A 71,540-nucleotide genomic window follows, 5' to 3' on the forward strand; every position below is an offset into this window, starting at 1 on the left:
CTTGAAGCACTTCTGAGTCTGGCCAGTAAACTCGTGCTGTTTAAAAGTAAAATAGAGCTTTATTGAGAAAATTAGAAAGATGTTTAAAATCAACCAGAATTACAGCTTGGCAATAACAGGTACACAGAAAACAACACGGCCGACTTGCTGAAGTCCTACACGGTATAGTTGTTCTTGAGGCCTTAGTTTGCACGGCATAAGCAAATTCTCTCTAGCAGCAACGGATAAAAAGGAAATGACTGACTGTTACACTGAAGACTCTTTATGGAAAACGCTGGGCATAGTCTGGCGACCCCTCTCAACCAATCCGAGGGCACCGTACTCTTGCCAAACCTTCCAGGCTTGGGGCAGACTGCCCCCTCCTAACTGGAATGAGTAGTTCACCCTCCCAACCAGAAGCTTCTCAGCTGAATCAAATTAGAAACAGCCTGGGAACACCTCCTTGAAAATAAGCAATGATCCCCACCCCCACCCCCCTGCCACTCTGCACCTGGCCGGGCTTGCAGCCAGTTGAAACTGGGAGATTCTCTTAAGATGGGGACTTTCTTGGCAAAAAGGCATTTCAAGGAACTCTCTTGAAGGGAAAAAGAACCCTGCTGGGTGAGACCAGCAGCCCACTGTGTTCAGCATCTTGATCCACGCAGTGGCTTACCGGCTGTTTTGGAGCACAACAAACAGGGCATGGAGGCCCAGGCCTCCCTGATGCTTTCTCCTAGGTCTGGGTTTAGAGACCACAAAGGCCATCAAGTCCAGCCCCATGCAAGGGTTTGAGAGAGATGAAGGTCCCCTTTAATGACCATGGCTAGTGTCTCTTCCATGACTGTCTGACCCACTTTTAAAGCCATCTACACTAACAGCCATCACTACATCCACTGGCAGAGAATTCTCGGAGGATGTTTGGGTGCCTGCCATCTGGACGGGGAGACTTGCTTGTTTTCACTTTGCCTAGTATCTACTTAACTTTATAGCTTGCCAGTTTCACTGAGACTCAAGGCAGATTACAAGATGTAAAACACAGCAATCAGGCAGCAGGAAACAACCAGTGAACCAGGCAACAGGACAAGGTTTACAGAACGAGAGAGTGACGTACCATCAGAAGCACTCAATGTGGATTAGGTGGGACAGGACAATAAAAGCAGGTGGTGCCTATAAAAATTGCAGTGGAGTATTCCATTATAGAGGTGTCCTTTTGGACTGTTCATTCAACTGTAGCTCCAACCCATTTATGAAAATGCCCTCAGAACATTTCTGTTCTGCACATTCTGCAGTACGATTGAAGTGCGGGATTTTTCCTGACCTCCTTGGAGAGGCTGTCTGCGGGGTGAGGGCGACCACTGAGCAGACATATGAATGGGCAGATGCTGATCTGACCCATGTGCAGACTGACCCCTTCAGAAGACTTGGATTGAGTGAGATAACTGATCGATAACCAAGGGAGTTTCTGCAGAATGGGGTGAATGTGTACGACCTGTGTATTCCACTGCCTGATAGTAAACAGCCATGTTAATTTTATTCATTTATAATCTTTATAACCCCCACCCCCAGTTCTGCACAAACAGGAGTTTTCCAGCTGCTCTTAAGGGCAAACCCATGTACCAAGAAGGACAACAGTCCTGCCTTGAGGTCATCCTAGCCCAGGTCCACACGGCCAGTCAGCAGGGTCAAGGTTGGGGGACATCTTCTCAGTGAAGTGAAACTGGGGCCGTGGCACTCACGTGGCACTCCCCAGTAGTAGGGCTGGATCCAGGAGTCCTCAGACACCCTTCCCAAAAGCAGCAGCTTTGGTTTGGAGCTGAGCCCCACATTTCCCACAGTAGAAGCAGATGCTCACCTATACAGCAGACAAGAGCAGCTAATTGGAGTCTTCAAAGGCCAGTTGAGAGCATGAAATGAAAGACTGTTAGGAGCACTCAGAAGACCACTGCGGCAGAGATGTTGGTCTCTCCCATCATGCTCCCTGCATCCATTTTCACTGTTGATGTTCCTGATGTTTTTGACTAGGAGGGTGTCCCAATCTTGAATGCTAGAATATTCTTGTAAGGAATTCCATAGAAGCAGAAATAAAAGGCTTTTTTGGTGTAAAAGACCGTTTATTCAGACATCCTAGAAATGCGTGCACCACGGCGTGGCAGGAATAAGAATCTCCATAGGCTTTTGGTTTATAACTTTGTCCATCCCATCCCCCCTCCCAGTTCCCCATGGGAGCGGAGTTCTCATCTCTCTACATAGAGATAAGGTCTCCATGCCAAGAGTCTCCGCCGAGGCTGCTGGCCCACCGCCCGGAGTATGGAATGCAGTCAAGGCCAGCAAGCTGTCCCGTTCATCAACGCCTTTGAATCCTGTACACGCTGCCTCCCTTACAAAAAGACTTCTCCCCCAGGTTTTGATCGCGGAGGAAAGAGTGCGATGGAAAGCGGAAATGAGGGCAGGGGCGTCAATATTTTCGGAATAAACCCATTGATTATACCCAGAGGAATATCCCACCCAAGAGACTAAATATTGTGGCGTTTGCGATTAAAAGCGGCGAGAGTCCAGGATGGTCGTCAATTTTACCGTAATGCTTGTGGCCATCAATTGTTACGCATAGTCGGTGCGGGGTCTCTCCGTGGCGAATGCCGTGCCAGGCATCGGAAGCCAGAGCCTCGCTTGAGCAAACTGGAATGGAAGACAGGATGGATATTACTTAGAGAATAAGGCAAGTCCAATCGGGCAGTGACATGATTAATCACTTTAGTAATCTCTGAGAAAAGGTCCCCACGAATCTTTTGCCCCAGTTTTGAAGAATTTATGCCGTCTACTGAGATTTTTGGTGAACAAATACACCCAGAAGCCCACATTAAAGGGAAATCCGAGCGGTGCTTATCCAGCTTGAAGTTTTTGGGGAGTCTTTAGCTACTGCTGTAAAGCGGTCTGGACCGTTTTCCACCCCTCGGCCAGAGATGAAATCCACTGTTGAAACTCCGGAGGATTCAAAGCTTCCGCATGAAATAGTTCGCGTGCCAATGGAGGAAGGATCGACCAGACACAATCTGTTCGAAGAGGTTTTTGTACTGCTATGAACCGCATTATTATGCGTATTCTGCAAGCGGAATTAACTTACGCACCAATTGTCTTGGTGGAAGTTGGTGTAACAACGTAAATACTGCTCCAGGGGTTCTCTTCGTTCTGCTCTCTGACTCACCGTCACTTTGAGCGGTAGGGAGCGGTAACTTGAGAGTGGCCCCCAACAAACCCAGAAAAGCTTTCCAGAACTTTGAAATGAATGAGGTGGGGCCCACATGATTGCGAGGACCACCTTAACGCTTGGTAGGCGGAGTGTAGGCGATAAATATATGCTGAATAATGAACAGGCAGCTAGCAGGAAGGGCCGGAGGAGAATGGAAGCACATGGGATAATAAATGGGCTTTGTTTAGAAAATAAGTCCACCACCACCCACAAGACCCGTGTTGCCTTGACTTTCTGGCAAATCCCGTAATAAAATCCATGGAGATGACTTCCCAGAGGCGGGAGGCCACGGGGAGAGGCTTCCAGCTGTGAACCATATAGGTTTTCCCGGAACGGTTTTAGCGCAACTTCCGCTACAAACAGAACAACCTTTGATATATGCTCTCAATGTCCCTTGCGCATGTAGCGCCACAGGAACTGACGGCGGGCCAAATGCAGAGTTTTTAGGAAACCAAAATGTCCAGCTGGCGGCGGGCATCATGACGGAGCTCTGTGAGAACCTGCTTACGGAGGGGGGGAGGCACGTACCAACATATCCCCATGCATAAACACCATTCTCCAAGCGCAATTGGGAGTCACCTTCCTCTCCGCTGGTAGCTCGCGCCAGCCATACCTCCTCGAGTTCTCGGAGGAAAGGAGAGACCAGGCTGGGAATGGGTGGAGAAGGAAAGTGGGCGTCTGAAATCGAGTGACAGTGACGAAATATGGTAGGGGGAGGGAACAGTCGCGGCGGAATATCCCGTGAAGGCAGCTCCACCCCCCTCCCCGGGCAGGCGCGAGAGCGCATCAGCCAGTTTATTGGTTTTTCCGGGGAAAAAATGGACAGTGAAAGAGAAACGAGAAAAGAAATCGGCCCAGCGGAGTTGTTTCGCCCGTTTTATCTTGAGGGGGGTGGAGAGGGCTGACCAGTTCGCGTGATAAGGTGAAACTTGAAAGGGGTGTTTCAGCCCCCTCCAGCCGAATAAGCAAAATTCTAAGAAGGTGCTTTACTTTTATTAGCCGCAGTCTCTTTATCCCCTACCAGTCCGGATTGAGCTCAGCGCGGAGAATTTCTTTGATAAATAAGCACCGCGGAACCAGCCTGTCGTAACATTTCTCTGCAGCAGGGCTGCCCCAAGCGGCTTTGTCCGAGGCATCCGCGTGAACCACAAATGGAAGATCTGGGTCAGGGTGTTGAACGGGACTAGGTTCGGTGAAGTAAAAGCTGATTTTAAAAGCTGAAAGGCTGTCTGACATTCTTTGGGCTTGGGAAAGGGGGGCCCCGGGCTTGGCAGCCTGTGGATCTTTACCCTTAGATGCGCATTAAAGAAGGTCTGTGAGTGGGAGAGTACAGTTCAGCGAATAGGGGTATAAAGTCACGATAGAAATTAGCAAACCCTAGGAAAAGGTTGGAGTTCCTTTTCGATTGGTAGGGAGCGAGCCATTGGAGGATTGTTTCAATCTTAGCAGGATCCATTTTTAGCCCCTCGGAAGAGATCCGGTAACCCAAATAGTCAATAGAGGTTTGGTGGAAACAACATTTAGAAAGTTTGGCAAAGAGAGGAGTTGTTGAGCAAAGCGTTTCAATACTTCCAGAACCAATGCTTCATGCTCCTCCATGGTTTGTGAATAAAGTTAAAACATCATCTAAGTACACCACTACTCCCTTGTATAATAAATCATGGAGAACGTCGTTGATAAGGAGCCATAAAAGCTCCGGGGGCCCCACTTAACCCGAAGATGGCATTATTAAAATTATTCATACACTGTCCAAATTTTGTGTTAAATGCAGTCAAATGTTCACAGCCAGCCGCGTCACAGGCCTATTTGATAAGCTTCTCTTAAGTCCAACTTAGTAAAAAAATGCGTCCCTTGCCCAATGCATCTAAAAGGGTCCTTGATTAATTGGCAAAAGGGTATTTATTGGACAAGGAAACCGCGTGAGTCCTCGTTAATCCGTGCTGAAACCTTAAAGACCCATCACTTTTTAACAAACAATACAGGAGCAACATGCGTAGTTTGGTAAACCCACGTCGATATGAACCCTTGAGCGAGGTTCTTGTCTAAGAAACCGCGAAGTTCCTTCTCCTGTTTGGGGCTAATACGGTAAGATTCTACCCTTGGGCGAGTTGAGCCCCTGAAACGTAAATACGATTTTGCAGTCCAGTGTCTCTGTGCGGTGATAAAAAATTGCTATACTTGCTCCTGAAATACTCTGGCTAAATCTTGGTAAGCCCGGTGGAATGCCGGTAGAATCGGGAACGAATTAGAAGCGTGCATCGCTGATGAAGCTTGAAGTATGTCATGAGAAGGTGAGTTTTCCCCCCAATTCATGTGTTCTCCGCAGGGAGGGTCAGTGAATTCTAAGATCCTTTCTTTCCAAATGAATTTTGGTTCATGCAACAACAACCATGGCATGCCCAGGACTATGGAGTGTTTGGCCACCGGCGCCAGAATAAAACTAATTTTCTCCCAATGGTCAGCGCAGCGGAGGAGGACCGGTTGCGTTTTGAACTGGGCCGGTCCTTCGGCCCCGAGAGGACTGCCGTCCATTTGGGTGAACGGTATGGGCTTAGCCAGGGGGACTCGGTCTAGTCCAAGTTCCTCCGCCACCTGGGGCCGCATTAAACAATGGGAGCACCCAGAATCTACAAGGGCTGAGGCTATAATACGAGTATGCTTAGCAGGGTTGGCCAGAAACGCTTGAATCGTAATGGGAGCGCTGCCTTCACTCACCGCGTCTGGAGTCGAACCCATATCCATGGGGGCTGAAGAGAGGCAAACAGCTGCTTCCCCCTCCTCTGGGTCGCCTTCGGTAACTGCCTTAGACGAGCCCGTTGGGGGCGGCCCGGATTTGCGTGGTGGCTTGGCAGATGGGGTGCGCGCGGCCGGAGCGGTTGGCTTCTGTTTTTTCGGGCAGTTGGCAGCTAGATGACCCGGTCCTCCGCAGTAAAGACACAATCCCAGACGGCGACGGCGCTCGGAGGTGGTTTCGGTAGAGGCTGCTGGGCTTGGCTTGCGAGTCGCAGCGGTGGTCGTAGCGGCGGGTTTTGGGCGTGGGCGGCCCCCGGCACGAGCGTAATCCAAACGAGACGCCACTTGAGATCCCAATTTGATCCAATCAGCAATAGTGCGGGGGATCCGAATAAGAAACACCGTTTCACGCAGTTTGCCGTCGACAGCATCCGAGAAGTATTCACATTTCATGCGCTCAGGCCACTCAGGAGGGAGTCGGGCAGCCGCCGCACGAAATTCACGGGCAAATTCTGCAAACGAGCGGTTGCCTTGCTGAATAGATTTGATGGTGCGGATGGCTTCATTTTCAGCACCCGGATCTTGGAAGCGAGCCCTTAAGGCTTGGAGGAACGCCGGCACCGTGCGAGTATCCTCCCCTTGCAGATCAAAAAGAGTCACAAACCAGTCGGCTGCCGCTCCATCTAAGACGGAACCGATGTCCCGTATTTTTTCGCGTTCAGACCGGTACAAATCGTCATAGTCCTCCATGTGGGCATCGAGTTGTAGGATGAAGTAGGGAAGTTTGGAGGCGGTCCCATCGAAACGGGCGGAGTATTGGAGGTCTGTAATATCCTCTCTCTACGGCCCTTAGCCAGCTAGGCTGTGATTGCGCATGAGTTGAACTTGACGGCGCAGGGAGGGCCGGAATCGGTGGAGGTGGGAATACCACCGCCGGTGCAGCTGGAGTTCTGGTGGGAGCCCGTCTTTGGAAGGTGGCAGATCTTGCGCGAGTAGCAGGACCCAGCAGCGTCGCCCCTCTGGCGTTAGCTGTACCAGTGACAGCGTGAACTTAACTTGGGGCATCTTGTCCTGCTGCTTCTTCAGTTCCTACTCCAAGGTGACTGAATCTCTCTCCCTTGCGAGATTAAAGGCATCACAGATAGCAAAGCTGCTTTCTCTCGTTCCAGTTTGGCCAGTTAGGTCGTTGATCAGCTACCAGTTAGTTCGCCCCTAGCGATACATAAAGGTATACTTAACGCTTTAGCGTTAGCGCTGTAAAGTCCAGTTTGGAGTGTTCCAGGATTTTTATCATGGACTGATAGGTTCTGCACATATTGCCGTTACGGTAGCGTCTTTGGTACGGTCCAATTCGAGTTGGATTTCTTTAAACACTGTTCCCGGTCTCTTTGCAGGTTTTCCGCGGCTCTTACTGCAGCTGCTCACCGTTCCTCTTCCCATAGCTGGCGTTCACGGGCCCATGCTTCCTGGGCATCTACTTGGTCGGCCCACTTCCTCATCCCAGCTCTCTTTTGATGGGAGGGGGAATAGATCCGGATGGGAAGGCAGGCTTTCGCCCAGTTCCTCTTCATCAGAATGTAGGACCTGCGGTGCCCACCGGCGGCTCCGCAGGGCACCTCAGGTGCAACTGCTGATCCGGGATCTGGGGGGTCCGATCCGGAAGCTGAATACGGATACCCCTCCCAATCCCCGATATGGTCCCGGTTTCAGCGGTGGTGCCCGGACGGGCCCCAGTGCTATGCACATCTGCTGATTGGATTCTTGGGGAGCATCACCAAGCATCACGAGTCCAGGAATGTCGTTCAATGGACTCCTGTGTTGCCGCATGAAAGGTGGTCAGACCACGTCTCCTCCGTGACAGGTTGCATCTGAGGTTTGTAATCCCTGCGGAAGCGGGCAGATATCCGATCCACAGGCTGCGATTCATAGACAAGCGCCCCAAGCGGCTCATGCAAGTCCACATGGTCGTCTCCTGCGTCCCTCGTCCCCAGCGAATTAAGGGAAGAGCTTCGTGTTGATCTGAGGACGGGGGAAAAAATTACCAGCGAGACCAGTTCTCCCGCCCGGTTCCTCCAAATCCATAAGGGGAAAGCTTCGGGAGCCCTCTTTGGGGGCTACCGCACCTTCCACAGATTCAGGAATATTCAACCTCTCCATGCCAAGACACCAGAGGTCCGCTACACTGGGGAGATAGATGAACTAGGATTCCTGCCACAATGTAAAGAATTCCATAGAAGCAGAAATAAAAGGCTTTTTTGTGGTGTAAAAGACCGTTTATTCAGACATCCTAGAAAGCTCACGTACACGACGTGGCAGGAATAAAGTCTCCCGCCAGAAACACAGGTTATAACTCTGTCCATCCCATCCCCCCTCCCGGATTCCCATGGGAACGGAGGTCTCATCTCCCTTGCAGAGATAAGGTCTCCGCCAGAGTCTCCGCCGCAGATGCTGGCCCATCGCCCGGGTTATGGAATGCAGTCAAGGCCAGGTGGCTGTCCCGTTCATCAACACCATTGAATCCTTTACAATTCTTCTCTCCTTGACTTGAGCTGTCAACCATACAGGGATGTGTTTGATGTGTGTGTCAGTGTGGTTTCAAGAAGGTTTGAAGCATCCTAGAGAGATTTGTCCCTTTTAACTTCTCACTTGTCCCCTTTCATAAAGTCCCCCTTTCAAAGTCAAATTGTGATGATTCTAGATTGTGGGGGTCACTTTCCACTGGTGCTAATTCTGAACGTAATGGCATTGTAGTTACTGTTCCCAACTGGTGAAACAACATCCACATCTCACACTAGATTGTGAGCCCTGCTCAGATCCAAGTTCAGTGTTCTTCCAGCTGATCCCATCAACCCATCAAGTAGGTTCCATGACTTACCCATTTTTTGTTGCTCCTCAAATTGAAGCAATGACTGGTAGAATTTGGCCCTAAGTGGAACAGCAGAAGTTACTTCTGGTCAGCCTTTGATTGAGCAGGGCTGTTACATGTTGTGTTGGCTGCTTGCTCAACCCCTGCAGATATCCTGTTTGGGAGACGCTGTGCTGCCAGCATCGGTGTTTTATGAGCAGTAAATTGAAACACACTTTCTGAAAGAGGATATTCATGGCAATTCATTGATTTTCTCTTTCTACAGCTGGAAAAGGAGCCTTATCGTTTGATGTGCAAGCGAGTGTGTTTGTTTGAAGTTCCAGGTTGTTAATTATTCCAATGGGCCATAGTCCCAGTAAAGATGGAAGCACCAATGTTCTGGCATGGAAAGCTATTCTTTTGGGATCATTTTTAGGAGTAGGAAACTGATAGGAAGGGGAAGACTAAAATTAGGAGTCTCAGATCTTTCACTCCTGAGAAATGTTAAAGTCAAAGGGACTGACTTGCAAGCTGCAGTCTTGGTTTGGTTCAACACACCACAGGACTTTTGGACACCCCCCACCCCAGGTTTGGCTTCATTGCGCAGGCAGCTAGTTCTCCAGATTGCTTGCTCCTTCCAGTTTCAGTTAGATGACACCTGCATGTGTAGAGGCAGTGTACCTCTGACTTCCAAGTCCTGTTTGCATATTGCCAAGCAGCATTAGACTGGACCAGGTGGAGCATTTGGCAATGGAAATGGGGCAGGGAAACCTTGCCCTGAATGAGCCTGTGACAGAGACGCTGGTCCCTTTGTAGCTTCAGGAAGAAAGAAAGAAAAAGAAAGAAAGAAAAGTCATCTTTGTAGATAACAACAACCTTGGTTTGTCTGGAAAAGGTAACTGGGAAAGTTCTGCCCGCCACTGTAGTGCATGCCAGTCTCTAAGCTGGCGGCTCTGGGATTTGTGGCTGAGCTTCTAGTGTCACGCAGTTCTTCTGCCAGCGTGGTGGGACTCTAATCTGGAGAACTGGATTTCTTTCCCTGCTCCTCCACATGAAGACTGCTGGGTGACCTTGGGGTAGTCACTGTTCTCTCCTACGGACCAGACTTTAAAGTGTCTGTTGTGGGGAGGGGAACGGAAAAAGAGTTTGTAAGCCGCCCTAGAACTCCTTACAGGAGACAAATGGCGGCGGCGGCGGGGGGGGGGGGTGGGAATAAATCCCACTCCCCCCCCCTTCCTTCCCCCGCGGTTCCCTGGGCCCTGGTTACCCGGGGTTGCCTTGTTCTGGAGGCATCGAGCTCTCCTGTGTTCCCCAAATGGGCTTCCTCCATCCAGGATTCCGTGAGGGGGTGGCTGTTCTAGCCCCCCCCCCCCCGTTTTGTTGTTGTCGTTGTCGCGCTGCTGCATTTTGTGTCGGGGCGCGCAGCGGACCGACCCCTCCCCTGGGATCCCCGGGGGTTGTCTGTGTGAAAGCCCGCTTTGCTGGGGGAGGCCGCGCGAGCCCCGCAGGGACCCCGGGAGGGCGGGCGGGCGGAGACCTTCCTCCTGCTCCCCCTCGTGGGCGCAGAGGCAGGCCACGTGGCCTCCCGGCCCCCCCCCCCCGCGCAACAGCCCCCCTCAGGAACTACAACTCCCGCGCGGCCTTGCGCGCCGTCTGCTGCCGGGGGGGGGGGCATGGCCTGTGGCTGTTCTCAATGGAAGTACTCTGATGTTATGATCTGAAAATATTGGAATTATATCTTTAAAAAGATGTAGATGTTCAATACTTCTTTGATAAGTGTGAAATATAATGATGTCTCCATGTCAGGGAGACTTTCCACACTGATGAGCAGCTCATTTGGATCAGGAGCTCCATCTGATCCACAGTCAGCTTTCAATATCTGTGGCACCAATAAGGCTCCATCTCCCCCACCAGCATCATCACCTCCAGACAGAATAAAAGACACAGTTGGGGGATGACTGAAATACTAACTGGAGTAGTAACGATTGTGTTACTTAAGATCAAATTTGGCCAAAAAATGTAGTTCTTTGTATTGTCGAAGGCTTTCATGGCTGAAATCACTGGGGTGGTCTGTGTAAGGAACCTTGAAGGACCAGAAATCAAGTAACTTTGAAGAGTTCTTTATTTCATAAACTTCAGGAAACACAATACACGGAATGCAGATTCTGAGCTTTCCCAAAACAGGTTGCCTCTTTTACGGGCAAAACGGCTCCTCCCCGAACTCCCAACCAGGAATCACCGGCCAGGAAAAAGGCAAGCTTCAAACGTATATGATAAGCGCAGACAGCAAGGTTAACTAACACGGCCATCCTGGGCAAAGAGCCCAGACCGAGGAATGTACCAAGGCCAGACAGGCTGAACAGAAACACACATCAACCCACAACCTTACACTCCGCCTCCTCAAAGAAAGCTCCCTCCCCACCTGGCTTCGCGGGGAAAGATTTATGAAAAGCAGAGATCAGGGAGGGGGCATCAATATTTTCCACATATATCCACTGATTATGGCCTGAAGGATATCCCACCCACGAAACTAAGTATTGCAAGCGCTTGCGAGAATAGCGGGAGTCCAGAATGGCATCAATCTCATAATGCTTGTGACCGTCAATAATCGCTGGTGGGGGTGCCTCCGCTAAATGCGCTGGTAGGCATCGGAATCTGGAGCCCTCGCTGGAGTAAGTTAGAATGAAAAACAGGATGAATGTTACTTAATGAATTGGGCAACTCTAAACGCGCAGTCACATCATTGATCACTTGAATGATCTGGAAGGGCCCTATGAATTTCTTGCCCAGCTTGGAGTATTTATGCACATCTCTAAGATTTTTTCGCGGGACAAGTAAAACCCATGCCCCCTGCAAAGGTAACCTCTGGAACGATGTTTGTCAGCTTGAGTTTGTTGCGCCTCTTTGGCGCTTTAGAAAGCCAGCTGGCAGAGGATACCGACTTCCAGCTTCCTCAGCTAATGATCGGATCCATTCACCACAGTCCGGGGCTTAAACACCTGGTCTGGGAGGTGAGGGGCAGGGGAGGGCAAGAACCCACTCCTGACACCACTTCAAAGGGGTTTTTGTTGCTACTACTGTGAACCATGCTATTATAGGCGTATTCAGCAAAGCGCGGCAGTAATTCCCACCCAGTTATCTTGATGATAATTGGTGTAGCAACGCAGGGTACTGTTCCAGAAAGTTCTGTTGGTCCGTTCCGCCTGGCCGCCACTTTAACGTGGTAATGGGCAGCTTAACCGCTGAGGTGGTTCCCAAAATCTCCAGGAATGCCTTCCAAAACTTAGATATGAACTGGGGGCCGCGGTCGGAAATCACCTTTTCAGGGGAGGAGTGCAAACGGTAGATATGTTGAATAAACAACCTAGCTAATTTAGGGGCCGACGGAATGGTGGAGCATGGAACAAAATGCACCTGCTTCGAAAAGAGGTCCACCACTACCCACAAAACGGTATTCCCATGGCTTTCCGGGAGGTCCGTGATAAAATCCATAGAGATCATTTGCCAGGGTTTGGATGCTGCAGGGATGGGATGCAACAATCCATGAGGTTTCCCCAGGATAGACTTGGCTTCCGCACACGTCGGACAACCCCTAATATATGCTTCAATATCTTTGTGCATAGTGCGCCACCAAAATTGACGCCGAAGTAAGTGGAGCGTTTTTAAAAATCCGAAATGTCCCGCTTGCCTGGAATCATGGCCAGCCATCAGGACCTGCTTGCGTAGCGTCGGCGGGACGTATCAAGAGTCTCCCCTCCTCCATACTCCCCCCTTCAGTTGTAGGAGGGGGTCAGATTCCTGCCACCCCGCCTCCTCTAACTGGTGTAAGAAAGGAGAGACAACATCTGGAACGCTCGGTGGGGGCGGCTGAATGGGGGCGGATGTTTGGGATCGGGTGACCGCCAATCCCAGTTGTGAGGGCAAGAGGATGGTGCGAGGAATAGCTCGCAACGATGTGTCCGTCCCCCTGGGTAGGCAGCACAGCGCGTCAGCTAGTTTGTTGCTTCTGCCTGAAAAAACAAATCTGGAAAAGAAATCCACCCACCGTAATTGTTTGGCAGACATTTTGAGTGGTGTAGAAAGGGCCGCCAGGTTTTTATGATCCCAATCGTGACTTGGAAGGCGGAAGCAAATCTCCAACCAAACTACCAAGTGCTAAGAGCCCTCCTTGATAGCCGCCGTTTCTTTGTCACCTACTGTCCAGTTGAGTTCAGGGCCGCAGAATTTTTTTGATAAGTAAGCACACGGAACAAGTTTATTATCTTTATTTCTCTGCAAGAGGGCTGCTCCGAGCGCTTTGTCCAAAGCATCGACATGCACTACGAATGGCAAGGAGGGGGTCTGGGTGTTTCAATACGGGCTCAGTAGTGAGAGAGATTCCTGGGTGTCTCCCCGCCTCTCTGTCCAACACCTCATCGGAGGCACAATCCCAGGCAATGGCGACGGTCTGACGTGGACTCGGTGGTCGTCGGTCCTGTTTTCTTTGGTGGCGCGGCAGACGTTTTGGTGGCGGTTTTGGTCGCTGGCTGTTTTCCCGCTTTGGAACGGGTGAGGTGGGTTGCGATAGTATTGCCCACCTCGATCCATTCTGCAATGGTGCATGGTTCACGGTGCATGACTGCCCAAGTGCAAATGTCAGGGTCTACCGCTTCGTAAAAATATTCGCATTTCATGCGTTCTGGCCAGTCAGGTAGTTTACTCGCTGCCAAAAGGAATTCACGGGCGAAATCAGCAAAGGATCGATTGCCTTGCTTAATGGTTTTGATGGTTTTAATAGCCTTACCGCCGGGTTCGCCTTGATCTTCAAACCGAAGCCGGGTTCCCTGGAGTAAGGTCAGCCACTGTTTCTGTGGAGAGTCTTCAGTAGCTTCATTTCGTGCAATTCCACAAACTATTCCGCTGCCTCTCCGTCCAGTACCGAGCCGATATCCCAAACTTTCTCCGCTTCGGAAAGATAAAGATCGTCAAATTCTAGCATGTGGGCATCCAGTTGTAGAATGAAATAAGGCAACTTGGAAGCGGTTCTGTCAAAACGTGCCGGAATGTGAGGTCGAGGATGGTTTCTGCCAGCCACCAGCGCCCCACGGGGCGCGGGAGCATGAGCTGGTGGCGGTTGGGCTGGTGGGTGAACCACTCTGTGTTGCGGTTGCAGGCCTGCTATTCGAGGGGGGCCCATCAAGGTGACTCTAGGAGCCGCGGCACCACGGGCTGGGGTGTCGGGAGAGCGAGGTCTCGTCGCGATGTCGGCTCGGGGTGGAGTGGCCTGGGCACTCCACCGTCCCTCTGGAGCACTGCTTCTCTCTCGCTGGTGAGTTCCCTCTCTGGCGCGGTGGTAAGGGCATCCGCTCTGAAATCTAAGGCGCCTCGCTCACTTTCGCAGCCTTTCACGTTCGGCCTTTTGGATTGCGGAGTCGACCTCACCTTGGGTTTCAAGAGCTTTCAAGCTCTCTCGCCGACGTTGGAGTTCAAGCCTGGTTTGTTCCATTACTTGATCATGGACTGTAAGATCCTGGAGATACTGTTGCCGGAGGATATCTTTCTCCCAGGCCAACTCCAATTCGAATTCTTGGCGTTGCTGCTCACGTTCCAGTTCGAGGGCTTTGCGCTCTTTCTCGAGGGCTTCACGTTCTTGTTGCCAATCAAGTTTGGCCGCTTCGAGAGCCTCAAGCTGCTCAGCCCAATGGTCTGGTTCTGAGTCAGGAGGGCGATCCGGGTCCACTCTAGGCAGGGCAGTCGCCCCCTCAAGTTCCTGTAAGTCCGGAGGATCCCGGGCGCAGGTATCCTCTGCAAAAGTGAGTCAAACTCGGGACCCTTTTTGTAAATCCACAACACCTTCCATGGAATCTCGGGGTGCTGATGAGCGTGACCCTTTCGGGCGTGCTCCAGTGCTCTGCCAGTGATGTTCAGGAGGAGGCTCCTCGAGGTATTGATCCAGGAATTTCTCCAGAGATTCCTGGGTGTCTCCATGGATGGTCGACACTCCGACTTCCTCCGTGACCGTTCGCATCACTGGTTTGTAATCCACATGTTGGCGGGTGGTGAAGTGCCGCTCTTGAAGCACCCATCCATCGCACACCCCGCCACCTGGATCGTAGAACTCCTGACGCCCCTCTAGACGTTCGGCCGAGACCGTGCGCCGGGCCATCAGGGGAGCTTCATCCACTTGCTCATGCAGTTGGAGGAAGGCTAAGCTTCGGCTGAGCCGAGGCTTGGAGAGGGTCACCAGGGAGATGGATTCCGCTGGCTCCTCCACAGGAGCGGTTGCCGGGAGGGAGGAGAGGTAACCCTCTTTGGGGGTTACCGCACCCTCTTCATATTCCGCATTCAGCGGACCCCGGAAACCCAATCTCTGCATGTTGGACGACATCAGAGATCCACAGGAACGGACAGAGATGATGTAAGCCACATTCAATCCGAAAAGAAAGTTGTGAGAATCTGCATAATGTAAGGAACCTTGAAGGACCAGAAATCAAGTAACTTTGAAGAGTTCTTTATTTCATAAACTTCAGGAAACACAATACACGGAATGCAGATTCTGAGCTTTCCCAAAACAGGCTGCCTCTTTTACGGGCAAAACGGCTCCTCCCCGAACTCCCAACTAGAATTCCCACGACAGGAAAAGGCAAGCTTCAAACGTATATGATAAGCGCAGACAGCAAGGTTAACTAACACGGCCATCCTGGGCAAAGAGCCCAGACCGAGGAATGTACCAAGGCCAGACAGGCTGAACAGAAACACACATCAACCCACAACCTTACATGGATGCCCGGTACTCTGGATGTGGCACCATTGGCAAGTGTGGCCGGAAAAGATGGGGAAAAAAGTGATAAAAAGATTGAAAAGACAAGGGATTCGGACAGTTGCAAATTTGATAAGAGAAGGAGGAGAAATCATGATTGTACAAAATTTTATAGAGTTAGGAGGTAATGAGAACTGGTTGGTCTTGAGGGGCATTTGGGAAAGGATAAAGGTTTCACGAATAAGAGGAGAATGTATAATGGCTAAATGTTTAGAACTATATGAAAAATGTAAAGGGAAAATTTTGGGACATATATATAAGTATATGGTTGATGACAAAGATTTTATGATAAGAACATTGAAACAAAAATGGGAGAAGGAAGGTTCTCTAGACACTGGGAAAACTGAAAATCTAATTGACAGCTGGAAAAATATAAAGATTGAGAAATACATGGAGTTGGAAAGAAAAGTGATATTGGTATAGAACACCAAAACAACTAGCATATATGATTAAAGGCCTCAGCCCTAAATGCTGGCATTGTGGAGATCAAGAGGCATATTATAGCCATATGTGGACGGAATGTGTAGAAGTGAAAAGGTTTTGGACAACTGTGATGTTATATATCGAGAAACTGGTGAAGATTAATATTGGGATAATTATTTAATGTTCATGGGTGTAATGGAGGATAGAAGGGTAGATAAAAAATATAGCTATATGTATAAAATAATGATCAAAGCAGCACATGCAACAATAGGCTGGAAAGAAAAGAAAAATGGACAATCCAGAAATGGTTGGAATACATCTGGGAACAAGTGACACTGGACATTTTCGATATAATAACAAAGAATCAACTGTGGCAAGATAAACAGAGTGAAATCTTGAAGATATGGACCATATACGAGGATTGGATGAAAGAAGCTGGAGTCAATGAGGAGAAATGGGAGAAAAGACTACAAAGAATGAACTTACTGCTGTTTGTTTGACAAAACTATGAAAAATATAGGGGGGAGGGGGGGAAAGGGGAAAATGTATTGTTTGAAAACAAATGAAGAAAAGCATTAATATAAAATGTAATATTCAAATGACACAAAAAATTAAAAAATAAAACTACTATCCTTGCAGCTGCCAAGCAGAAGGAACTGATGAGTTACCAGAAGTAACTGTGACAGGACAATAAACTCTCAAGCGTAGGAAGGGCACAAGTCAGATGGTGAAACAATTGGATTGAGAAAGGGGAAACAGTCACCCACCCTGGAGCAAGACCAGGATTCTCAGCTGTACAACAACTCAAGGGATTTGCCATAAAAATCCCAGTCAATCCTGGAAAACATGACATAACCCCCCTTCCTACCGCCAAAACAGAAGAAAACAATTTAAAAGACAAGAAACCCACAAGGAAACTCACATTCTGCAAGCTGAGCTGAAGCTGCTGTTTGTATGGAAGGAAATCTTGTGTCAACTCAACTGTCAGGTTATTGTAGGTAAAGAGGCTGTGAAGAAAAGCCAGAACCTGCGCAGGAAACAAACGTCAGGTACTCTTAACCAGCAGAATCAGTTCTCTAGCACCGCGGCCAAAGTTTCCCACATTCACACAGTTGCAAGCCAAATTCCAGTTCAGTTTGTATAACATCTGGCTGATGACCAAGACAAGGGGGGAAGTATGAAGACAACTCAGTGGCTTCAGACAGTGGTGCTGGGCTCTGTTGTGGTTCTTTTTAAACAATTTGAACCAAGGAGAAAAATCAAGAGATTGTATTGATATCCAACATGACATCAAACTTAACGATCCAGTTTCATATACTGAAACCAGGCAAGGGGACACTCCAAGAATCATCCACTAGGGAATAAAGGCGAAGAATATTGTTGAAGGCATCTACACAAGGCATATCAAATGCAGTAATACAATGCTTTGTCTTAAAAGCGGACTCATAAAAAGATTCCTTCGCTTTCTTCAGAATCTAAATATGGCAATGTGTGGGCTCTAATTAAGGCTGAATAGTTCCCAGGGTCATGATCAAACATTCATTCCAGTCCCGGATATCTACACCATATAGGAGCTGCAGAATAGCCCTCACACCTGGCTCTATCAAAAATCCTCTTTTTGAACTGTAAGCTTTCAAGAAGGCAGCTGTGGTTCTCAAAACTAAAAATTTTGCGATCATCAAGCAGGCTTTCCATGAGAAGGTTTCACGAAAGATAACCCTGGGATAGTTAAAAGTTTTGCACTGTTCAGCAGAATTACCATCTATTGACCACTTAAGTCTTTGAGGTCTTGGTGGACACCTGGTTTTTCTTCACATCATATAAATCTTGGAGAGGTGAATTCCTCTCACCACCCCAAGCTCAGGGGATACCACAGAGATGGAGCGGTGGGAGTGACTAAACTGCCTCCAGAGAAGATCAGAACTTGCTGATGGGAGGGGACTGGTTTTGTTCAAACTCTGTTAACAATTCCTTTCATGTTTTGTGCAAACAGGAATGTCCAAGCTCACAAGTGAAACTCAGTGGAAACTTCAGCTTCTATTATCTTTTACAGACTTCACACGATGCATCATGCAATTCTCATGTTTCCTGCCCGTGAAGAACCAGTGACAGTATCAAGATCCATTTTGTAGAAGCAGCAGGTTGTCAGAGCTTCCATTTGTATCATATTGCAAACCTCCAAATAAGGACTTTCTGTTCTGTTTCTTTGTATACTCCTTGTTTATCTAAGTCCTACATTTATCTTATTTATGTTACTTAATTGTGAAAAGGTATTAGTGCCCAATGCTGTTGACGAATGTTCGGCAGCACGCTCTGCAGTGGCTTCTACTCGTAGCAAAACATTCACAGGACATGAAATGCTTATTGCAGTGAAAAAGAAAAAGGGGAAGGGTTATTTACATGTTTGTGTGTTACAACAATCATTAGTGGCACCTGCAGTCTCTGGGAGAACAGCAACCAAGCCAAGGGCTGAGGAAAATTGTGCGGTTCTCCATTTCAGGGCCACTGGATTTCTTAAAACTTCCTACATGAAAAACTATTTTACTGAGAATGCGGGCATATGGCAACATATGGGTGGGGGCACATGAGCACAGACTGGACAATCCTTGAGCACCAAGGGCAAAGGGAAGGAGGTTCCTGGGTTCAACCCCCCTATTACATGTCCAAAGCTCCACCCCATTTGTGTTCTTTTTAGTATTTTTAGTGTTGTTTTGGTTTTTGGCCTGCAGGAGGTGCCGTTTTTAGGCTAGCAGTACCAAAATTTCAGGGCTTTTTTGGGAGACTCTCCTGATGATACCACCCAGGTTTGGTGAAGTTTGGTTCAGGGGGTCCAAAGTTATGGACTCCCAAAGGGGGTGCCCCCTCCCCCATTGTTTCCAATGGGAGCTAATAGAAGATGGGGGCTACACCTTTGAGGGTCCATAACTTTGGACCCCCTGAACCAAACTTCACCAAACCTGGGTGGTATCATCAGGTGAGTCTCCTAAAAATACCCTGAAAGTTTGGTGCTGCTAGCTTAACAATTGCACCCCTGACAGCAGGCACCCCCCAAATTTCTCCAAATTCTCCTTTTAAATCCACCCCCTTCGGCATGGATTTAAAGGGAGAATCTGACCTACATCACCAGTGAGCACAGACTGCAGAACTGAAAGGAGAAGAAATGATGCCTTTCTTATGCTACCACCTAAAAATGTCTCTCTCCCCACACTTCCAAAGAGATTAAACAGATGGAAACTGCAATCTACAAAGCAGCTTTTAAGATCCAAATACAATCTGGGGAAATTTTTCAGAAAGACAGACTAAAAGAAAGCATGCTTACAGGCTCCACCATACAGAACTTCTTGCTTTCCTGCACTTCTTGGATTTGGTACACATATTCCAGGGAAGATTCAAAGAAAATGTGCTGTTCTTTATCTACCTGTAGGTCAGCCTAAATTCGAGAGAAAGAAGAGTGTTATGGAACACAACGATTTATGGCAGCTTCATAGTTGGGAGCTGCTAAAAGCTATTGTTCCTTTTGAAAGTGAAAAACAACCTAGCATGTGTCTGGCATTTCCCCCCAGAGCTGAATTACCGTATATACTTGTGTATAAGTTGACCTGCATATAAGTCGAGGCACCTAATTTTACCACAAGAAACTGGGAAAACTTATTGACTCGCGTATAAGTCGAGGGTGGGAAATGCAGCAGCTACTGGTAAATTTCAAAAATAAAAATAGATATCAATAAAATTACATTGAGGTATCAGTAGGTTAAATGTTTTTGAATATTTATTTCAAAGAAAAACAGTAAATTAGCTCTGGAAAAGAGGGTCAACAAGAACAATATGGTATCAACAATAACTTTAAAAGTACAAAAACCTCAGCTTTTTTGTAAGGAAGGGTTTTAAACAATGGATCTGAGACTAAAAACTGGAATGAACATGCCTGTTCACTGTGACTCAAAACTACCCTGCTTTTTAAAAGAATAGTTCATTATTTTTAGTGTACATATTTTTAAAATTGCACATGGCAGGCGTCATTTTAGAAGGAACATTCACACAACCTGTCAGGGGAGGAATGTTTATGTTAGCAGTACCAACATTTCAGAGTATCTTTAGGAGACTATCCTGATGATACCACCCAGGTTTGGTGAAGTTTGGTTCAGAGAGTCTAAAGTTATGGACCTTCAAAAGGGTAGCCCCATCTACTATTAACTTCCATTGGAAACAATGGGGGATGAGAGTACCCACTTTCGGGATCCATAACTTTGGACTCCCTGAACCAAACATCACCAAACCTGGCTGGTATCAACAAGAGATTGTCCTGATGATACCATCCAGATTTAGTGAAGTTTGGTTCAAGGGGTCCAAAGTTATGGACCCTCAAAATGTAGCCCCATCTGCTATTAGCTCCCATTGGAAACAATGGGGGATGGGGCACCCCTTTTGGGGGTCCATACCTTTGGACCCCCTGAACCAAACTTTACCAAACTTTGTCGGTACCATCAGGAGTCTCACCTGATGATATCCTGAAATTTTGGTACCGCTATCCTAAAAACTGCGCCCCCTGCCGGCTGACAAAATAAAAACCCAAAAATATTTTTGAAAATACACCTGACTCGTGTATAAGTCGAGGGGGGCTTATTCAGCACAAAAAATGTGCTGAAAAACTCGACTTATACATGAGTATATGTGGTACATTAGCCACAGTTCTCATCCAAATCTTATCTCAATTTCAGCAAGCAGGGAAAGTTCTCTACAGAAGCGAACATATGAGCATATAAAACTCCCGGTGCCACTGGCTCACCAGTGCAGGGCCAAGGAGAGCAACATCACTTGCTAAAGGACAGACTGGGATGTGGTCACTTTTTGACTGTTGGGAATAAAACCCAGGGGCCCCAAGCAGGGCACTGAGAAGAACAGAAAACTACTAGCAGGACACTGAGCACCTTGGCCACGCACAGCCTCTTGAGTCTTTGAGCTTCGAAATCTCTGCCCGTGACCACAAGGCGAACAAACCACCCTTTCCTTTTGGAAACGGAACCTCTTTCCTCCAAAGGAAAAAGCACAGCCTGACTTCAGAATGACCTGCCTCTGTTGGAGCAACCTCCTGGGCTTGGAACTTCCTTTTCCACTTAGCTCTGCCCCCCACCCCCCAGGAGACCATTTTTTGGTGGTGCCCACTGCCATCTCTCAAAATCCCCAAAGCGCCCACATGGTGAATGAAATGGGGGCAGGGGGAGCTGTTCTAGGGGTCTTGGGAACAGCCTTTTGCAGCCTTGCAAGAGATGCCACAAACTGGATCAGAACTTTCGTCAGGCAAAGTCCGGGCTCCACCACTGCGCCGTCCATGATGGAGCCGGCTGCATCCCTCCATTGTTTAGTCTATACTGAAATACTCTAGCCCAAAGGGCGGGGCTGCCCGTTGGCACTTGGGCTTCACAGTGAGGACACTCAACTTTGGGGGGAAATAAACAGCTCCATGCTTACCTCTTGTAGTTGGGTTTCCTTTTTCTTTGAAGATAAATTCAAGTGGCGATCTAACATGGAGTAAAACTTCTCACCATCCTTCTCAAATTTTTTCTTCCGTTCCTGGAGACCGGGGGGGGGGGGGGGGGCGGGGGGGGGGGAGAGGGCTTCCTTATTAGTTTTTAAGAGAAGTTCAAGTCCAACCAGAAGACACTCCTATGTGAATCAAAACCCCCGGCCTGTTGAGTGGGGGAAGTCAGTCATCATTACTGATATTATTTCTCATGTTTCTGAGTTCAAAATGAGTGTTCCAAAAAGATCAACCTTTGGTTATAAGACTATGGCCAATTGTGCACGAATCGTCTCCTTGTGTCATCAGCCAGTCCCTGGAAGACGAGGAATCCAAAGTGGAGCCTGAAGACAACGTGGTAGTCTAAAGCATGAAAGGCAGAGGAAAACCGGAAAGGCACTTTCCCAACCCTAAAATGGCTGACTAGACTAGCCTACCTTGGCTAGGGAGGAGGACTGCAGAAATGGAGACTGGGGAAGGCACGGGCCAGACAGCAGTCCCACCCACCGCCCAGTGAAGAGGAGAAGGGGCTGGGCACAACACTGTCCAACACTGGGCACAACAATGGCAAATTCGACTCAAGATCAGAACCATTCCGCTCCTCCCCCAGCAAACAAGAACATGCCCCACGCTCAGCAGGCAGCCCCAGCAGAGTGAGGCTGATTCGCAGATCATGTTGTGTGTTTTGTGGCTCAGGAACATTTACTGAAATATGTCTTGCAAAATGGAGGCAAAATGTCAAAGTGGCATTTAAACCAGATGGATTGAACCAAGAAGAAGACATCTTGGGGGTGGGGGGGAGCGGGTCATTGAAGAGGGAATGAGAGGGCATACAGACCATGTTAATGGTTTTTTTAAAAAAAACTCCCCCATGATGCACATCATGGAGCACAAATCCGGGGCAGGAAAAGGCAAATCCTCCACAAATGTGCGAATCCTTCCCCCCACCCCCTTGGCAGACTAAATGGCAGAAAGACCCGATAACGCACAACAAAGGAAAAATGCTGCGCAGGAAAGAAAACTGAATGGGCTGCTTCTAAACCAAGGGGTAGTCATAAGTGCACAAATGGCCTTTTTTATATTTGAGCACTCTTTGTTCATAGATGAGCACTCTTTGTTCATAGACAATTACTATTTTTAACCCAGGAAGACAAACTACATGGCAGCTGTGTTAAAAATTACTTAAAATATTTATTAGTCACTTGGCTACCTTGCAGAACTCAATGTGGCTTACATTGTAAATAAAACAACGATTATATTTTTAAAAACCCTAAAAGACCACAATTTATCTCACAGCCACCATCTAGGTAAGTTTTATGAGAGACAAGCACACTCCTAAGACTTACCCAGTGGACTCTGACCCTCAGTTCTGACGTTCCCAGCACTCTAGATGCTGGCCTCCTCAGGCAGTTGGAATCGTGACTCTCTAGTACTCGATGTGGAGCCCCCAAATACAACCAGACTTACACTGGCCATCGGACAACACGGGAAAGATATATAAAAATACTTCTGAATGTGCAGATGAAAGCAGACCGTTAGGTCAATAATCTGCACTCATCACAACACAACATCCCTTACAAACGCAGGACCACAAACCAGTCATGTCAGCAAATGCTAGCCAAAACAGGAAGTGACTTCCTTCCCAAGCTGAATGGGCAAAAGAGGAATTAGACCAGCTTGATACAGAGAAATGGAAGCAATGCCATAGACCCACAGTGCCCAGACAAAACAAAAGATTGAGTAACTATGCCTGATGCTTGCAGCCACACCCTCTCTGCCCCCACTATCCTCACTATACACAAAAGGCAACATCTGAATGGAACTGGGAAACCCTGTTGTGGTTTGAGGCAGAAGATCTCCCACACTATTCGGGGCAGAGAGGGCCCAAAGTAGCAGCAATATTACATTCAGGCAGCTATGAACTTTTCTAGCTTGGATGCTGTCTTTTGCATGCAACACAGGAAGTGAACGCTGAGCCTCTCCCTAACCCGTCATGCAAAGGGGAGGGGGTACTCCTGGCCTTTGAATAAAACAGGCTCTGCAATGGAATCTGGGTTAAAAGCAATAACTGTACATGAATAAAGAGTGAACGGTAGCTGATGCCACCCTTCTATTTTTAGTAGTAAAATATATTTTATGCAGAAAAGAATTAATGGAGCCCTCATGGTCAGGGAGGAAAATCAGAACGGGGCGGAAGAAAAACTTCCAGCCCGTTTGGGTTGGTGTTTCAAGGCTTCTCCACCCATGCTGTGCCCAGCAGCAGCCCTGACTTCCACACCATCGGTCAGTGGTCCAAACTCAGTGTAAGGCAGAATCTTGGCAACAGAGCCCAGAGTGCAAGTTCAACAAAGCAGAAAAATCGCAATGCCTGCTCCAACTAAAAAACCATGATTCACCAACCCACAGATAGACTGGTGGCCCCAGCAGCAACAGACCAGGGCCGTGACAATCATAAGAACATAAGAACAAGCCAGCTGGATCAGACCAGAGCCCATCTAGTCCAGCTCTCTGCTACTCGCAGTGGCCCACCAGGTGCCTTTGGGAGTTCACATGTAGGATGTGAAAGCAATGGCCTTCTGCGGCTGTTGCTCCCGAGCACCTGGACTGTTAAGGCATTTGCAATCTCAGATCAAAGAGGATCAAGATTGGTAGCCATAAATAGACTTCTCCTCCATAAATCTGCCCAAGCCCCTTTTAAAGCTATCCAGGTTAGTGGCCATCACCACCTCCTGTGGCAGCATATTCCAAACACCAATCACACGCCATGAAGCTAGCGTTTCCTTTTATTAGTCCCACTTCTTCCCCCCAGCATTTTCAATGAATGCCCCCTGGTTCTAGTAAGACAGAGAAAGAGAGAAAAATTTCTCTCTGTCAACATTTTCTACCCCATGCATAATTTTATAGACTTCAATCATATCCCCCCTCAGACGTCTCCTCTCCAAACTAAAGAGTCCCAAACACCGTAAGCCTTTCCTCATAAGGAAGGTGCTCCAGTCCCCTCAATCAATCCTCGTTCAAGCACTCTCTGCTGCACTTTTTCTATCTCTTCCATATCCTTTTTGAGATGTGGCTACCTCAGAACTGAACACAGTACTCCAAGTGCACGCATCACGGCTTTATATAAGGGCATGACAATCTTTGCAGTTTTATTCTCAATTCCTTTCCTAATTATCCCCAGCATAGAGTTTTGCCTTTTTCACAGTTGCCATACATTGAGCTGACATTCCCATGGAACTATCAACTAAGACGCTTCAAATCCCTTTCCTGGTCTGTGACTGATAGCACTGGACCCCTCAGAAGGCGGGTATGTGAAGTTTGGATTTTTTGCCCCTATGTGCATCACTTTGCATTTTGCTACATTGAACTGCATTTGCCATTTCTTAGCCCACTCACCTAATTTATCAAGGTCCGCTTGGATTCCTCGGCATCCTTTTGTGGTTCTTTACCACCCCACATAATTTGGTATCATCTGCAAACTTGGCCACCACGCTATCCACCCCTACTTCCAGGTCATTTATGAATAGGTTAAAGAGCACTGGTCCCAAAACGGATCCTTGGGGGACACCACTCCCTTACATCTCTCCATTGTGAGAATTTCCCATTTACACCCACTCTTTACTTCCCGTTTCTCAACCAGTTTTTAATCCATAGGAGGACTTCCCCTCTTATTCCTTCATTGCTGAGTTTTCTCAATCATCTCTGGTGAGGAACTTTGTCAAAGGTCTTTTGGAAATCCAAGTAGACAATGTCCACTGGTTCCCCCTTATCCACATGCCTGTTTACACCCTCAAAGAATTCTAGTAAGTTTGTAAGACAGGATTTACCTCTGCAAAAGCCATGCTGACTCTTTCTCAGCAGGTCTTGCTTTTCTACATGTTCTTTTATAATTTTATCTTTAATGACAGATTCTACTAATTTACCAGGAACAGATGTCAAACTCACTGGCCTGTAATTTCCCGGGCCCCCCCTACATCCTTTCTTAAAGATTGGTGTGCCATTGGCCATCTTCCAGTCTTCAGGGATGGAGCCTGATTTCAAGGATAAGTTGCATATTAAAGTGAGAACATCAGCAATTTCATGCTTGAGCTCTTTAAGAACTCTTGGGTGAATGCAATCTGGGCCAGGGGATTTGGTAGCATTTAGTTTATCAATGGCTGCCAGAACTTCTTCCTTGTCTACCACTATCTTCGTTAGTTCCTCGGATTCGGGCCTCCTACAGCTTCTTTTGGTTCAGGTGCAGGAATTTTCCTCACCTCCTTTTGGTTGTATACAGATGCAAAGAATTCATTCACCTTTTCTGCAATCACCCTGTCATCTTTTAGCACACCCTTTGTTCCTTTGTCATCTAACGGGCCTACCGCTTCCCTTGCTGGCTTCCTGCTTTTGATGTGTACTTGATGTACTTGAAGAATCCTTTGGCTTTATCTGCCAGCCTGAGGCCACACAAACAAAGGAGGGGCCAAGCAACGGGAAAGTCACAAGGTGGGCAGGTGTAGCTTCACCCCACTTTCAGAATCTAAATTCAGAATGTGGATGTTCTGATGGTGGAGAACCTGCAAAGGATGGTGGTTTCCTGGAACAGATGGCCAAACCTTCAGAAAGGAAAGTAGTAGTAGTAATGAGAGATTTCTGTCTCTCCCAGCATGCACCGGCTCCCGCCTTTTTCCAAAAAGAGCGGGAAAACAAACTGAGAAACTATATCCCACCGGAGCTTCACAGCCAATGAGAGGCCAGAGACTGGGCAGGGGGAGAAAGTTGATTGGTTGTTGTTGGGTTCAGAAATAAAATAAATACTGGAACTGAGGGCATGAATCCTCAATTCCAGCAACCTGTAGTTAGGGCGACATAAATCAATAAAGTTCCTTTTCTAAAGTTAGCTTTGTCTGAGTGCAGCCTTACATTGTGCTGGAACTCACTCTTATTGTTCTACCACTTATTGTTCAACGAGGGGGAGTGTGACCACCTGCCACCCCACCGCAGCTCCAACTGCTCAATCGAACTGGTCCCGGGGGAAACTACCAGTTGAGCCCCTGCGAACTGACGGCGCTGCGGGAGTTCGTCAACAAGAACTTGGCAAGCGACTTCATTAGAGCTTCCAAGTCTCACATGGGGGCCCCCGTCCTTTTCTGCAAAAAGAAGGACAGCTCCCTCCGCCTCTGTATGGACTACATAGGCCTGAATGCAGTGTCCCTGAACAATAAATACCCCCTTCCCTTAATCAAAGACTTGTTGGGGCACCTCTCCAAGGGCAAAGTGTTCACCAAAGTGGATTTGTGGGAGGCATATTTTCGGGTCCGAATTACTGAGGGACAGGAATAGCTCACTGATTTCAATACCCCCCTAGGCCAATTTGAGTACCACTCCACAGAGAGAGGCCAATCCACAGAGATAGGAGATCACTTGACATCTCCCACCCTATTAGCACATATAAGTGGAGGGCTGTTTAATTGTTTTGGACACTCCATTCAAAAATTCCTTACAAACAGAAAACTAGATATTCAGGGGAAAAGTTGCAAAAGGAGGCCAACCTGAAACAAGCCTGTTTGACTGACACAATAATAAAAGGATTCTTTCATCCAGGGAGCATGGCCACTTCCCATTTTCCAGTTGAGTGAATTGAGGAGATGGTATGAAAAATCATGTTTTCTAAATAAATCACTAGATTATCATTCTGTTTAATAAGCTATCAAAATTGGGGTGGGGGGGAGGAAGTTGTGAATTTCCCACATTGTGCAGGGGGTTGGACTAGATCAGTGGAACCCTTGGAACCCTCGACCAACTCTGTCATTCTCAGCATTCAAGTGGTTTATTTTTGGCTACTGATCAAGAGGGAGGGGGGACTTACTTTGGTGAGTCCTATTTGATCCTTACGAAAGCTTTCCAGAGGCTTGATCAGCAAATCGCTGGCATTCTGTACCTGAAGGCAAAAGTTTAAAAGGGGGAACCTTTTAGGTGTAAAGAATTCTGGTGAGGGAGCTTTTGTTAATCAGTTGCAACAGAAAAAAACAAGGAGAATGGTACAAAGGATAATACAACTAGATGCATCTTTTCATACTACACTCCAAGATTTGAATTGAAGATTTGTTTTGCTGCAAACAATTTTGAGAAGAAGTCTATGGGAAAATACTTTGTGCCGTCAACAGAAGGTGAAGTCGCACAGAGATGGAAACAATTTTAAGAACTTCCAGGAAGGGCCTAGGACCGTGGTGGCGAACCTTTGGGGGCTGATGGGAATTGTAGTCCATAACATCTGGAGTGCCAAAGGTTCGCCACCACTGGCCTAGGAGAACTCTGCACAAGCTAAACAGATTGAGATGTCAAAATGCAATTACCAAACCCCTTTGAACTGAAACCACAAAGCATCCACTCTGCATTTCAAAGGAAGTTAAAAATCACACAGAAAAAAACAGAGCTTAGGGCTTCAGAGACCTGGACCGTTTGAGGTTTGAAGGCACTGATCATTCCTTTCTACACATCCATCACTGCACCCATTGTCACGACTGCAAGAACAACGATGCCTTGGCATTAGAGAGGAGACTGGGCAGCACAGAAATTCTATTGGTGACACTGTTTGGCAAGTTAACAAGCATCCCAGGTATTGCCTCAGAGGACCTTGTTTCAAATGCAGTACCAGGAGTGCTAATATAGTCATCGTAACTATCTACCTGTGCAAGGCCCCCCCACCCTGGCAGCATCTGCAATGTGGTGGTGAGAGTACTGGATGAGGACTCCTGCTCTGCCACACTGGGTGACCTGGGCCTGCCACACACTCTCAGCCTAACCTACCTTACAGGGTCGTTATGAGAATAGAGTGGAGAAGAATGACTTCGGTCCCGTGGGGGAGAAATGTATTTTTATTTGCTTATAACATTTATTAGCCACTTTTCTTGTGGAACTCTAGGTGGCTTACAAACATAGATACAACACAAATAAAATACATTAAAAATACAAAACCAAAATTTAAAATCACTATTCAGGACAAAATGTTGTCCTAAATAAAACCATCTTCAATTGCCTCCTAAAGATCATAAGTGAAAAAGGAGAGGTATAAATAATATGAATGTATGATTTCACTAGAGACAACGGCTCAGAGGTAGGGATATGCATTTAGATGTGCCTAACTGAAAAAAGCCAAAAAAAGGGGGGGGGGGCACAGTTTTTAATGGAGCCAAAAAGGGAAAGTTTGGGGAAAAAAACATTTTTCATTTTTTCCAGCTTTTTCAAATCAGAGTGGTGGTGGTTTGAAGTAGAGCTGTCAAATTTGCAGCATAGCTGCAGGTGATTCTCCTTACAAGAATCCCCAAGTTTGGTGAATATTGGATTAGGGGGTCCAATTTTATAGGGACCCAGTTTTTCCTCCATTCCTCACATACAACTGGCCCCCCAATCTTCACCAAACATGGGAGTTCTCATAAAGAACCTGCAATTCTGCTGAAATTTTGGCGTGTCTACCTTAAAAAAGAACCCCCTGCCAAGCCCTGAAAATATTTGCTTTAGGATAATATGGGTCTGTTCCCTTTCAAGATTAAAGGGATCAGCTCCTACCTTACTGACTGGGAAAGCTTTTGGGGAGGCACTATTTTTAAGGTAGAGGCACCAAATTTGCAGCATAGCTGCTGATGACTCTGCTTACAAGAATCCCTTGGGTTTAGTGACCCAATCTTCTGACCAAACTTGGGGACTGGTGTGACGAGTGTCACCTGCAGCAACGCTACAAATTTGGAGGTTCTACCTTTCAAAAATGCCCCCAGAGCTCTGCAAAGATTTCCCATAAGGTTTAATGGACACCAAAATTTTCAGATGTTCAAAAAAAGCCAGAGAAAACCCATATCGGTAGGGGATTTTGGTTTTTTTTTTATTTCTGAAAACTTTCCAATCTATTAAACTTGAATCTAAAAAAACCCAGGAAAAAATTGGTGCAGACCCCTATTCAGAGGTGTATTTCACCGTTATGCTTTTGCAACACAGAGAGCTGCCAACATTCCAAACAGGACCTGGCACAGATAAGTAATTTTTCTGAACTTTTGCTGTCACCCCCAACCCCTGAATAATTAGAGATATCTCCTCCCCCTCGCCCAAGGGTGGCCCTCGCTGTGTAGTTTTCAGCATTCACACAGGGGACACCCAGGGGCACAACCCAGTAACAAAAATGGAGGCATTTGCTATTGAGAACTCATAAAGTCAGGAAGGGAAGACCAACAGTTGTGCTCATTCCCTGTTCACCAGATCCTTCACCTCCAGGTCCTCTACACATCTGGGGCCAAAGGCAGGAAGGAAAGAGGGGGGGGCAACCTTACCATCATCGACCTCTCAAGTTCCACCTCCTGGAGCAGCTCCGCAAATTCTTTAAAGGATTCAGCTACGAAGGAGAGAAAGGGCACGAGTTGATTCTCAGGAGACCAGAATTTAATCCCTGGATTATCACCATTCAAATGCAACGGGTGTCTTCCATTAAGTACACTAACTTTACAGCTGTATCATATTTGGTTCCATAACCACCTATTACGAGGCAGGTGGCCAAGAAAAGGCATCCAGCACTCATTCTGGCTTCTTCATGGGAATCTCTGGAATTCCACACATTGTCAGTTCCTGTGCACTAAAGCCTAGAAGGCCCTTTAATGAGGCAGGCTGGGCGGAGGGGCCGTACTCCGCTGGCTGTGGCCATCATGTCATCTCTGGCTGTCATGCACTCCAACATGAAATGAAAACTATTCTGCTGTTTACTACTGAAAATAATCCTACCCCATAAACTCCAAAATTGCCCTGACGTGGCCAACAGCATGAAACAAATAATATAGTTTAACATCAACATATATTTAAATATCATCTAAATAAACCCTATCCTCAGTATTTTAATACAAAAATTGGCAAAATCAGCAGTATGAAATCAACATAAAACAGGGAATAAAGGCAGCAAGAGTAAAAGATAAGGGCAGACCACAATTTGCCAGGATAGCGCCATCATCTTGCTCATCTCTGACCCACGTCCATTTGTCTGCCTCTTCCTGTCTCTTTCAAGAGTGCCCGGGCTTTCCAGGCCTCTTCACCAGAGTCCTTGGGGTCCCCCAGACCCCCAGCACAGCAGTTCCCAGTCTCCCAAACTACTGTGTGGAAGGCAGAAGTGAATTCGAGAGACTGATGAATTTCCCCACATGCATTTGTAAGGAAGTACGCCAGAAGAATTCTAGCTTAGTTTCCACCCATCCCATTAATTCTTTGTTCTGTCAACACCTGCCACTTTCAGTCAGTGGGAAAACCAGAGCTGTGAGCAGAAAGACAGCCCACTGCCCACTGAGATGCAGCCTCCTTGCAGGCGCCTGGAACCATCCCAAGCAATGGTGAGGTTGCTCACATCCACACACAGCAGGGTGTCACATTCTGCTGGGGGACTCAAAAATGGCAAGCAAAAGCATGGGGGGAAGATGGGGCAGAGAATATTCTACCAGATGGGTTCAAACGTTATTTTCCAGGTTGGGACACCTGAAGCAAGAGGGGAGGGGGTGTGGCTCAGGGGCAGAACCTCTGCTTGCCACGCAGAAGGTCTCAGGTTGCATCCACAGCCTTTCCAGTCAAAAAAGACCAGGCAGACGATGAAGGACCATTCTTTGCCAGAGTCTCTGGTGAGCCACTCCCAGCCCAAGCACTGACCTGGAGGACCTGATTCAGGGTAAGGCAGCTGCATCTATGTCCATGTGAGTGAGCGTCTCCATCTTCAACCCTGACATCTCCAGTTTAAAAAAAGGACCAGGCAGAAGTCTGTGACCCTGGAGAGCAGCTGCCAGTCATGGAGAAAGGGCCTGATCCAGTAGAAGAGGTCGGAGTTTTGGTGGATGCTGAGGACAAGTCCCGCCCTCACACGAGAGCTGCTCAGGTAAGAATGAGCTCACAGGTGGCCCTTAGTCCAACTCAGGGTAAAGTCCCAATGTGGGAGCTGGGCGCAGGGATGGGTTTGGTGCTCTTTTCACCAGAGAGCTCCAAAGAGTGGATCTAGCACATCTGATTCCTGCAAGCCACACAGCACCTGTGCCGTTCCCCCAGGAGGACACATTGCCATATCAGACAAAGGGACGGCGGAGTCAACATTACTACTAGAGCCGGGAGAGAAGCCTCACACAGGAGAGAAGATAAATTCTGATCAACATTGCTCCTGCTCAAAAGTTGCCACCAGTAATTGTTGCCGCAGGTGCTGGTTCTACATTAGTTTGCAAATGATCTACAGACATATTTGTAAAGGAATCCTTGAGACAGTTATCAGATCAGCTCTTCAGAAAAGGATTATGGAAGTATTAAAAATGGAGTTGTTGTTTTCAATATTGCTAAATTTTGATATAAAATACATACACATTTTTAGAGCACAAAGAAAGCACTTACCAATATTAATTTCATCATCCGTCAGCGTGTCCCCAATAAAGTCAAACTGAAAGGACTGAAGCGTCTGAGAGAATTTCTGCACTGCAAATGAATAAGCTGGGAAAAAGAAACGACAGAACCATTTTAGGAATAGCCTCAAGAACAGGGAATTACAGTTGAAGGGATGTCAGCCTTTTGGAGCTCAAGCTCTCCCCTGTAAGCAGGAGAACTGGCCCAGTCTATAGACATCACATTTGTTCAGACTGGCGAAAACCAAATCTAGACCCCTGTCAGAACCCCCAGTAAAAGACAAACTCGTGTTGTAGAACAGAAGCTTTATTTTAAGATGAGTTCTGCGAAGCTAAAAGCTGCTGAGAATGACTAATTCCAAAACACAACACAGCTCATAAAACACTTACATTGCTACCCTCACCCCCCCTCCTTGGGAACTGAGGGCTCCACAGAAAAAAAAAATGCACAGAGATAAAGGGGCAAGGGGGAAGCACAGGGCAGTGGTAGCCTTGAAGGAACACTCTGGCGACCGTGAGGACTTCCCAGAGCAGCTAGGAAAAAATACAGTTAAGACAGCAGTAACCCTTTTAACCCCCTCCCAACTGTGTGAAACAGCAGTGAAATGCAGCAAGAAGGCAATCCCTTTATTTTAGGCCTCCTGACATACTGCATCTCTTAAGGCTTTTCTCCCGGCTTGTTTGGGCAACGTTGATGGAACCGTTTGATAAGGCCGGGGGCTTTTATGTTATGAGCAAAGATCCATTGATTCTGCCCAGGCAAACAACCTTTCCAGGGGAGACCAAATTACTGCAAGCTGTTAATAATGCGATACAAGCCAGAATCAAGAATATCAGACAGTTCATAATGCTTGGAGCCATCAATCAGAATCCCGGAGGAGGCATCTTCTCATCTCTGGATGTTAATCAGGACATCCGGGGAACTTATCTTCTTCAGCAGGCTGCAAATGAAAACACAGAGGTGTATTTTTTATCTAAAGCTTTAGAGCAAGTCCAGTCTCAGCGGTCACCTTATTTATGGACCTCTGATGACAATTCGGAAGGGGGCCCACATATTTCGCACTCAGCTTGGAGTAGGTCTGTGCAGACCGGGCGCAAATTCTTAGTGGACAAATAGACCATGTCACCCACCTCACCAACGGAAATCCAACGCCTTTATGTTTATTCAAGCTTGACGCTTTGTAGGCCTCCCCTAGCCTTCATAAGAGCCCGGAAGGGATGCCCGCCATTGCTGAGCTACAGACTGAATCCAATCCCTGAAGTTCAGGTGCAGGCGAAGAGTCAGACACCAGCAAATGAGGCAAGAGGGGGGGAGCTGCCTGGGCCATGAACCACCTCACAAAAGGAGTCTTGCCCTGTATCTGCTATGAACAGAGTTATTATAGGGCGATTCAGCATAGGGCAACAAGATCAACCCAATTATCTTGGCTGGATAATTGGCATAACACCTGGAGGTATTTAGCTCCAAAGCGTCTGTTGAGATCTCTACGGTCTCACCGGCCGGTCTGTGTGGATGAAAGGCAGATGAGACCCCCTGCTCCACCCCTAACAATTTGAGTAGAAGTTTCCCTCCAGAAACGCTTTGACACAAACATGCCTCCCCCTATCTGGAAATACCTTGATCTTCTTTGGAAACGAAAGTGCAAACGGTAGATATGCAACATGAACAGTTCCAGCCAATTTCTGGGCAGAAAGGGAATAGGAAGTACAAGGAAACAAAGTGGAAGCTTGTTTCGAGAATAAATCCACTACAGTCCACAAATCACCCGCTTTGCCAATGACTCAGCCGCAGATCCGGTGAATGAAATCCATGGAAATCACTTTCTGCCAGGGGAGCATCTAGGTAAAAAGCCTTGTATTACGTCCTGTAATAGACCCCTGAGCCTTTGCAGGAATCAGATGCTTAGCCATGGGTAACAAACAGGACATCCTTTGATATAATCCCTCAATATCCTTACGCATAGTTCTCCACCAAAACTGCCTCCCTGAGCAAGTGCAGAGTTTTCACAAAGTTTAAATGGCCTGCAGTTTTGGCGATCATGTCCCTGGTGGAGAGGAGAATTTGAGGAACGCAACGAGGGTGGAACAAACCAGCAGAGATCCACGATACCAGAGACCATTCTCGGTGAGGGAACAGCTCCATCACCCCCCTCCTCCTTTGCAACCGGAGACATGCCCAGCCTCCCAGGAATGCAGAGAGGAGGTGATCTGGAGGAGACAGGCCAGGCTTGCCCTGAGCTAGCATGCGAGACCGGGTAAATAACTAAGCCCAAATGGGAGGGTGGAGAGGATTGATACTTGCGGGGAAGAACAGATAGAGATGGTGAGGGATCCCCCCCCCCCCTGTGGCAACCGGGAGAGTGTGTCCGCCAACTCGGACATTGAGATGTCTTTAAGCCAGGAAAGGAAATGAACCGTGAATCTGAATCTAGCAAAAGAAATCAGCCCAACGCAGCTGCTTAGCTGTCAGACTGACCCGGGGGTGCATAAAGCAGCCAAGATTCTTATGGTCAGTCCAAACTTCAAAAGGCAGTCTCAGCTCCTTCCAAAAAAAAAATGCCTCCTAATGGCCACAGACAAGAGCAGCTTTTCATAGCACAGGTTTCTTTTATCCCCCCACAGTCCAGATTCAGCTCTGCTCCAGAAAATTTTGGGAAAGGTAGGCACAGGGACGAAGCGCGACCAGTGGGAGTCCCTCTGGAGAGGAGGGCAGCCCCGCAGGCCTTGTCCGAGGCGTAATCCCACGATACAACAATAAAGGGCCGAGTGGGCTGTCAGGATGAGCCAAAACAGGCTCAGGATGTGAACGCGAGCCTTCAGATTTCCGTCAAAAAGCTGCCTGGCAGGAAGGATCCCAGGGCCAAACTGGCTCCAGAGGCGGGCTGCCGCATGCCACCCCGATGATTTAGTACGCAGGGAGGTCAGTCAGGGGCAGAGCCAGGGAGGAAAAATTCGGAATAAAGTCACGGTAGAAATTAGCAAAGCCCAGAAAGGACTGGAGCTGTTTACGGGAGCGGGGGGGCTGCCAGGCGAGCACATCAGCTACTTTGGCAGGGTCCATTTGTAATCCATTAGCAGAAATACGGTAATCCAAAAAGTCAAGCTGAGATTTATGAAATTCACACTTGGAAAGCTTCACAAACAGGGAGTTAGCAGGAAGCCGCGTCAAGACCTCCCTAACCAAGGCAACATGAGAGGCTTCGTCCTGAGTATAAATTAAAACATCATCTAAATAGACAACCACCCCCTTGAACAATAAGTCATGCAGAACGCCGTTAATCAGACTTTGAAACACGGCTGGCTTATGAGGAGCCAAACGGGGAGGACGCAGTACTTTTTAATTGACCCGAATCTCGTGTTAAGAAGGCAGTCAGTGCGCTCCGTGGTCCAGCAGCCATCCTATGACGCCTGGATAGTATCACCTCTCTCAAATCCAATTTGAAGTGAAAATCTTGCCAGAGCCCAGGTTAGACAACAACAAATCCTTGATTAACGGCAAGGGGTATCTATTAGAGCTAGATACAGCCGCTCAGGCCGCCGTAGTCTGTACAAAGCGCTTGCGTGCCATCCTTCTTCTTCACAAATAAAACAGGGGCAGCATAAGCACTGCGTGCCTTACGAATAAAACCCCGAGCCAAATTCTTGTCCAAAAAAGCCCTCAATTCAGCATCCTCAAGGGGACTCATTGGATAAATCCTGCCCTTGGGGAGTTTCGCACCAGGAATCAGTTCAATCCTACAGTCCGTCTCCCGATGGGGAGGTAGCACATTACACTCAGTTTCCTCAAAGACACGTTGTAAATCCCGATAAGGGGCAGGAATCACAGGAGCACTGCTGGCCGGCTGAAGGCTGCACGCCATGCCCTTAGACGCACCTAACAAGTGGCCGGGAGGTTCAGATTGCATGTGGTCTCCACAAGGAGGATCCGTAAAAGTCAAAGTCCTACGAGACCAACGCACGTGAGGGTCATGATCAGTGAGCCAGGAAAGTCCCAAGATAACAGGGTACTGAGAAATGGGAGCAATAATGAAACTGCGACGTTCCCAATGTTCTTTGCAACCAACCAAAAGTTTGGGAGTGCGGGACGTGATTGGGCCGCCCCCCATAGGGGAGCCATCCATCTGATCAAAACGAATAGTCTCAGTCAAAAGTACTGGCTGCAGTTGCAAAGCTTCAACTAAACGTGGGTGGATTAAACAGTGAGAGCAGCCCGTGTCGACAAGGGCCTGCACAAGAAATTTCGGGCAACCCGGACCCATAGTCAGAACAAGGGGCAGCAGGATAGGATCACTCACCCGTTCAACTTGCGGGGGCTCCCATGGAATCGGCTGCTCCATATCCGCAGGGAGACCCGTAGCGGCACGGGCCCCTCCCTTAGTCGCAGGTTTACCAGACTTAGACGACTTAGCTGCGGGAGTAGAGGAGGCGGAGGGGGCCCCCTTCTTGGCAGGACAGGCAGAGGCAAAATGGCCCCCCTCCCCACAATAGAGACAGAGGTTTAAACGGCGACGGCGAGCATTTTCCTCCGGAGTGAGCTGGCGACGGGACTGCTTGGAGCCAGCCGGCTTCGGGCTGGAAACCCCTTTCCGTGAAGGCAGCGTTGGAGTCTTTCCCAACGACACTCCCAAGGTGGCTGCTTCATGCATCCTAGCATCTGCAGTGCCAGCCAGAATAATCCATTCCATCAGGGTCTGAGGGTTGTCTGAGGGTTGGCAAAAGCCTGGTGTAACTGAATCAAACCAGTCTGATCTGGTGCTGTGGCCTTCAATGTGATTGGGCAGTGTTTGTATAATAGTAGAGCACTATCTGTGCACATGAGCTGTTAGGGTTATGTGTTTGCTGCGAAGCATGCTGCCGGATTGTTCTCTGATATTCACTTGTATATAGCTTGCACCTGTGAGTAAAATTCCTTCTTTGAAGTGAAGCTACTGTGTGGTGGAGTTATTTGTCTGCTGTGCCAAGCCGTCTTCAACTGCACTTATCTTGTCTGGTAACGCACCTTTCCGCTGAGAAAACGCACACTCTGTCATTCCTCCCATTGGGCAAAGTGGGCCAGGGCGCCGCCTTGTGGGGGGCGCAAAAACTGCAGGTTAGTTTGTGGGATTTTTTGTATTTTCGGTGTTTTTCCATTTTTGGCCTGCAAAGGGCGCATTTTTAGGCTAGCAGCATCAGAATTTCAGGGATTTTTCAGGAGACTCTCCTGATGATATCACCCAGGTTTGGTGAAGTTGGTTTAGGGCAGGGGTAGGGAACCTTTACCACTCAAAGAGCCATTTGGACCTGTTTTCCACGGGAAAAGAAACACTTGGAGCCGCAAATAATTTTTGACATTTAAAATGAAGATAACACTGTATATATTGGGTTTTTTTTACCTTTTACTCTGCTCATTCTGAGAAGCGCATGGATGCGTCCGCTCTGCTGCCTGCAGGGCGGGCAAGGATGGGGCCAGCAGCTTCGCCTCGGGCCGGGCCACTGGGAAAGAGCCCGCCACCGCCAAACGGGCGGGTGAGAGGGGAAGCCTCGGGTGCGGCCCAGTCGGCAACACGCATTTGGCGCGCCCACCCTGCTGCCTGAAGGGTGGTCCAGGATCAAGCCAGCGGACCAGCCTAGACGGCTGCTGCGAAAACGCCCGCCCCGCCCCGATGGGGCGGGTGAGAGGGAAGCCCACAGCGGCCCAGCCGGGCCGTGGGCAGTTGGAGCGCCTGCCCCTGCTGCCTGCAGGGTGGGCAAGGATGGGGCCGGCGGCTCGGCTCGTGGAGCCGCAGTGCAAGGGCAGAAGAGCCGCATGCGGCTCTCGAGCCGCAGGTTCCCTACCCCTGGTTTAGGGAGTCCAAAGTTATGGACTCCCAAGGGGAGTGCCCCCATCCCCCATTGTTTCAAATGGGAGCTAATAGAAGATGGGGGCTACACTTTTGAGACTCCATAACTTTGGACCCCCTAAATCAAACTTCACCAAACCTGAGTGGTATCATCAGTAGGGTCTCACGAAGATACTCTGAAATTTTGGTGCTGCTATCTTAATAATTGCACCCCTGACAGCAGGCACCCCCCTAAATTTCCCCAGATTCTCTTTTTAAATCCACTCCCTTCCTGCCAATGCTTGTTTTCTTTCTTTCCTTTATTCTCTCAATGCCTAATAAAGGTTGTTGTTGTTGTTGTTGTTGTTGTTGTTGTTGTTGTTGTTGTTGTTGTTGTTGTTATTAAATCCACCCCCTTCGGCATGGATTTAAAGGGAGAATCTGAGGTCCCCAGTTTAAACATTGAAAGTGATGCTGTTTCAGGGTGGGGGAGAATCCACCCCAAAACAGCATCACTTTTAATGTTATTTTAACTGGGAACCCCAGATTCTCCCTTTAAGGTGGATTTAAAAGAAGAATCTGGGCTCTCAAGTTTAAACACCATTGAAAATGATGCTGTTTGGGGATGGATTCCAGCATCACTTGATTAGGGAGCCCAGATTCTCCTTTTAAATCTACCTTAAAGGGAGAATCTGGGGTTCCCAGTTTAAACAACATTGGAAGTGATGCTGTTTCCCCCAATTGGGGGTACTGGATACAACACCATAAAATGTTTTCATAGCAGTAATAAAACATTTTGAAAGCATTTTGAAAATGTTTTCAAAAATATTTCTGCTGTGTTCAGATTTGTGAGTTGGGGGATGTTCTATAATGTGATGGTGACTTTGAAATGACCTGGTGGAAAAAATATTTATGTGGTCACGGTGGGGGATGCCCATGGGGGGGCATCAAAGTCAGGTTTTGCCCAGGGCTCCAGTTTGCCTAGGTACGCCACTGCACATCATCGCCAACTGATGACCAAAAGATGAGATCTGGAAATGCAGGCTTTCAGTTCCAGATCTTCACTGAACAGCTGCACAGCAGCTAGGGTGCTATTGGAAGGCAGGAGAATGTCTCAGTTTAGAAAACTGGGAAATACATTAAGAGAACACCCCGCAGATCTGCCCTTCAAATCTCCAGGAATTCCTCTGCCTGGAGTTGGCAGCCTTATCTGCCCCCCTCTCAGCAGCCAACATACCTCTATCTGCCCTTCTGTTTAAAGTTTTCCACTCCCATCCCCCACAGCCTCTAGCTTGTGACAATATAGCCTTTCCCCACCATGCTGACCAAAGTTGTTTACATTAGCCTCCTCGCCTTTTTAAAAATCTGCACAACAATCCTGTGAGGTAGGTTAGGCTGAAAGTATGTGACTGGTCCAAAAATCACCCAGCGAGTTTCCACAGCAAGAGGGGGACATGCACCTGGGTCTCCCAAACCCCACTGTGAAGCTCTAACCACTGCATTTCACTGTTTTTCATAAGGTGCATGCTGTTGAACAGTAGCAGGCAGCCAGGCCTATGCTGAATCATGCAAGTGAGGTGGTATCAAATCACTCAGAAACTGGTTCTGGTGGGCTTTCCGGGGGGCTGTGTGGCCGTGGTCTGGTGGATTTTGTTCCTAACGCTTCGCCTGCATCTGTGGCTGGCAACTTCAGAGGTGTATCTCAGAAAAAAGTCTGTTTCACACTGTGTCTAAGTGAGAAGGGAAAGTTTAGTGTGGTATATTGTCCATGTCCCAGGATGGGGAACCAATCATTAAGTGTTTGGGTGGAACTTGCTATGCAAAGGTGTGGTTGAGTGCATTGTATTGCGAGTGGGGTTATCAGTCCATTTTTTAAGTACTGGGAGCCAGGCTTTGCTAATTTTTAATGTCTCTTCTTTCTTATTGAAGTTGTCCTGGTGTTTGTGAATTTCAATGGCCTCCCTGTGCAGTCTGACATAGTAAGCTTCTGAATTGTCCAGAATTTCAGTGTTCTCAAATAAAATATTATGTCCAGTTTTACACCTCTAACTCCAGACAGCAGAGATCTGAGCGCCTGGAGAAAAAATGACGCTTTGGCATTATATCCAGCTGAAGTGACTTCTCCCCCAAACTCTGCCCTCCTCCTCAGACTCTACCATAAAATCTCCAAGAATTTTCCAACCTGCAGCTGGCAACACTAGGCCTGGCCCCAAGGAGTCCTTCCGGGGGGGGGGGGGGGCAGAACAGTCATGGAAAGGGCCCCTCCCCCTCCCCTTCACTCACAGACCCCGAAGCCTGGAATGCTGCAGTTGACTAGCAACAGTCACTGATTTTTTCCCTTGAAGTTGCAACACACCTTTTATAATTTCCAGGTTTTTTTAAAAAAAACCCCAATGTATTTTTTAATATATATTTTAAACTTTTCGGCAAGTCTGAGCCCTTCTGCAATTTGTAGAAAGATCTGTTTGCTCCTTTCACAGCTCCAGCCACAAGATTTCAGTACCCAAAGATTGGGCCGACATCACTATTAGAATATAAGATGGAAGGGGGTATTAACTTGTAGTAAGTGAGGGCAGTAGAGAATCTAACCCAGATTTCTTTAGTATGTCATACTGGTTGTAGACTGGTTCTCCATACAGTGAAATACAATAAAACACAATACAGTAAAATTTGCCTTTGAGATTGGTGATCCTTAACAGAAGAATTCTTCTATGAAAGGATCACCAATCTCAAAGGCAAATTTTACTGTATTAAGAACAAGCCTGCTGGATCAGACCAGAGTCCATCTAGTCCAGCACTCTGCTACTCGCAGTGGCCCACCAGGTGCCTTTGGGAGCTCACAGGCAGGATGTGGAAGCAATGGCCTTCTGCTGCTGCTGCTCCTGAGCACCTGGTCTGCTAAGGCATTTGCAATCTGAGATCAAGGAGGATCAACATTGGTAGCCATAGATTGACTTCTCCTCCATAAATCTGTCCAAGCCCTTTTTAAAGCTATCCAGGTTAGTGGCCGTCACCACCTCCTGTGGCAGCATATTCCAAACACCAATCACACATTGCGTGAAAAAATGTTTCCTTTATTAGTCCCAAGTCTTCCCCCCAGCATTTTCAATGTATACCCCCTGGTTCTAGTAGTGTGAAAAAAGGGAGTAAAAATTCTCTCTGTCAACATTTTCTACCCCATGCATAATTTTATAGACTTCAATCATATCCCCCCTCAGACGTCTCCTCTCCAAACACTGCAGCCTCTCCTCATAAGGAAAGTGCTCCGTTGTGTTCTACTGTACTTCACTGTAATGTGGGAAGCGTTCTTAGATTGCTGTAACCCACCCTGGGATGTATTTGAAGGGCAGGATAGAAATCAAATAAATAAATAGATAATTATTTTGCAGTTCCAGGACTGACCTGAAGTTATATGGAAGGGGACCCAGACTGGAGCTCGTCTGCCAATCTCTCGTAACTAGAAGAGTGTCTGCCCAGCGCCTCAACTGCCTGCCAACAAAGGGGTGGGCAGGTCTCTGAGTTCATACTGTGAAAATAAGACAGATTTCTCTAGCTGCTCTCTCCAATCAAGAGAATTTTAAACTTCTGTCATATCCTTCCCATTAATTTGTGCAAAAGCTCAGTTGTCGTCCATGCACTCTAAACAGTTCTAATGACATCCTTTTTCTGAGAAGTGTGACCAAAACTGCACATAATGCTCCAAGTGCTGAGGCTCCTCTACTTACAAGAAATCTTACTGTTTTTTGCAGCTGGGAGAGAGGGGAAAAAAACAAAAATAATCCAGATGATCTCAGACTGCATTTCCTGTTCCTACTATGTATAGGCCACATCACAGACAGAAATTGATTTGGTCTTCACAGCAAACAAATATGATGGACCAAATTCTGGAGGATGTGGTAATCAGAGTATAAAAATGAAATACTATTTAACATGTACTGATGTTACAAACCACAATTTCTAGTCTAAGAAATTCACCATTAATCTGAAAGAATTTAGAATTATAGAATCAAAGAGTTGGAAGAACCCACAAGGCCCATCCAGTTCAACCCCTGCCGCGCAGGGACACACAATCGAAGCACTCCTGACAGATGGCCATTCAGGCCCTCTTTACAAACCTCCAAAGAAGGAGACCCCACCATCACCGAGGTAGTGCATTCCACTGTCGAACAGCCCTTACTGTCAGGAAGTTTTTTCTGATGTTTAGGTGGAATCTCTTTTCCTGCACCTATTACTCCTAGTCCTAGTCTCTGGAGCAGCAGAAAACATACTTGCTCCTTCTTCAACATAGCACTCCTTCAAATAGCCAACCCCTCCAAACCCTTTGTGGTCCATGTGGATGCCTCAGATGTAGCTATGGGTGCTGCTCCACGCGTGCATGTTCTTCTCCAAAACATTTAGGGGATCCGAGTTAAATTGGACTGTGGGGACAAAGAAACCACAGCCATCAAAAAAGCATTGACGACCTGGCGCCATTGGCTAGAAGACGCGCAGCACCCATTTGAAGTTTGGGTATCCCACTCTCATGTGCGCGCCCCATGATTAATAAAGGCATTCCACAAAGCGCACCCTGACCGCCCGGGGGGAGGGGGCCTTAAGGGAGCAGAATGTCAGGCCCAAGGCCACGGGGCCCCTTTCTCCTGCTCACAAGTAACTAGCTCAATAGTGCTTAACTGTTTCTCCTTATTGGCCTTCCTGAGGGAGTAAACTGCCTGTCCCAAAAGCAATGTCTCTTTCTCATTGTGTAGTCGTGCCGCGAGGTCAGCGTAAGAACGAGACGAGACGCGGTGATTTCATCTGGTGGAGAGCGCCAGCAACGGGAGCTGGTAACCGTAGTCCTCCAAGCTTATCTACTCTCCCGTGCTGGTTCCGTTAGCACCTTTTATTATGTGATTCTGAAGGGCGTGTAGAAGGGCGGAACGGGGGGAATTCCGGGAGAGCGGGAGAGCGGGGGACTGAGAGATCATCATGTGATGCATGATCTCACCTGGCTGCTACGTGCGGAGAGGAGCATCGGCGTCTGGGCCTAATCCTCACCTGGGGGCAAGGCCATTGTCCCTTTGTCCGGGACACCCAGTGGTTGTGAGCCAGGTAGTTCATGACCTGTGACTCATCGGGGGATGAGGGGTGGGGAGCCGGTGCTGCAACCAGGAAGGTGCCAAGCAGGAGCCTCGTGTGCAATGGCGCTATTCACTTCACGGTGCTGCTGGGTCAGCAGTGCATCCCTACATCATTGTCTTTTCACATGCTGATATTATGGGAATGCGAGGGTGGGCAGGATTCTGGGTTGAGTCAAACTGTAACCTTCAGGTATATACCAGGGCCAGAGAGCCAAACCCCAGTTTTGGCTATTTGGCCGTTGGGCTGACACAGTTCTAATAAAGCTCTTGAACCGTTCTTGAAATTTGTTATTGACTGGGGTAACAGACCCTTACAGTAATGCTGTAAGTTGCCTTATGTATTTTTTCATGATATAGATTTTGAACAAATAAAACCTTGCCTTTAAAATAATTTAAATCATTCAGCCCTCACCTGGGAGACCACCCAAAATGTCCGGAGTGGGCATCTCTTGCTGAAAGAACCACAGCGTCACAGGTGCCAATTGACGACACTTTCCACTACCATCATTCATTCCAAAATTACAAAATCCTATGAGATTTCTTTTTAGGGGTTCTGCTGATTTCCCCCCAGTTTTTCCCATCCCTTTACATCTCTAAATACTCCCAATTTATTAATTTATGCCCTGATCAAAGCAGTTTGATAAAGACAATGCCTACGGCTGTGAAGGACATTAAAAGCGAAAGCCTGCTTTTGGAATTGGGCCCAGAAGCAAAGAGGCAGCCAGTACAATTTATGCAGCCCAGGAGCATTCGTACCAACTGAAACTTCTGAGCATCTTCAAAGGCAGACCCAACCTGTAGGATACAGTCAAATGAATCAGGGACTAAATTACAAGCCAGATCCACAATTGAAAAAAGCAGCTCCCGGCAACATCACCAGCTCACTTGTCCATACACAAGGCCAGGGCTGAGAGCACCTCAAGTTCTCAACTTGATCTACCAAAGAAATCTCAATCCCATCGAGGTCTGGCAAATCAGCACAAGCCAAACATTCTGCCATCCCAACTAGCCAAGGAGATACGGGTTTTTTGAAATTCAAAATGTATAACCCCAGGTAGCTAAATCAAAGCATTTTCACTTGGAACTCCCAACAGTTATATTTCACTTCATTTTTTTCATTTCATTTCAATTGTATTTATACCCTGCCCTACCCCAGAAGGGCTCAGAACGGCTAACAACACAATGAACAATATATGCCGGCAATATAACAAAATACATAATAACAATAGTACATACATAAGGCTAATTTCAAATGGCGACTTGATATTACAGGCTATACAACTTCTAAAACCCTAAACAGCAGTACTAACAGTGAGATACAGCTAAATCCATGCAATACCTAATACCTAATATATCTGTTTGTCTTTCAACTGCACCACATTTAAAGAGGATCTAGACTTCAGCAGATTGGTAACCCCCCAGCACAGCTGAGCTCAAAGGTAATGCTTTTAACATTGCTTGCATTTTCTTTGTACCCTTTGAAAAAAGAGGACCCTTCTGTCTAAAAGTAAAACTGCTCATTCAAGGGACGACGTCTGGAAAAGTCTTCACCAGTTCCTTGACTTGCTTGGCTAACTCTTCTACTTCCATCTGCCTTTCTTACTTGAAAAGTGATATACTTTATTCTTTCAAATCTATTACTTCTGTCCTTGCCCTTAAATATTCTTTTTTTTTTCAGACAGAAGCCTTTATTGGCATTATCCTTAAATATTCTTTACCTTACAATTTCATAGCCAACTATTTTGGAAGCCATCTCACAAACCAATGAAAATCAGAAAAGATTGTATCCCATTCCTAAACCAGATTTTTCCAGAAGCACTGGAAAATGTGTCAAGAACTGTGTTCCAGAAAATAGTTTTCTCTGTTCAAAAGTCTTCTCGAAAAGCAGACCCTGATCCTCCACCACCCCAAACCTTGTCGCTCAGTTCCATGACTTGGAGTTCCCATCCTTTCAAGCGAGAAACCAACAGCAGAACTCCATGTTAATTGCCAGCTCATCAGAAGTGTGCCTTGAGAGAAGTCCACTGCTGCACAAAGGCTGCCAAATCCCAGAGACTGAGGAGTGGAGCCTGGAGCCAGCGGCATCACTGGGGAAGGGGAGGAACCTCATCAGGGCAAAGCACCATACAGTTCATCCTTCAAAACTGCCATTTTGTCCAGGGGAACTAATCTCTGTAATCTGGAGACCAGTCGTAATTCCAGATCGCCCATTTCCACATGGAGGGGATCACCATGCCTATCGAAAGTGGGACACTTCTGAAGCATCTGAATGAATTACTGCAGCCAAGGAAGCCCCGGGTGGAATTTGCTCAGGCTGGGGCCCCTTCACAAGGGTGTTGGGCGGAGGAATAGGGAATGGCACAATTTTCAAATGACCATACTAGCTAAATTTCCCTAGTTTTCCTTCCAGGGGCACATTTTGTTAGTGTCTGGAAGCCATGCTTTCAACTCCCTCCACCCATTCCTTCTAGAAGTTAACAGAGGTGGAATTAGAGAACAGACCCTCCCTCCCATCTGAGGGGGACCCTAAACTACCCTGCTACTCTACTCATCCTCAGTTCTGCTCGTGTTCAAATACTCAAGGCTTAAACTTGTCCTTGATGTTCCTAGCAAGTTAAAAGAACCATTTCAATCATCAGTACACTATTGCATGTGGGGAAGAAAAGCTTCAACCACAAAACACAAGAATTGCCACCATATGTTTGGGAAAGGAGCCTACACATTTTCATTTATGGATAAAATGAACTAATGACTGAGTCACTAAAGAACCCTAAAATCACAATTGATTTTGAACCTCACCACTGCCGGCCGGATGGGAAGAGAACTGTGACAAATGCAGTTTTACCAACTAACCTCTTTGCCCTCTGGGAGAACAACCAGAAGGGAGTCCGACTTCCACCAGCATGCCATTCGATGCTTTCTTGTTATTGGAGGGCAGCCACAAGGCAGCATCCCCATTTGGATCATGGTTGGGATGCCAGGAAAACAGGGTGCCTCTCCCACTGCCTGTTTTCCTGGGAGCCTCACCGCGACACCCAGGAAGCAGCTTTGCGATCACATGACCACACATGAGGCAGCTTCATGATGATGATGAATTCGAGCGCTGGCCCATCAGACTGAGAGTGGCGCTCCAGTGGCTCCCTTTCCCATCGTCTCCCTTCTGATGCTACTCATCGGAGATGCTGCTGGAGATTGCGCCTGAGACCTTCTTCGGCATGCCAAGCAGATGCTCCCCCACTCAGCCACAGGCCCTCTTCACCATATGGGAGGGAACCAGACACATGAACTCAGAGGCACCAGCAAGGAAACCTTCCCTGCACTGGACACGCAGCTGCAAACATTTAACCGGAACTCTTCTTGTATCATCAATTCACTGAAATGATTGGGGTGGGGGGTGGGGAAGGAACTATAGAGGAGATTCCATAAGCAGGAGATTCCTAGTTCGTAGCTGAGAGTTCCAAAGGGGGGGGGGGGTTCTATAAAGCCTCCCCAAGTCACAAAGTTCCTGGGAATAAGCCACAGCTGTAAATCTGTTTAAATATGTGTTGTAGGAGTGGCAAAGGCATCACATCCTGGGAGAAGGCCGGAGGAGGGGGGAGCAGGTGAAATCAACAGACCCTGCTTCAAAGGGCAGACCAGGCTGCAGCAGACCCCACCCATGCACACACAGCAAGGGTCACACGAAACACGTCCTTCCAGGTGGTTTTAAGAGCCACCAAAGACAAGGCAAGGAAGCTACAGCTGACACCTCTAGTCCCTCCCCAAAGCCCCTGAAGGAAATGGGGTCTCCGGCAGGCTGAGTCCCCCTCTGAAGCCCCAGGTGGCTAAAACCAGGAACAGCTCAGCCTTTGTTTGAAAGACTTGCAATGGAACCCAACTGGAATGTTAGGAGGTGTGGGCTGCCTGCAGTACAGGTACGCTCAGAGGCCCTCTGTCTGCTCCCACCTTTCCAGAAGCAACTTCACATTAACTTGTCTCAAAAGCCGACTAACTCAAACCAGGGTGCAATTCCCATCTAAGAGCTGTGGGGTGAGACACAACTGTGGTTACAGCAGGGAAAAACCAGAGAACCCGTTTGACCAGTATTGCAATGACCCAGTGGTGCAAGAGCCGCAGGCACCGTGGAACAGGCGTGGAGGACCAGGGCGCCAAGTGTGAAACGTGGCTGTTAAATTTCAGTGCCTTGAAAGACAAACTCCCCAAATAAGACCCAGAAACGCTGCTGTGAGCGCAACAAATATTTGCTCTAAGCACACCACGTCAGGATAGCAGATCACACACACATGACGGACGGCTGTGTCAACAGGGAGAGCCTTTACAAGATGGAAAAGCAACCCAACAAGTCCTGCCCTGGGGAGGAGCCAGAAAGGTCAGAGCAGGACAGGAGGCACTATTTCACTAGCAAGAGGTTATAAAGTGAATTTTAAAGGGAATGTCACTGTAAGGAATTCCAAAGAGCAGAAATAAAAGGCTTTTGGATGTAAGACCGTTTATTCAGACATCTTAGAAAGCACACACACACGACATGACAGGAATGAGACCTCCCGCCCAAACTACAGGTTATAACGTACTCAATCCCTTCCCCCTCCCTGGGCCATCCAGGCCCATCTCATGGGAACGGAATGCTCATCTTGGACAGCAAGATAAGCCGTCCACCAAGGTTGTTGCCACCGATTCTGGCCCGCCGCCCGGGTGGAGGCATTCCGTCAAGGCCAGCTGGCTGGGAGAGAAACAGGCAAAACTGCCATCCTTACAGTCACAGGTATAACACGGGGTGCTCAGGTCTGTGTAGTACCAGGTGTTACTGGAAAAGACACATTGGCCAGACAGCAGCAGAGGAATTCTCCGGGGGGGGAGGGGGGGCCTCCAATCCCTTGACAGAATTACAAAATTACAGAAGCATCTGAGAAATGTGGATGCCTCATTGCAAGGATCAATGGCAGCATTTTATTAGAAGACCAGCAGTGGAGAATTTCTGTTCCCATGCGCCACACCCACCAGTGGGCCACGGTCCCACACTTTGTTTCAGGATCAAGTCAACTACACACAGTTTGTATGTTAGCGTTGATTTTTTTTTTTGGCAACACTAAAATATGGTTCACAGCTCCATTTCATTTCTAACATCTGTACAAGTTTAAGATCTGTTCTGTGAGTCAGTCCTATTAGTCATTTTCAAGATGGCTCATATGCACAAAGCCAGACCCTTTCACGGCTGAACTTGTCCTGAGTTGCAGGCAAAAACCTTCTGTTACAAGGGCCAAATCCCGTAGACTCCTAAGGCCACGTCTGCTTCGAATGTCTTGTGTGCTCCTAGCACCCCATCTTTTTGCAAAGGGCTGTGGCACCTAACAACACAACAGTCTAGCAGCTCAGTACTAAATTTATTAGCTCAGACCAACACTCAAATGTTTTGTAAGCTCAGAACATACTCAAATGTTTCCCTGCCCCCAAATAAAAAATGCTTAAAACATTGTTTTACGAGCACTAAAAAAGGCAACAGTCCCAGGGCTTGACATAGATTTCCATCACAGTGGTGTGACAGCAAGAATGTGAACACCCTCTGCTTCAGACTTCCAGGGAAGAGATTTCCACAGCCAACAAGCAGTCATTCTCTTAGCACTGGAGACATTTCTGCCTCTTGACAAGCGCCACGTGGGCATGGTAAGAAGGAGATGGCTGCTGCTGCTGCTGCTGCTGCTGCCGCTGCTGCCGACGCTGCCCCACACAACCCACCTGCATACAGAAATCTGCAGGAAGAGCCAGGCCAGGTTCGCGGACAGTCAACGAATCCCATGCCATTAAACTGCTGTGGGTAAAAGGAGGGCGACATCCTGTCAATGGCAACATCTGCAAAACGGCCCTTTCACAGAACAGCTCCTTATACATTGTGTAGAACAGGAACCACCAACAAAAGGTCCATTCTTCTTTGCCTGGAAGCTCATATGAGATCGAAACAGTATTTCTCTGGCTCTGCACAGACTCCCATATGATACTAATGAGCAAGTGATGCTCGCAGCAACTGGAGAATGTGCTGTCAGTGGCGAAGCTCCAAGGGGGTGCGTCATGCACCGGGCTCACGCCTGGGGGTGTGAAAATTGCCCCCAGGCCCCTCCCCCTTTCCTCCTCCCTTCTGCGGTATCTTCCGCCCCTTGTTCTCCCTCTTCGGCGGCACTTCGCTTAGTTCCTCTCCTTTTCAACTTTTTTCAGTGTATTGCAAAACGCCCTGAGGAACTAGCAGCACCCTTGCGGAGACCTTTGGGGCTCGGCCATAAGGTCTTCCTGGGAAAGCGGTATAGAGTTCCCATCAGGCCGTTTTTACTGAGAACAGGCCTTTTGCAGCCTGAAAAAGTTCTCAAAAAGGAAAGGAACTAAAGTAAGTGTGGGAAGGGGGGAAGCAGCGGGGGGGGGGGGCGCTGTGGGGGGTGGATAATATAAGATGTGCACCGGGCACAGTTTGGCCCAGCTACACCTCTGTGTGCTGTACTCACAGTAAACTCACATTTTGGAACAGCTTCATTGGAGGCGAAACCACTGTCCACTTAGGCAAATGCCACAGTCAGTTCCTCAAATTATCGACTGAAGGAACCCTGCCAGTCAGATATTTTGTTCTAGATGGCTTCAGGGGCATTAAGGTGGTTTTAACGTCCGACCACCAGAGGTTCAGAGAAGATCTTAGGCAAGAACAAGGGCGACTGAAGTCAGAGAGGCCTACTTGGCCATTTCCCCTAAGAGGCAGAAGCTGCTGGTTAACTGGCAGAGAAGAGGAAAGCAATCAGAGGCTTGGACAAAAACCGAACTGTGTGGCTGGGCAAAATCAAAAGGTGCAAAACAGCTGGCAAGAGGCATGGCTGCTGAGGCGATGGACCTCAATGGGTGTGTGACGGGCACACAGGAGACACAGTGAGGCTCAGCTGAGCCAAAACAAAAAACAAAAACCAGGCAAGGCAAAATAAAAAGAGCTTAATCCTGAGAGAGAATCAGCACTTCTTCCCTAACACAGAACTGATGCGCTCTGTGATCCTCCCAAGCATCCAGCCAGCACAGCCACAGAGTTCCCTCTGCAACGGCACTCACCACTGAACCAGTCCAGCAAATGAGCTCTGTGCTGTTGAGCTTTATTGTTTTTGCAAAGCGCCTGTCAGGACTACAATTCCCAGCAATCACCAGCTCCCGCCTTTTTGGTTTAGAGCAGGAAGCCGAGCTGGGGAGCTACGGCAAAACAAAACTATGTAGCTCTGTCAGAACCAATGAGAGACCAGGAACTGGGGGGAGCTGATTGGTTGCTGTCTGTTTTTGTAGATAAAATGAATTTACCCATCGTGCGCCTCTGCTTAAACTTGAACTTTCCATTGGGCAAGGGCTTTCTGCGATAGACCCATCTTGAACCGATGGCTTTTTGGTTGGGAGGTAAATCAACAACTTCAAACACATCTTGTTCAATTAAGGAGTCATACTTGGCTTTCATGGCTTTATCCCACATTAGCTGCTCCTGTGGGGGTCTAGTCTTTGTCAGATTTGGGTTCCACCCATGCTTGGCACACTCTCACGTTCTGCACTGTGTCATAAGAATGGAGGGGCATTGTTCTCCTCTTGGGAACTGGCACCTTAGGGATGTAGAAGGATGTAGAGCAGCCATTCTCAAGCAGGGTTCCCTGGTACCCTGGGGTGCCATGAGCATGTCCCAGGGGTACCGCGGCAACACTACTGCCTCCCCCCCCTCATTTTTGTGGTGTCTCCCACCAGTGCCACCAAGGACATGGAGCTGGCCCATGGGGCAGGGCCTGCCACAAGGTCAGCAGCCACCCCCACCCCCAGTGCTTCCCTTCGCCCTGGGAGGGGAAGGTGGGGGGTGTGGCAAGCAGGGGCAATGGGAGGGGAAGGTGGAGGGTGGCGGCAGGGGTACCGTGAGATATGAAGAGTGAGGTCAAGGGTACCCTGACCTCGAAAAGGTTGGGAAACACTGATGTAGAAGGAGAGAAATGGAGAGGGGGTATAACAGAACTCAAAGCTATTTTGGCATTTATTCCGTAGTTCTCCAATGGAAGTCTGAATGCTCAATCATGATGCTGTTTTCAATAAAGGAAGCCATTTGAACACCAAGTCTTGTTCTTGAACAGTCCAGCAGTCCAGTCGACTAAGAGGTGAGCTGGGCCTCTTTGCCTTGCCCCAACCTTATGGGCTGGCTTAAACTTGGGGAAAGGTTTTGCTCAAAGCTACGAAGGATTTTATTGGCTGTGCAGGATCTGAGCCAGGATTTGCACACATCCAAGTCCAACCTCCTCACCATTCCACAACGCTGCTTCCTTTCATTGTTAAAAGCCGAGGCCTGGGACTCCCAGACCACTTTCCATCCCAGGTGCAGATGGCAAGCAGTGGCTTTCAGCGGCGAGAGGGAACTCCTGGTGCACATTTATTTCACCTGCATCCCACATTTCTGCCACAGAAATCCAAGTGTCCCCTCTATAGCCAGGGCCTGCAGCCCCTGCCAAAAGCTTCTGCCAGCATTTGTTTTGCTGGGCCAGAGTCTGCAAGCTGAGGAACGGCAGCCACAAAGCCAGGGGCCAAGGAAGGATCCCTCTTCCCTGGAAGAAAGGATGGGATAGCCGAAGCAACTGTTCAGCCACCAACAGCTATGCCCTTGGTGGCGAACCTTTGGCACTCCAGATGTTATGGACTACAATTCCCATCAGCCCCTGCCAGCATGGCCAATTGGTTTGCCACCACTGAGCTATGCTGACCAGATCTCTCATTTCTTCCACGGGCCCACCCCCCTCAGACACCACCAGAGCCCTCCAGCCCTGCCTTGACCAGATGCCCAGGTCAGGCAGCCCTGCAAAAGTGCTCAGCAAAAGCTCATGAGATGCTGAACAAGTTCTAACGCTAAACCAGAATTGCACCAGATGCTGAACCAGCTCCACACAGCTAGACGTCTCACTTGCAAAGAGGTCTGGAGGCTGAACTGGCATGACCGGGTGCAGAACATGCTGCCCACAGCATCTTGCATCGTGGAAACATGCAGGGGCAGCAGGCACGAGGCCACGTCACACGCCCAGGAGAGGTCAGCCAAAAAGCTTCACTTTGCCCAGCCAAGAAAACAAATCTTTCCAGGATGCCAAAAGTGGCCTGCAGGACTCATTATGGCAGCCAGAGGCCCTTCCTGCCTAAGTCCGTAAAAAACAGGGAACCTCTGAATCCAGCCCCTGAACGTCTCCACAGGCAGATGAGTCACACTGGACAAGCAGGGAAATTTTACAAGCAGTTTATGAGTCCATCCAGCAACGTTCTTTGCAGGGCTAAGGCTCCTGTTTCTCTCCCTCCCTGCCTTGCAAGAAGGAGAAGGGGGGGGGGGGGCAGCCTAGCACAAACCACATTTTCAAACTTGCATAATTGCTGCTTGGAATGGAAAGCTGTAGCCTCTGCCAGCCCCTCCACAAAGCTCAACTTAAGAAAATGATACACCGGAGGTGGGAGGGAGGAAGAAGAGTATTCAACTCTGCCAGCCCCTCCGGCTCCTTGTATAAACACAAACTCTCCAACTCCACCCCCCACAAACACACGGCAGATCAGCAAACGAGGCTAGCAATTATATCAAGCCCTTTCCCAGAATGCTTGTGCCACACATGACTCTTCACAGAGACGCCACCTCAAAGCCAGGAACAGCTGGAACTCAGAAGGTCTCTGCTGCCAGGCCAACCTGCAGCTTGCAACAGACAGGAGGTACCCCCGAAACTCAGACAGCAGTACCTCGCGGTGCAGGCTACACTCTGTCTTGCCTCATGCAGAATTTCTCCAGGCCAGATCAGAACCTGACCATCGGATGAAAGACAAAGAGACAATCCAAGAGAACTGGAGTCCACTCTCGCTCTCTCGCTCTCTCGTGCACTTTGCAGTCATATTCAGTTTGCAGGAAAGGCACTGCTGCTGCTGTTGCTCCTCGGATCCACTCATCCCAAAGAGCTTTCAGAGGGCTTTTAGGCAGCACATCAGACTGTTAGGAGCCAGGATGAGACCTGCTTCTCAAACACATAGCTCAGCAATCCTGCTTGGCTCTTTGTCATCAGCAATCAGATTCTTTTCTGCCAAAAGATGACAGTAGAATAGTATATTAATCTGCCATTTCATGGGCCTTCTTTGTTCTAGAATGTTCCACTTGGGTCTGAGTGCCTTGGGTACAGAACCAGGTAGGCACTAGGACCCAAGTAGACCATTCTAGATTAATCCTACTGTCATCTTTTGGTGGAAAAGAGTATAGGAACTGACATTTATCAATCAAAACATTCAGCAACTTAAAGGACTGCTGGCTCTCAACATTAAAAAGGTGGCAGAACAGCTTTTAAACTGATCCTTGGGGGAAAGCCGACAGGAGCTGAGGTGACTTCGGTTCGGAATATAGAATCCATGGGGATGCAGACAGAGAGGGAGGTTTTTCTAAATCAACCACATACAAGCGAGGAGCATAGCAATGTGATAAGTGATAGTGTCTACAAAAGGCTAGAGGGCAAAACACATAAATCCCAGGTTAGGGACAGAGACAGAGTATACAAGTGTCTCTATGCTAATAGTAGAAGCCTTCGACCTAAAATGGGGGAGCTGGAGTACAGAGTTTTGAAGGAGGACATTGATATAGTGGGCATCACAGAGACATGGTGGAATGAGGAGAACCAGTGGGATGCTGACAGGGCGTATTGGGGGTGGGGTGGTCCTCTACATCAAAGAGAGCATAGTGTCACATAAAATAGACAATGCAAGGGGAGCTGATTCCTCTACGGAAGCACTGTGGATATCAATACCAGGGGTGAAGCATAGTTTAACATTAGGAATATATTATCGTCCCCCTGACCAAAGCGCACAAGAGAATTCTGAGATGGAAAAAGAAATTAGAGAGGCCCACAAAAGCAAAAATATAGTGGTAATGGGCGATTTTAACTATCCCCACATAAACTGGAAAAATGCATGTTCAGGTCATAGTAAGGAGAGAACATTCCTGGATATGCTAAATGACTGTGGCTTAGAGCAGATGGTTGTAGAACCAACCAGGGGAGATGTGATCCTAGATCTAATTCTATGTGGGACCCAGGACCTGGTGCAGGAAGTCAGTATTGTTGAGCCAATAGGGAACAGCGACCACAATGCTGTCAGATTCAGTATCTCTGCATGCGAACAAGTGACAACTACTAATGTAGTTACATTTGCCTTCAGAAAGGGAAATTTCTCAAAGATGAGGGGGATAGTGAGCAGGAAGCTGAAAGGGAAAATCAAGAGAGTCAAAACTGTCCAAGATGCTTGGAGGTTATTTAAAAACACAGTCTTAAAAGCTCAGCTGGAATGTGTTCTGCAGGTTAGGAAAGGCAGCGCCCAGTCCAAAAGAAAGTGATGTATGCCATAGGTCTCACAACTGCAAGCCACAAACTCCCATAGCATCATTTTACAATTAAACGATGCTTTGTTAATAATACAATATGGGAGAAGATCAGGTGCTTGGGAGTAGCAGCAGCAGAAGGCCATTGCTTTCACATCCTGCATTTAAGCTCCCAAAGGCACCTGATGGGCCACTGCAAGTAGCAAAGTGCTGGACTAAATGGACTCTGGTCTGATCCAACAGGCTCTTTCTTATGTTCTTATGTCCTTGCTTTTGCAAACATCTTTCAAGGTCAATGTAGGTGAACCAGAAAGAGTAGGAACAAAAGGGGTGGCCGCATCTGCAACTTTTGAATCAGAGCCTCTCATACGAAATAAGAGAAGGAATGGTCTTCATGCCGAAGGCATGTGGGAAAGCCAGTCCAAATTGCTCCTCAGGACACTCTTCACAGAAGCCAATGACACGCTTCGGATGGGGAAATTTCCTCCAGTCCAGCACTAGCATCCACAGACAAACCTGGCATTCCTTTGAAGAAAAGTCACCTTAACTGAACAGTGGGCAGATGAACCCCAACAGGCCTTCTGCCTGGAACCGAGCCAGTCCTCCACATTGAGAACTGCTCTCTCCAACTGGCAGGGCCCTCTGGGATGAGTCTCTCTCAATCCCTTTTACCTGAGATCTTTCAATTGGAAGTGCCAAAATCCAACCCCTCCCCAATATAACTGCCAACACAAAGAATAAGTTTTAAACTTTGTCCCTAACTCCCTAGCACTCATTAAACACATTCACAAAGTAAGATGGTTTCTATTGTTGAGATGGGACATTTACCAGATGTTATTTTTAAGTGCAGTCTCCAAGAGAAGATGCCAGCATTTCACAGCCTTGGTTACAGAGATGATAAAAATTGAGCATCCCTAACCACAACCCTTTCTTGTCCTTCACAAAGACCACAAAAAGGCTTGTAAGCCTTATGCGAACTCCCAAGGAGAAATAAATAGGCTGCATCCCTTCTCTTGCAAGTGAAGCTTGCTTCAAAGTCCTTCACAATGTGCAATGCACAGGCCAGCAGGCAATCCCCTGCATACATGATCCCTGGGTACCAGTTCTGGAGCCCCAACCCATCTGTGTTTGCTTCCTCTTCAGTTGGGCAGGCCCACCCCTCTTAAGCCAATCTAGGGCTCTGGCGTGGCCCTAGCTTGACGGACCCGTCTGCTGGTGAGGCTGAGGAAAGCCCAGTCCCAGCTGGGTTCTAGGAAAGCACAGACTGGCCTCTTTCTGACTTTGTTGGGCTGTTTTGGTATTTTGCTGAAGATTCAGCTGTTTGGGGCAGCCCAATGACTGAAAGGAATTATGCTGTTTAACTGTTCTTAGCATTTGCATTATTGTAAGTTGCTTTTGCCTTGAAGACCTTTGTTGTGAGAACATTAGGATAAAAAATGAATAAAAATAATCTCTGACTAAGCCAAAATTATTCAGACCACCTACATCCAACACTATGAATCCAACACTATGAATGCTATTATGCACAGGAAGGAGAAACAGCACTTATGGTACAAAACCTCTTGAAAGACAACTCCTTCTACACTCTGATGCCACTGGAACTAAAAGAATGTTGCCCAACCTGCCCATGATGTACAGGACACCACTGAAAAGTTAGTCAGGGACAGGCAGTTCTGGTGCCCATTTATCAGACAACAATGGTTCCACCAATCCCCTTCCAAGCATCTCAAAGCCCATTGAGATCCATCAGAAAGCAATCAGTGTGGGGTCTAGAGAAGACCTTATGTCTTAGACTTAATTGTGGTCTGAGCGACTACCAGAAAGCAGATGTCTACAGTTGAAAAGTCCCAATGAAGGCAAAAGGACCTACAAGATTCTATTCCTCAGTATCATCAGTTCTAGGGCAAAAATAACTCAATGTGGAAAGACTTTGGTTAGTTGGATGAATTCCCTCAGTGGCGCCTCTAGCCAGGGATGGTTCTTTTGCAGCATCCTGCCTGAGTGACACAGAGTTTGACCACAATTCAATATGGTTGATTATCTCTACTTTCTTCAATATGGTTGATTATTTCTACTTTCTTCATGGCTGATTATCTCTACTTTCTTCAAAATCCAAATCACCAAAGGGCCTTCTCCCTGGCTGGCTTCAATGCCTTGCCATCAGCTCTCCTCTATGGAAGATTCCAAACTGTTGCTTATGTAGAAAGATTCTGCCCCCGTGAGGTGGGCTGCCCCGAAACTGTACAGCACTTTCTTCTATTATCCATTCTGTGATGAAGTATATGAACCATTTTTAAGACAGAGGGCCAAATTTTCTGATAGCTGATCTTCTTATTAAATAATAGCCCAATTTGAGAAATGTGCAAGAGTATAGCTAAAGTTCTACAAGAAGCCACTAAGTGCCATCTTCCAAAGAAAAGGTGTTAATTTTATTCTCGTCCTTTTTAAGACTGTATTAACTCTTTATTGTTTAATTCTATGCAATGTTATATTGTATTATGTCTTTTAACTATTTTAAATCTCTTCATATTTTAAATTTTTGTATATTATGTAATACTTTATATTATAACCTAGGTGCCAATAAAGGTTTTGGATTGGATTGGACTCTGTCTCAGGGGGATCCACAGAAGGAAACACAGCATGGAGCTGGGTGCTCAGCCTTCTGACCTGGGGGCACACTGGTGCCCTTTGGGAATCAAATGCATGTCTGGCTGTGGTGCCAATTGCTGCATGAGCCTGCTTCCTTGCGATAAGCTCTGAGGGTACATTTGCAAACATAAGCAAGTCTCCACTGAATGCTACTCTCATAAGACGAGGCTCAGTCGGCCCTAAATGCTCCACTGCCCTGGAACTGAGCAGCTCTTCCCCCTCCCCCCACACTTGCTGAACAAAGATGAAAAGCAGAAGGGGTGCATCTGCTGTTTTCTTGCACTCTTGGCCTTGCTTCGTACTTCAGCAGAGGTAGACATCACAAACTGATGAGCAAGCACATTCATCCCACACACCCTACACAAACCCTGCCTAAAACATCAAGAATCTAAAAAATAATACTTTCCTAAAGAAGAAGAACAGAACATCTCCTTGGTCAGCCTCCATTTAGCTGATCAGCTTCTTGGACTACAGGACTACTGACTGATCAAGTCAACAGAAGACACCTACTCTTTTCACTCCTCTTACAAACCACAGGCAGGGCACTCCGCTTGCTTTGCCTGATGTCCACGGCTGGTGAAAGACGTTGATGCAAAATAAGCAAGCGGGGTAAAGAGAAAAATGGAACTGCCAGATCTTGGTGCACAACAGTGTCTTCACACTGGCTGGCTGACTGGCTGAGTTTTGTCCCACCTGTGCTTGTTCTTATTAGTAGTCCAAATAACGTGGCAGGTGTGAAAAAGGCAAACACTATGCTGGAGATAATTAGGAAAGGAATTAATAATAAAACTAAAAGGATTGTCATGCCCTTATATAAAGCCGTGGTGTGACCGTACTTGGAGTACTGTGTTCAATTCTGGTCACCACATCTCAAAAAGGATATCGAAGAGATAGAAAAAGTGCAGAGACGGGCAACGAGGATGATTGAGGGACTGGAGCACCTTCCTTATGAGGAGAGGCTGCAGCGTTTGGGACTCTTTAGTTTGGAGAGGAGACGTCTGAGGGGGGATATGATCGAAGTCTATAAAATTATGCACAATACTAAAACCAGGGGACATACATTGAAAATGCTGGGGGGAAGGATTAGGACTAATAAAAGGAAACATTTCTTCACATAACGTGTGATTGGTGTTTGGAATGTGCTGCCACAGGAGGTGGTGATGGCCACTAACCTGGATAGTTTTAAAAGGGGCTTGGACAGATTTATGGAGGAAAAGTCGATCTATGGCTACCAATCTTGATCCTCCTTGATCTGAGATTGCAAATGCCTTAGCAGACCAGGTGCTCGGGAGCAGCAGCAGCAGAAGGCCATTGCTTTCACATCATGCATGTGAGCTCCCAAAGGTATCTGGATGGCCACTGTGAGTAGCAGAGAGCTGGACTAGATGGACTCTGGTCTGATCCAGCAGGCTCTTTCTTATGTTCTTATGTTCTTAACTCGGACACACTAATGCATGAAGAGTGAATAGTTGGAGGGAGCGATTTATAATCCTTAGGGCTAGGTCGGGGTAGGGAACCTGCGGCTCTCCAGATGTTCAGGAACTACAATTCCCATCAGCCCCTACCAGCATGGCCAATTGGCCATGCTGACAGAGGCTGATGGGAATTGTAGTTCCTGAACATCTGGAGAGCCGCAGGTTCAGGAGGAGGAGGGAGGAGGAAGGAGGGAGGAGTTTGGATTTATATCCCCCTTTCTCTCCTGCAGGAGACTCAAAGGGGCTGAAACAATCCTCCTTGCCCTTCCCCCCCCCTCACAACAAGCATCCTGTGAGGTAGGTGGAGCTGAAGGAAGCTCCGAAGAACTGTGAGCAGCAAGGTCACCCAGCCCAGCATTTGTGGGAGTGCACAGGCTAATCTAGTTCCCCAGATAAGCCTCCCACAGCTCAGGCCGGCAGGCTGAGAATCAAACCAGGACTGTGTCTGGATGCATGCCTCTCCCACTCGCAACCAGGAGGGATGCAGCTGTCAGTGACAGTGGCAAGGGATGTTGGGGAGCTTAGGAGGCGTGTTCCGGTGGCACGTTCCTATGCTTGGGCCCATGGCTCATCTCCAGCTACCGGACTCAAAACAGCTTGTGGACTCTCGTGAACTGCCTAGTTTGATGGTTGTTGCTGGGTTTGGCTGACCCCGGCATCATTGGCACCCTCATGTGGTTGGGAATGGGCAGCTGAGACCAGGCTTTCCGAGACTCCAAAACTCATTGTTCCGAGCTAGGAAGACTCCTTCAGATTAGAAAGGGAGTCTCTGTAAAACAGAGCCTGGCAAACCCGGCTGCAGGCTGGGCGAACATAGGCTCCTAATGAGGATAACCGGGATGATTTCCTCGAATGTCGAAGGGACTACCCTCTTCGGAAATGGGACTCACTAGAAAGCATTGTCATGTTGAATTCCATATCCCTCAAAGGACAAATGCGTCGCAAGATAATTGTTCCATTGTGGGGTTTCGAGCTGTGGCTAGATGCCATAAAAACCTCAGGCAATGGGCAGGATCACGATTAGTAGAAAACCTTAAAATGGGTGCTCATCATGATGACATTTTTTGAAACATGGCTGTTTCAGCAGGAGTTCCCCACCCACTAGCTGTGCGTTTCCCCATATAGGCTGTGCGAAACCACAAATGGCAGCCGATGGCGATACCTGTTCTTGCAAAAGCAAGGTTGCGATCAGGTGGGCAGGGTTATCAACCAGGAACCGAAAACTGCTGCGGAAGGATGATGTGACCACGCTGGGATCAACAGCAGGCTGGTGCGGACTGGCGCACTACTGCACTCCTGCTGTTTCTCAGTAGTGGTTTGGTTGGACGGAACGGACGTGGGCAGGATGGCGGGCTAACGAGAACTTTGGACTACTGGGATGGAACTCCAGTGGGCAGACAGCAGCTCTGGTAGCCGCCAGTGACTTTAATGGAAAGTGATGGCGAAAAGGACGGAAACGATGAATCTCTGGTTTGAATCTCCCGTTTCTCATGAAGTCGTTGACCACCTGGCCATGTTTCAACCTCCATTTTTACTACCTGCAATATGAAAATCGACACCGAAGACCTACCTTGCAGGAGTTGTAATTGTGAGTATTCTAAATATGGAGTATGATTGTGACAGAATCCTGGTGGCTGGTAAGAATTAGCGAATTGGAAAAGACCCTCTTGGCGTCTCGTACCATTCCACAATAGTTTCACTTTTACGATTTGTTTAAAACATGTTTCTGTCCTGTGCTATCTTCTTGGACCCCAAAGCCTGAGTTTTCTTACTTTCTACTTAGTTATACAGAGTGGGATCAACAGGTTCTCTAGGTTCCCGAAGTAGGTTACTAATCATTTTATTATTGTGCTGAGAGGGGTTACTAATTGGTGATTTTGCCATGTGATTTTTTTACGCCGTTCGCCCCTCTCTCAGCAGTAGCGCAGAACTTGAAGCAGTCTAGCTGGAGGTGCACGAAGCGTCGCATTGAGCAACTAAACCTGCATGCGACCGTTCCCCACCCAAGGACCCGGCGCAGCGGCCATCGCTGCCACAGCCCGCCCAGCAATGCCCCACCCTGTGGAGTACCCAGCCCAGCCCCATTGGCGGCTACACAGTTTGAATCCACCACCATGGGAACCTGTTACTAAAATTTTTGGATCCCACCACTAGTTATACCCTGTAATTCTCTGAATGGTTACCCAAAGCAGCTTGCGTTCTCATCTCCATTGTATTCTCACAACAACCCTGTAGGTAGTGGTGGGATTCAACGGGTTAGCACCACTTGGTAGAGCTGGTTGTTAAAAATGGTGCTTTAAGTAAACAACCAGTTGTTAAATTATTTGAATCCCACCACTGGAACCGGTTGTTAAATTATTTGAATCTCACCACTGCAGGGATGTAGCTAGGGATGTTGGTAAAGACAGGGATGTAGCTAGGGAAATTGGAGCCTAGGACAGACTCCAAGGTTTTCCACCCATAGGCCCCCCACCTGCCGCCACACTTACCTTGCAGATGGCGGGGCCTGCGGCGGAAGGCAGGGCAGGGAGGGAGGAGGTGTGGGGCATTCCCGCACAACCCCAATGCTGTTAAGCCCAGAGTGGCCTGTCCCCACCTATCCCATGGTAGCTCATGCTGGAGGTGCGTTTGTGCTCTCCGTGGGCAGGGGTTTGTTGTGACCTCCGGTGCAGCCACCACTACAGCCACATCAATGCGTTTTGTGTCTGTTTGCAAAGGCGAGAAAAGCAAATTGCCTGGGTGGGGAGGTTAAAAGCCCAAGGAATTTAAGATCTAAAATTCATAAGGTCCGGAGCAGGCAAAGTAAGAGTGATTTATAAGCCTATTTTGTTTCCTGCTGGGAGAAAGGCCTTTGGAAGTCGATTTATGGAAATTACTCGGGGAGGTTGTGCGAAGATCTATTCAGCTGCAGTTTATAAAGAGCTGCTGAAATTGCCAAATTGATGAGCTTTTGAGCAAAAGACAGACAGGCGAACTTGAGTCAGGGTTCCGCCATAAATCACAAAGAATAAGCAAAGAGATTGCCGGTTGGGGGGAGCTGAGGCAGGCTCGCCAAGCTAGCTGACCTACAAAATGTGATCGAACCACGATTTGCCCAGTCTGTTTGTTTATTTCAAACGTTTGTTAGCCACCTTTCTTCCTTATGGCACTCAAAGTGACACAAATTGGATGAAAAATACAGTGGTGGGATCAAACATTTTAGTAACAGGTTCCCATGGTGAATTGGGATTCAAACTGTGGTAAGCCAGTGGGGCTGGGTGAAGACTTACTGACGGGGGGTGTGGCTGGGCATTCCAGGCGGGGAGCGCATTCCTGAAGGGGCGCTGTGGCAGGGCGGCAGCTTTCATGTAGTCCTTGAAGCGAATGCGCGAAGCGAGTACTCGCACACCCGATTGCACCTCCTGTAGATTGCTTCAAAGTTCACAGAGCTACTGCTGGGAGGAGAGTAACTAAGGCAAAATCACGTGGCAAAATCGCGAAGTTAGTAGCCTCTGCGGCACACAGAAGCAATTAGTGAAACCTACTCACCGGGGAACCTGTGAGAACCTGCTGGATCCACACTCTGGTTAAATGCATAAAATTATTGATGCGGTGTATTTAGTTTGTTTAATGTCACAGCTGCCAGTTCTTTAGCTGCTTGTTGGCCTTTTGTTACACTTCGAGGCAAACCCAGAGGCCTAGGGTGGTAATGAACTGGCATTTGTGCAGCATTTGTCGCGGATCCAGCAGGGCTGCCTTCAACCCTGCTCCCCAACAAACACCCCCTGTGAGGTGAGTGGGGCTGAGAGAATTTTTGGCTGTGACTAGTAGCGTCACCCAGCTGGCATGTGCTGGAGTGCACAAAGCTAATCTGGTTCCCCAGATAAACTCCACAGCTCAAGCAGCTGGTGGGAATCAAACCGGTCCTCAGATTAAGTGCACCTGCTCTTAACCACTAGACCCGCGCTGGCTCATTGAGCAGAAGAATCGCTAGGCCCGAGAGTTTCTATCTGATAGCATCCAAGATCCAGAGGTGGGATCCAACGGAGTTCTCACCAGTTCGAGGGTTACTAATCATTTGTGGTATTGCTGAGAGGGGGTTACCAATTGGGTCCACTTTTCCGTTAGAAATCCATTAGGTCCAAAATCATCAAGTCCTCTAATGGATTTCCTATGTGGCTGGTTAAAGGTTGAAAGCGGGATAATTCTCCCACGTTGGGCTGTTTTAAAACATGTTTGGAAATATATGGTCAAGTTCCTTGTTCAGAAGAGTCTGCTTCTTTTGATTTCTAGAAACAAAATTAGAAGATGTTGAGAAGGTATTAAGTATTTGACAGGCAGTCGAATTGGAGGAGAAGTGGTTTCTGTTGGCAGCGAACGATGGGACTTGCTAGAATGGAAGTTTAAAATTATGGTTGAAAGGAGCCAGCTGGAAATTAGGAACTTTTTTTTTACAGTAAGATTTTTACAGTAACAGAGAATTATGAATGCCCGCCCGTCGTGCCTTAGCCCCATTGGTGCTCGCTGTTTGAATCCACCACCATGGGAACGGTTACTAAAATTTGGATCCCACCCACTGTCCAGGAATGTTCTTTCTGCATCCTTGTTGCCTGTCTGTGCAACCCCATAATAAGTACAGAAATACCCATGGAGCTGAGGGAGGCAAATGGCTCGGTGGGGACCACCTCCTGAGTCCCAGGGCTTTTCAGCCCACCCTCAAACTGTGGAAGAAAAGTGGCAGAGAGGGCCATCTTGGGTCTCTGCATGCTCTGGAGGTCTCTGAATTGAGTGTTAGATTGTACCTGTCCTAGAGACTTCAGCTTTATCTGATGAAGAAGGGGTCCTCCAAAGCCAACTAAGATGCAAAATTTGCTAAGCAGCCCCAATCGTGGCTCCTTCCCGCACATGCAAAATAATGCACTTTCAATCCACTTTTAAAATTGTTTGCAATTGGATTTTTGCCATTCCTTTTAGCTGCAAAGTGCACTGAAAGTGGATTGAAAGTGCATTATTCTGCATGTCGAGGAAAAAATGGTTAAGAGCAGGTGCGCTCTAATCTGGAGAACGGGTTTGATTCCCAGCTCTGCCACTTGAGCTGTGGAGGCTTATCTGGGAACCAGATTGGCAGCAATGCATACCAACACATGCCAGCTGGGTGACCGGGCTAGTCACATTTCTTTGGAGCTCTCTCAGCCCCACCTCCCTCATAGGCTGTTTGTTGTGGGGAGAAAGAGATTATGAAAGCCCTTTTGAGCAGAAGGAGAGAAGGGGATATAATCTAAACTACTACTACCGAGGTACTACTACTCTTCTTCTTTACTGAGGAAATCTTGAAGCCCCACCATTGAAACTCGGGGGCTAATGGCGTTTCGGAAGAAACTCATTGTGTGAATTGATGGCTACATCTCGGATCCAGGAAGTTCTGCACTCAGACCGTCCAGCCGACTGCGGTGTGGTTTCTTCTCCCTTCCAGACCTGGCAATAGCTCCGCCCTGGCTTCGCGTTCGAGGGGCCTCTCGTGCTCACTCAGCAAAATCAATACCGCTCCCACAGCAGCTGCGTTGCAAACCCCGTCAGACTGGCGTAAATGGACATCCTCTGCAGAGTGATTAATCGGCTAATGTTTGCAAAGTGCTTTTTTAACAGGCCCTCTTCCCTCTCTCTTTCCCCCCCCTCCCAAAGGGCTTATACGAAGTTTTTAACTATAATGCAGCCATTAGGGAGAAAGTATTCCCTGTCTCCCAAGAGGCAGGTCATATCAGTTTTGGAGAGATGGAAATTGGGGAATTAGATTCAGAGTTTGGCAGCACATTGAAGACTAGCAAGATCTTTTTTTTTGGGGGGGGGGTGTAAACTCAGAATCGCCAAGTGGAAGAACCCACAGGGCCATCAAGTCTGACCCGGCAATGCAGGAACACATAATCAGAGCACTCCTGACAGATGGCCATCCAGCCTCTCTTGAAAAACCTCCCAAGAAGGAAACTCCACCATGTTTAGCTTGTTTTCTGCTCAGAGACCAGGGCGCGGAGTCATGGGTTCAAGGTGCAGGAAAAGAGATACCACCTGAACATCAGGAAGAACACAGCTGTCAGAACTGTTAAACAGTTGAATGCTTTCATACCAGGTGTGGTGGAGTCCATGGGCGTAGGTAGGGGGGGGGGTTCTCGGGTTTGAAAAACCCCCCATTCATGTCTGAAGCTCCACCCCTCTGTTTGTGGGTTTTAAAACATTTTAGTGCTTTTGGTTTTGGCCTGCAGGGCGCATTGTTTGGAGTGCGCATTGTTTGGGCTACCAGCACCTAACTTTCAGGGATTGTTTGGGGACTCTCTGATTGATACTCCCCGGGTTTGGTGAGTTTGGTTCAGGGGTCCAAGGTTATGGACTCCCAAGGGGTGCCCCATCTCCATTGTTTCCAATAGGGAGCTAATAGAAGATGGGGGCTACACCTTTGAGGGTCATAACTTTAACAAACCTAGGACTCCTTCAGGAGAGTCTCTTAATGATACCACCCAGGTATCATCCCGACCTCGGAGAGCTGCTTTTATAAGCTCTAGGCCAGAGTAGGGGCTTGGGGAAGGCATGGCCATGCCTTGAGGCGGAGGTGGAGGTGTGGCCCCACCCTGAACCTTCCACCCTAAAAATCTATACCTACCACGTCCCTGGTGGAGTCTCCTCCGCTGGAGGTTTTAAAGAGGCTGGATGGCCGTCTGCCAGGAATGCTGATAGTGTGACTTGATGGGTCTTTCAACTCTATGACTCTGTGATTTCTCTCCTCCTTTGAATTGCTGTGGTTGCTGTAGCTCTTTTGTTCTTTGCTTCACAGGCGGCGTCAGCATCAGCTCGCTGAGACACCTGCTGTTGTCGTCCGTTGTCAGTGTGGAATCTGGTTTTGTTTGACTCGGCGGGCTGCATTGTCTGTGGACGTGGGACTGGTGAGGTGCCATCCCTCCCTGGAACCCGGTGACCCAGAGAAGCGGTATTGTGTGATGTGGGGCATGACGTGAAGGGTATAATGATTTTTTTGATTCATATGCTTTTAGTTCTGGGAGCAGCAGTGGCGTAGTGGCTAAGAGCAGGTGCACTCTGAACTGGAGGAACCGGGTTTGATTCCCAGCTCTGCCGCCTGAGCTGTGGAGGCTTATCTGGGGAATTCAGATTGGCCCGTGCACTCCACCGCGCCAACTGGGTGACCCAGGCTAGTCCCAACTTCTCGGAGCTCTTCTCAGCTACCCACCTCACAGGGTGTTTGTTGTGAGGGGAAAGGGCAAGGAGATTGTCAGCCCCTTTGAGTCTCCTGCAGGAGAGAAAGGGGAGATATAAATCCAAACTCCTACTCTTCTTCTTCTTCTTCTTCTTCTTCTTCTTCTTCTTCTTCTTCTTCTTCTTCTTCTTCTTCTTCTTCTTCTCCTTCTCCTTCTCCTTCTCCTCCTCCTCCTCCTCCTCCTCCTCCTCCTCCTCCTTCTTCTTCAATAAAAGTCTACCACACATGCAGAATAACTCACTTCCAATCCACTTTCACAATTGTTTGCAAAATTAGTTTTTAACTTTATCCAGCACTGTAAAATCCAGCTGCAAAGTGCATTGAAGGGCTGAAGTGCATTATTCTGCATGTCGCGGAAGGTGCCTAAATCTTATTCCTGATGTTGTTTCATAATAGTGTCGTCTGAGCGCGGGGTCTTTCTATTGAACTGTCTAGGGGGCGGCATCTATACCTGAAAGGCACAGGAGGCCTGGTTTGCTTAGTAGCAACAGTTCATAAGACATAGAACATAGAAAGAACCTGTTGGATCAGACCAGGAGTCCATCTAGTCCAACACTCTGCTGCCGCTCAGGAGAGAATGCTGCTAGAACACGGCCATACAGCCCAGAAACCACACAGCACCCTAACGTTTCATATTTTGCCGCTCAACTTGAACACACAACACTGCCTGACCCCATGGGCCACGAAGACCCCGGACAAGCAGCAGCTCTGGAAGGTCTCCAATGGGGGTCTTCACATCCCCTCCCACCCACGTCTTTTAATGGGAGATGCCAGGGATTGATCCTGGGACCTTCTGCACGCCCAGCAGAGGTGCTGATCCGCAACTTAGCTCTACCCATATCCAGATCACTGTAATTTCCAGTCTTATGTCCTTCACAGTTTAAAGCCAGGCATCAGTCCTACATCTGAGGAATGTCAAAATGACCAGTAAGCGTTTTAACCCGGTAGGTGCAAAATCCCATTTCATTTATCTTTCCATTTGTTTCAAGGGAAAAAAAATACTATCTGTAAGAATTTCAAATTAAACTTTATACTTCCAAAAATAGCAACACCCACAATTCCTTGTGGGAATATGTGCTTGGCAGATGTCAAAAGATACTACATGTCCCCATTTAAGCCAGATGGTGCTGGTTTGCTCTATCTGGACTTATCCACTACGGATGTTGGGGACGGAGCAGATGCTCAATCACTGAGCCATATCCCCGTGGGACATTTCTCGAATGGGATGGCAGCCCTGGGCTGGACCTGTGGGGGCGGCCACATCTAGTCCGAGCTTCAGAAAGAGAGAAATGGTGGAAGGTCCAGAGAGGGGCCAAGCAACAAGGGAGGCTTCTTGGGCTGAGATGGGTTGAATGAAGTGGACCTCTCCTCCTTGACGCGACAGCGCACAGAAATTGAAACCCAGAGAATTACACTTCTTACCAAAAAATGCATTCAAGAGCTTCTGGACCTGGATGTTGCTGCCCACCGTTCGATACACGCCTTCTGTTGTGACCCCTGAGCGGGACAAAAACAGATGAGATTCTTATTTCACCGGTGAAATCCTGCATTTCAAAAGCTCAAGAGCACCACCTGCTGCTGTCATTTCTTAAGAACCGGTAACTCTGCTCATAGAATGTGTCAAAGGCCGTAAAATAAGACTGCCTTTAGAGGCCACAAATAGCCTCAGTTCAGGAACCCAGTTTGTTGCTGGGAATGCCCACCTTCTTCTTCATGCCAAAAGTCAGGGTTCAACACTCCCCTCCCCCCACCTCCTATTACTCATCAGAATTCAAGAGCACAGGCTGATATCTGACATGGGGAGAGTTGACTCTCAAAAGCTCATCCCCCACCCCACCCCAATCTTGTTGGTCACTAAAGTGCTCTTGGGAGGGAATCCCAGCCTATCCTATTATATGAAAGGCTAGCTGTGGTGGCCAATCTCCATGCACAACTCACTTCTAGCCAATCACCATGCTTACACCACTTGGGGGTGGGGCTTACACAGAAAGGGTAAAAACAACACAAGCAGCACAGCAGGATGTGATGGTTACTCACTCACATGCTCACCCTTCTCCCCAACTGCTGAATAATTACAGTTGCTGTACCATCTGCAGCTCCTTGAGGTGCAGGCAGCAGCCGCTCCCCGTAAGAGGGTTGTGACTGCCAGCAGCTGCAACTGCACTGTTAACTGGTTGTCGTGGGTTTTCCAGGCTGTGTGGCCGTGGTCTGGCAGATCTTGTTCCTAGCATTTCGCCTGCATCTGTGGCTGGCATCTTCGGAGGTGTATCACAGAGGGAAGTCTGTTACACACTGAAGTCTGAAGTCTTCTCTCTGTGGTACACCTCTGAAGATGCCAGCCACAGATGGAGCAAAACATTAGGAACAAGATCTACCAAACCACGGCCACACAGCCCCCCGGAAAACCCACCAGTTGAATCCAGCCATGAAAGCCTTTGACAATGCACTGTTAACTGTTGCATAGCAATACAGGTGTCCGAAAGAAGGGCAGGCATTCAGGAAGAGGAGGAGGAAGGAGCTGGTGACATGGGGTCAAGGGGGGAGGAAAAGGAGTTTGCGTCCTCAGTGGGTGCTTTTAACCCACCAACAGTTTTCTAGGACCTGTTGTATTTGTTCATACAACAGGCTTTATTGCTTCTAGATTAATAAGAGACAGTTTCTTCCCACTCACTGGAACTTTAAAGTCTTTCTTGTTGAGGTTCTAAGAAGGTATGTGTGTAGGGGGGATACTTTCAGGTTAACCTGTGTGCTTGAAATCCTATGACACAGGTAGCCAGAATTTAGCCAATGTTAAATTTCTGCAATTAGAACAGTGGAAGGGGAGCGAGGAATGTGAGCTTATCAATAAGCCTGGCGCCTGCACATGCGTCCGTGACTTGGACTGCCCCCAACACAAAGACAAAGAACCATTCCAAACATTTTAAAAGTATGATCAAAATTACCCAAACACATTTGATCAGAGTCTCTTTTTCTGAGCTCTCTTTCTGAGAACTGTGGAACTGCATTCGAGACCAGTACTAGGAATATGAGGACGTGCAAAGCCCCCTCCCCACATTCCAACCAGTGGACTTGACCACATGACCCAGGAGCTCTGTACCCCCAACTAGGCCTGGTCTCCTTGCCTAGCAGCATAAGCCATGGATTCTCCCACACTGATAAGCTCTGGAGTCCATGGCCAGTATTCAGGCAGAGCAACACAGAAGTTAACCTTTGGCCATATTTATGCATTCCAATTGAGAGTCTTACCCATCCCCAAGGTTTGGGCTTGGAAACACCAGTTTGAAATAAAATAGAGACAGCCCCTCTCTTCAGGGTCACCCTCACCCCACCTTAATTCTGGCAAACAAATGCCACCCCTTGGACTTCCACAGGCCCTGGAAGAAAATGGGATGCCACAATTGTGGAACAGGCACCCAAACCATTACACTTTCTGTATGAACTTGGCTCATGAATGCACAGGTGACATGCTGTCAAGTCCCAGCTGACTTATGGCAACCCCAGCAAGGGGTTTCAATGCAAGTGAGAAGAAGTGGTTGGGTCTTCCTTTCTTCTGCAGAGACTTAGTTGGTGGCTCCTCATCCAAGCACAAACCCTGCTTAGCATCCAAGATCTCATAAGATTGGGCTATGCTGTGCCACCTTCCCTCCCTTGGTACATGGACAGCACAGTATTCAAAGCACCCTCATCTGACCTGAACTGGTACGAGGATGCAAAGAACAGAGGGCAATCTTGGAAGTGCTTGGAAGTGCTTAGTAGACAAAGGCATTCAGACCACGAGAACAGCCAGCCTCGTGCACCTGTTGCTGCCTGCCTTTCAGTGCAGAGAGTCCAACTCCCTTTTGCAGGTACTGCAAAATACTCAACAGCAGACTGAATAGCAGACATACTCAACATGGCCCTGCTTAACATGAAAAAAATGGTCCTCTCAAACACCTGTATAGGTTCTGTGCAGTGGCTTCCATCTGATTTTTCCCCAGAAATATTCCATCCTGAAAAACTCATTAGGAACCTGAGAGACGGCATCATTTCAAGTCAGTTCATTTGCATTTCCCATCAGTTAGCTGATGGGAAATTCTACTGGAATTCTTTTGCACAATGGCTGTCTGCCAGTCATTTCAAATTCTAGTAGCAAAAATACATTGTTGGAGATCTTCAGTGTCCCAGAAAGGACTCGGCCAAACAGCTCCCATTTATTCTAGTGGTACTTTTATGACAAAACCCTTCAAAATTCCGCAACCCAAACACAGCCTGCTCTTCTTCCCCACCAACTCTGTACCAGTCATGGCATTACTTTTGACTGCTGGCTCCCCTGAATGAAGGCTAAGGGAGTGTATACATTTTTAATTCATTATTTTAATTCTTCTCCCTTTCAAAATGCAGCCTTATTGATCACAAAATATTCCTAAGAGTGATTAAAACATCAGCTTTTACTGCAAGTTGCCAAAAGAGAAGTTTATGATGGACATAGAAGTTCATCTCTCTTGCGCTTTTCCCAGGGTTGGCACTCCCAACCACCCCGGACGGCTCCGAAACGCTCTTCCCCATTTGACAAGTGGCGAGGCAGTGTCACAAGGCAGCTGCGAGGTGACGGCGAGGGGAAGCGAGGCAGGAGGCCAAGGTGGCAGAGAAGAACACAGGGGCTGCCAGGCACACAGGGCCCACCATGACAGCACAACCACCACCTGAGAGGGAAGCGGTCCACCCACAGCGCAGGGCAGCCTCAGGGAGGGGAACAGGGGTTTAGATGACACACTGTGAAGAACCAGCAGGGAACAGCTTGGCATCAGAGGAGGCCAGGGAAAAGAGGTGGCACTGGAGAAGAGCACGGGAGATGGATAGGGAAGCATGGGACTGCACCACCAGCTGAGGGGGGTCGGGGTGGGAAGGGGAATCGGGAAGCTGGGTGGAGAGATAAAAGGAGGAACTGCCAGGTGTCCAGGGAGGAAGCAGGCGGAAGGAGCAGCTGCACTGACTGGGCAGCCAGGGGAGACATGACCTCGTGCGCTGAGATCAGGCAAAGACTCTAGGGACACCAGCACGGGATCAGGGGCTACAGAGGCGTTGAGCCAACAGGGTGGGGCACGACGCCCCTGCAGAGCCATGACCAGGCTGAGGAGGGGGCGTTCCCGGGGCGGGCGCCACCATGGTGGGATACAAGGCACACACGCGACCCGGGCGGAGTTTCCCCTTGCTCTGCCTCTGACCTCACAGCTTTTTTAAAAAAAAATTGTTATTAGTTTTTGCTGTGCAGAATGAATCAGTTTTTTATTTTCAATAAGTAGAATTTTTCTTATTGTTCATTAATAACAAATAGAACACACAAACACACACATACATATATATATTTCATTAATAACAGAGCTTTTAATTTCTTTTTATTTTTCACACCTCCCAGTTTGCAACTGTGAGTGTGCCTCCCAGTTGTGATCTGCTATGGTCTTCGTGCAGAGTTGTTTTCAAGCTGCTGAGAAAGATTCCGATCAAGCCTGTCTTGCCTGGGGACGCTGCAGAAGAATAAATTAGTAAGTTGGAGGGAAGCAATTGAAAGAGCTTCCAAACTTACCTTTCGTCTCTATGACGTTGATGCATTTCCGGACAAATCGGAAGCCAACCTCATTCAGTTCCACTATTTGGGAAGAAGAAACAGCAGTGGTTATCACATAGCTCTTGGTGGCAGGAACAGCAGTTTAGCATCTCCCCTTTGAAACAGCAATGCTCCTTAAACAACAACACCAACAAGTCCGTCCTTCCATGGGCAGCAGTCAGGCCAACTTCCTGCAGCTGAGGCAACAGCGACAGAAAGAAACCTTTTGCCAAAAAGGCAGGGCAAAGCTCCCGGCATGCTCAGACCCACAAGCCAGACCATCAATCACAAGCCTTTATTGGCATAAAATAAACATACAAAATCAGCATACAAAATTTGCCCATTATTGCTCACAATTATAGACACTGGTACTAAAATACTAAATACTAAAATAT

The 71,540-nt window shown here is 47.9% G+C and overlaps 2 protein-coding genes across 2 annotated transcripts in view; both read right to left on the reverse strand.

Moving 5' to 3' along the window:
• Positions 1-14,601: 14,601 nt before the first annotated feature.
• On the reverse strand, positions 14,602-45,983 carry LOC125425318 (oligophrenin-1-like). The gene is made up of 9 exons (XM_048482925.1): positions 45,692-45,983; positions 31,916-32,011; positions 29,842-29,903; positions 27,390-27,461; positions 21,496-21,597; positions 19,346-19,456; positions 16,949-17,053; positions 15,106-15,153; positions 14,602-14,970 (listed from the first exon to the last, which is right to left on the reverse strand). Exons 1-9 carry the CDS (start codon positions 45,906-45,908, stop codon positions 14,602-14,604), a joined length of 1,182 nt encoding a protein of 393 aa, XP_048338882.1. The 5' UTR covers positions 45,909-45,983.
• Positions 45,984-66,747: 20,764 nt separating this feature from the next.
• LOC125425319 (oligophrenin-1-like) overlaps positions 66,748-71,540 on the reverse strand; it is a 16,035-nt gene continuing 11,242 nt past the window's right edge. Inside the window, exons 6-7 of the mRNA XM_048482927.1 lie at positions 71,125-71,187; positions 66,748-67,058 (exon numbers count right to left, since the gene is read on the reverse strand). Coding sequence (XP_048338884.1) covers positions 66,748-67,058; positions 71,125-71,187 — 374 coding nt within the window. The remainder of the gene's footprint in view (positions 67,059-71,124; positions 71,188-71,540) is intronic.

The sequence above is a fragment of the Sphaerodactylus townsendi genome, unplaced genomic scaffold, assembly GCF_021028975.2.
Source record: "Sphaerodactylus townsendi isolate TG3544 unplaced genomic scaffold, MPM_Stown_v2.3 scaffold_28, whole genome shotgun sequence".
Taxonomy (NCBI): domain Eukaryota; kingdom Metazoa; phylum Chordata; class Lepidosauria; order Squamata; family Sphaerodactylidae; genus Sphaerodactylus; species Sphaerodactylus townsendi.

Coding starts and splice junctions, on each gene's coding strand:
- LOC125425318 (XM_048482925.1), bottom strand. CDS start 45,908: ATGTGTGGTCATGTGATCGCAAAGCTGCTTCCTGGGTGTCGCGGTGAG. Junction 21,598..27,389: donor ATCAAATAGGACTCACCAAA/GTAAGTCCCCCC, acceptor CCCGGTCTCCAG/GAACGGAAGAAAAAATTTGA. Junction 15,154..16,948: donor TTCAGCTCAGCTTGCAGAAT/GTGAGTTTCCTT, acceptor TCCAACATGCAG/AGATTGGGTTTCCGGGGTCC.